The sequence below is a fragment of the Vipera berus genome (genome assembly GCF_964194415.1).
Source record: "Vipera berus genome assembly, chromosome: 5".
Lineage (NCBI taxonomy): Eukaryota > Metazoa > Chordata > Lepidosauria > Squamata > Viperidae > Vipera > Vipera berus.
Window position 1 is genome coordinate 25,290,931 of NC_138207.1, and position 65,790 is coordinate 25,356,720.

At 38.2% G+C, this 65,790-nt stretch overlaps 1 protein-coding gene across 1 annotated transcript; it reads left to right on the forward strand.

Annotated features, from left to right (window-relative positions):
* Positions 1–4,968: 4,968 nt before the first annotated feature.
* GPR149 (G protein-coupled receptor 149) lies at positions 4,969–50,654 on the forward strand (the record flags this gene model as incomplete). The annotated part of the gene is made up of 4 exons (XM_081328751.1): positions 4,969–5,919; positions 8,096–8,288; positions 19,100–19,551; positions 50,082–50,654. The coding sequence occupies 4 exons, from the start codon at positions 4,969–4,971 to the stop codon at positions 50,652–50,654; spliced, it is 2,169 nt and encodes a 722-aa protein (XP_081184877.1).
* Between the last annotated feature and the right edge of the window lie 15,136 nt (positions 50,655–65,790).

The window sequence follows — 65,790 nt, forward strand, 5'->3', positions numbered from 1 at the left end:
AAAGGGCAGGCAGGGCATGGTGAATATCAAAGCCATTTGCCTGGGAAACTTGAGAACTTCAGTAAAATGGCACCCAAAGCTGAGATGCTAAAAGAATGCCTAAGATAGCAGCACACATGAGAGGAAGTTCAAACAGAGGAAGTGCCATGGCAAGTGCATGGTATATATATAATAAAATGCTAGCTTAGTCAGCTGACATTGCAAAATCCTCCCAATTCAAAATGGGAGATTCCACAAAATGTTATAAAGAAGAACAGGGCCAAGGGCCTGTGGACTTACAGATCCAGGCAGGTCAAGATAACAATAACAATAAGTTGGAAGGGATCTTGGAGGTCATCTAGTCCAACCCTCTGCTCAGGCAGGAAACCCTATACTATTTCAAACAAATGGATGTCCAGTCTCTTCTTAAAAACTTCCAGTGTTGGAGTATTCACAGCTTCTGGCCAATAAACCAGCCATTGTTACAGCACACAATGCACACTTTTCTTCTTCAACTGCTTGTTTGGATTTGAAGTAAATATCTGTGTGGGGGGGTATAATCTATCAATATCACTACAGGCAGGTAAGGCATACTGCATTGTCATCAGTTTTCTTGTTATTTGACCCAAATTGCCAATTCAGCTTGTCTCCTTAATAATTCCAGCAGTGTATGGTATAAGAGAGGCATGGTCCAGGTACTGATGACTTTGATGACATTTCCACTGTTCAGTTTTGTCTTTAGTAAAGAATACATTCAAAGAGTGAGAATATTTATTCATTTATTTGTTTGCTTATTTATTTATCAAATTTAGAAACCTAAGTTTGGCATCCATTGTGTTGATAAACACCGGGACTACCACAGATATTTATGCCATAAATATAAAGTAGACCATCAAAGTGGAAGATAAGATATTTCCCTCCCCTCCTTTATTTTGTCCTGTTTTCTTAGACCAAGCTCAAGCCTTGCTCATCTGACTATAGCCTTGGTTGCAGCTCTTCCTCCTGTGCTTCAAGTCTAAAATTAATTCTAGAATATTTCCTATTAAACTAGAGTTCAGGAAGCAAACTGAGGAAAAAAAGAAATTCATAGATCAATGAAAAAACCATGAGAAATTCACTCTTCCCATAATGATACTATGCAAACAATTCTTCAATGGCTGTCTATCACAGCACAATCGTATGTTAGGTGGTTTAAAAAGAGGTTTTCTTATCTGAAGAAATTGTCTATTGGATTGCAACCTTAAAGATGCTAAACTAAGATGTATTCAATAGCTACCAGACAGACGGCTTCTAGGGGTGGTGATGTCCCAATTGTAAAATATTCATAAATAATTATTTCAGAAGGATTCCTTCCTTCCTTCCTTCCTTCCTTCCTTCCTTCCTTCCTTCCTTCCTTCCTTCCTTCCTTCCTTCCTTCCTTCCTTCCTTCCTTCCTTCCTTCCTTCCTTCCTTCCCAGATACAATTTAAAAATTCCAAGCTTAGCAAATGCAAGTTTTTTCTTGTTCATTTTTTTACATCCCAATCTCATACTTGTCCACTTAGAAGTTAAGTGTCATTGTACCAAATAAGATTTAATCTTCGGTAACAAAAAATAAATCCAGGCTTATTCACCTTTCATAAGTGTGTGAATATTTGTGTTAGATTTTTGGAAAAGTAAAAACAAACAAACAGGATCATACATATCCTTGATTTAATGAAAACTAGTAGAGTAAAGGGACGCGGTGACTAGTAAGAAAGGGACGCGGTGGCTCAGTGGGTTAGGACGCTGATCAGAAGATTGGCAGTTTGGCGGGTCGAATCCCGAGTGCCGCGTAACAGAGTGAGCGCCTGTTACTCGTCCCAGCTTCTGCCAACCTAGCAGTTCGAAAGCACGTAAAAATGCAAGTAGAAAAATAGGGACCACTGCAGTGGGAAGGTAACAGTGTTCCGTGCGCCTTTGGCGTCTAGTCATGCCGGCCACATGACCACGGAGACGTCCTCGGACAAGCGCTGGCTCTTCGGCTTTGAAACGGAGATGAGCACCGGCCCCTAGAGTTGGAAACGACTAGCATGCATGTGCAAGGGAACCTTTACCTTTACCTTTACCTAGTAGAGTAAAATATAATCTACTGAATCCAGCAAAGGCTTACCCAGCTACTTAGGCTGACTATGTTCATTAAAAAAAATCTAGATTAAATAATCTTCTGGATACCTCTTCATTTGAAAGCATCCTGTACATGAAGGACTGACCCTGTTAAAAATAAAGGTTCATAAGAGGTGAAAGCAAATGTCTTGATGCTGTCCATTCAAAATTAGCCACTGGGTAAGAAAATGCAAAAATTGGCTTCACCAGTTTTTCCCAGTGTATCAAAATATACTATATGACTGTTTAAATGAGAGCCAGTTTGATCTAGTGTTTTTAAGACTCCAGCCTAGAAAGTAGGAGACCATGAATTCAAGTCCTGTCTCAGCCATGAAAACCAACTGGGTGACCTTGGGCCAGTCACTCTCTCTCAGCCCAACTCACCTCACAGGGTTGTTGTGAGGAAAATTGGAGGAGAAAGGTGTGTTAGATGATATTTGTACTGCCTTGAGTTATTTGTATAAATAATAAAGGCAAGATAAAAATAAATAAATGTCAACAGTTTCTAAATTTTTATCTACACATAGTAATTATGCATACGTTGTTTGCATATCTATACTCTTGCTTATGGTGGTTACTTTTTTTTTTATCAGGGAGCAAAATAGAGTCAGCCTTGTTAGGTCTATTACCACAGGTACCTTGAAATCCAGCCACAGAAGAATTCAAAAATACTTTCCTTCCTCATATTCATGCATATTTCCAAGCAAGCCGATACACAGAGTTTTCTCATACCACATGTATTCTTTGTACTAGCTATAAATCATACATTTACATTTTGTCTAGAAGTGAGAATTGCTTTTCACAATATTATCCAATTGGAATAACAATCTTTCTCCCTTCCACCACAGGAATAAATTAAGAAAATTAATAATGGATTCCCATTCATAACATCCTCAAACTGAAGCAACTGTTTCAGCCTACCTAAGAGCAAAGTATGGCTATTGGAGTCTGCATGGTGTGAAATGAATTGTTCAGACTGAGGAATTGATTTGAATTTTAATATTTCATTTAGTATGTCTCTCATGAACTGGTGAGTGGAAAGATCTTCAGGCAAGAACTACAGTTCATAAAGTATCCCAAATCAGCCTGCATTGGTATTACTGATTCAGAAAATAAACAGCCCAATACAACTCTTGGAACATCCTGTCATAAAATATACCACTCCCTTCAGGCTTTAGAGTGAACAGAAATCTAAATACATAATTCATTTTTCTGAAAACAGTATTTTGGTCTTCGAGTAGCAATTTATTTCCTAAATCTTTCTGGGCATGGTATTGTAGTATCAGATTGGACCATGGTATTTAGAGTACACATCTATATAACCTTGAGTGCCAGTCAATTCTCTTCTGTCGGGGTCTGCTTAGCATATAATAATAATAATAAGAAGAAGAAGAAGTTTAAGAATGTGAGTACTGTGGAAAAGAGAAAAAAGAACTCTTCAGACACTTTTCAAGTATTTTAGCCTGGATCATTTCCATTTTTCTTCCCCTCTCTTTCCAACCCAGCATTGAGATGAATTCCAGAGGAAAACAGGATTAGAGGCTGAGACTGATAAAGATTGTGAGAACTCCCTGATGAAACATGACTGGAGCAGAGTAAGGTGAAATTCAATATGATGTATTATTAATCAAGTTTTTCAGGCATAGTTACCCCAAGCTTGAGAGCAGAAGCAGCTTGTGAGCAAGAAATGGCACCCAGAGCCTATCGTAGTGAGATGGCTACTGATGTGTTGAATGCAGAAAGACAGCAATGTGAATGCGAAGCCAATGTAGAAATTATGGAATCTGCAATTCCAAAATGGATGAAGAGTGCCAAATTGGAGACGTCCCTAGGCCATCTGTGCCAAATCATCCCCAAGCCATCTTCATTTACTTCCATTCCCCCTTTATGACAAGAGGCAGCAACAGAAGCAGCTTTAGAGGGTCAAAGAGGCCAGGTGTCACCCACTCAACAGATGATTTGCCTGATTTAAGATTTCAGGCAGTTCTGATTTAAGAACCTGTTGTAATGAATTAAAAATAATGTTGACATCAACTACAATTATTTTATTTTTCAAATTCCAGCACAGGAATGTACAATCTGAGGACTCCAAACCCCATGAATGCTTTGGCTTTGAGCTCAGAGCCCTTCTGAAAGTTGTTGCACGTGGATTTCCTCTACGGTGTGTCCCAAGTTCAACAGCTGTGTAGTAGTTCTGGGGCCGGAAGGAAGAGTTGACATTTATTGTCGGATTTGTGTTTGCATTGGCTCTGTGCATCCGTGCTGAAGGTGTGGCTTCACAAAGAGTCTTCCTTGCTTATGATCTGAGAGCAGCTCTGCTTTGAGATATCCTTCTTCCACTCTCTTATGCTATCCTGCTTATATCTGACTCCTCCCTCCTGCAGCTATGAATTGTGCAGACTGAACCAAAGAGCTTCTGGTGGTTCTTTTCCTCCCTCCCCTTTGCTATAGTTTCTCCTAAGCCGGCAGTGTGAGACTGATATTCTGCTTGCTTTCCCTTACAGCACGTTTTTGACATCGGCTTTTTACTTTGAGGCTAAACTTGATCACTTCTGAGGATTATAAAGGACTGACAAAGAACGGAGGAAAGGAGAAATTATTGTGGTTTATTTTCTTGGCTGGAATTTTTTTGCTCCTTGGGACTTAACATTAATGCTTCTTTTAACAGGGTGAGCTGGGCATTACTTGGGAGCATCCTAAGCAGGCATTCAGAAAGGGGGAAAAATCTTTACAGTCCAGGAATAAACTTGGTAGAGAAGATGAGGAATACGATGGAGCTAACAATGTTTTCATCGGATGAGAACTCAAAGAATCTGGAGAAGGTAAAGTAACATCAACCCCAGCTATCCCAACTATCCTGGCAACAATGTCAGTTACCCATACTAATGTTTCATTAAATGAGACAAGCTCCCCAAACCGGGGAATGATGGATATACCCAAAGACCAAAAATCTTTGAATCTTTTCATTTTTTGCTTGACTTTTGTCATCACATTCTTAACCTTGCTGGGTAGCATCTATTCATTAGTTTCCTTACTGAGAATGCAGAACAAAAGTACTGTTTCAATGCTTGCAACTTCGCTAAGTGTGGATGATCTGATTAGTGTGGTACCAGCAACAATTTTTATGCTCAAGCCTTGGTTGAATGAAATGCTTCCCCAGACTGCATGTACCACTTCAGCACTCCTGTACTTATTTCAGGGCTTTTCCAGCAACTTGATAGGGTCCCTTGTAGTTTCCTATAACTTCTACAGCCTCAATAAAATGGGAGAGAGCCAAGGGGCCACCAAGAGGCCAGTGAGCATGATATGGGCTGTTCTTACTATCTGGACTGTCTGTCTGCTGATTTGTATTTTGCCTTTATGTGGCTGGGGCACCTATGCTCCCACCTCCTGGGGATGTTTTGCTGACTGTTCCAGTTCATATATCTTGTTTCTTTTTATAATCTACTCATTTTGTTTCTGTCTCCTAATTATACTCTCCGTTCCTCTTATTTATCAATTACTGTGTTCAGATGAGCAACAGCACTTTTATGATGATTATCATCAAGTCACAGGAGGCCATTTTTCTTCTGGGGTACTTCCATTTGAAAGTCACAAATCTTCTCTTCCTACAGAAGACACTATGAATAAAACCCAGAAGCACTGTCAGAACTCTGACCCAGTTATCAGACAAAGTCCAGCTGACCACTGTCACTTGGACCACCATGGCACACGAAATGTGCCACGTAACAACCGGAACAGCACTGTGGATTTTGCTCAGAAACGCTTCTCGCTAATTCTGGCTCTGACCAAAACCATTCTTTGGCTCCCAATGATGGTAAAAAACAACAACAACCTTGCCCAAGTTTCTTTTCCTTATATCTAAGGGTTTAGTTAAGCAGTACCTAATGATATTTGGAAGTGGGGAGCAGCAGAACAGAGTAAATTAAGCTACGACTTGTATCCAACTTGAAAACTTGCGACTTGTGTTTAAAACATTGGTTAATCAAGATTTTTTTAAAAAAAATAGTTGCTCTGTCATTTGCTTTGTATTTTTGTATTTTGTTGGACTATCAGTTTGGCTGTTGTTTAAAGTATTCCTTCTCTATTCAAACAGTTGGGTACATTATTTTAGTTTCAACTGAATGTACTGTATATTTCTAATACTGGTTTATTTAATGATCAGGAACTCAAAATGCACATATATTGGTGTATATATGTAAGGTTTTAATTAGTTTTCAGATGAGTGAGATTTGTTTTGCCAAATGTGAAAATGGTTTCTAATAGTCAGATACAAGAAAAACTACAGATGACGACTTTATGGCTCTAGTTTTATGCCAGCATAAGTGTTCTACAAATACATCTTGTTGAATGATTCCAAGGGGAAAAAACTAGATACAATAGGCCAAGCTCTTATGCTTCATGCAGTTCAGTTGGCATCAGGTTATCTGTTGTGGCATCTGCCAAAAATTCCTTGCTTTGTTTATTAGCTGCAAGGCACACCTTTTAGTGGTGAATTGCCTGTAGCTATGTAATTCAGAAGTATTCACAAATCACTGGAAGAATTTCATTATTTTCTACTTCCTTTAAAAAGAAAAACAATTACTGAAAACTGCCTTGATGTTTGTGGTAGTAGATTGCAGATAGGGCAATCTGGGTTTTTTTTCCATTTGTTTGTTTGTTTTTGTCATGTATCTCTTACACCCTAATCAGTGCCCTATTGCATTTGTGAATCCCATTTATGCCTGGCACATAGGGAGTAATAATTTGAAATCCATTATTTTTTCAGGGCCCTTTTCTAATCCCACATTAACTGATGAACTTTAATTTTTAGCATCAATGTGGTTTAAGACTAAAGATCTTGTGTACTCTTTCCTGGAAATAAGCCCTATTAGACATTGAAGAATTTATTTCAGAAGAAACACATATTTGCCATTCCAGGAGTCACAGCTGCATTCACTCACATTCTTCCCTTGCAACCTCCTCTAGCAGTCCTCCCTTTGCCCTTACTGATAAGATTTAAATTGTAAGATCCATGGGGCAAGGACTTGCTTCTTTATTTATGAAGCTCTGCATAATGAAAGCACTGTGCAAATTATCTATCCACATGATCTTCTCAAGGGTGCCTCTCCACCTCCCTGTAATAACTCAAATGGCCCTTTATTAATAGCTCAGGGTTAAAGCTATTTCTCTGCTACAGAACAGGCATCAATATTTATTGTTTCACTTGAAACAACTGGCATTTCTGAGAGACATAGATGGGACTTGTGTTAGAACAGTTCCTTTTTGACATCTGTCAAGATTCAAAGACATGCGAAGCACAGTTGAGACAAATTCCAGGAGAACAGGAATGTTTATCTGCTGTATTTCAGAGAGCAAATGGCTTTGGATGTCTTTTGAAAGGCAGCAGAGACTGCTTGTTGTGGCATCCATTGTTTTGCAATGGCCCTGTAAATATATCCTCAGCCAAACATCTCTGCAAACTACGGGATGAGCCTGACAAAGAACCTAAGGGTTCACCATCATGCCCAGGACCTAATGGACCATGGGCCATCCAAATCTGAGTCTTAACCTTACCAAGAGCAGAGCAGGGATAAGTGTGCTCATAAATATGTTTGGCAAGTGTGATGATACTGTGTGTGCAATTTTTGTGTTTGGCTACTTTTGTGTTTGGTTTTGTCTACCATATTATGTGGATTCCCAAGTAAATGAGGCTGTTGAGAGGAATAGGCTCACTTGTATTACTTGTATAGGATTGCAACATATGGCAGACATGCTTTGCAATGCTAAATAAAAGCTCTACTGAACTCAGTGGCATTTATTTGTGAATAGCAGGGTTAGAAAACTTCTGTACACCTATCTGGATCATGTCTTTGTTTTCTAAGATGCCAATATTCAAGAATGGGGAAGTCTATGTAGCAAGTATTTAGAAGAATGGGGTATAATATGTGATCGCTTCTAATTCAAGCCAACTGTCTGTTGCTTAATTTCTCTGGAATACCTCTCTCTTTCAGATACAAATGGTTGTTCAATACACTGTTGGGTTTCAAAATCTTTCCTTTGAGATATTCAGCTTCCTGCTAACTTTGCTAGCTGTCACTGTCACTCCGATGTTTGTCTTGTCAGAGCACTGGAGTCACCTGCCTTGTGGCTGCATTATCAATTGTAGAAAGAGCATCTATGCAGTGTCATCAGAGGAAAACAAGGGTAAGTATGAAGGACGGGGAAAGAGGTTAAACTGCCTCTTCCAAAGGGATATTATCAAGTCTTTCTGTAACATAGTGCAGATCCAAGGGGATGTAAAATCTGTAGTTTTATATTGTTTTAAAATTTTTCACTAGAACACTTTGTTGAGACCTGAACTGACTTATTTTAAAATACAGACTCCAATGTAGTATTGAAAGAGCAATGTGGTCTCTGGCTGACAGAAGTTCAACATTTGTTACATAAAATAAGGACAAATAAGAAAAAAAACCTGCTATGTTTTGCAGTCTTTTTTCATAAAGTTAATGGCAGTTTACATGGTGGATTTTTTTATTTTCCATGTCTCATAAACAGCCAAAGTTACAAATCGCCTATGCAGGCAACCCATATACAGTACATTCCAGGGACTATGAAGCACAATTTTGTTCACAATTCATGCACAAAGCAAAATGGATCTTAAGAGGTAGATTTTTTTCTGTCCAAAAAGATGCATCCTCTGGATCTTCTAGAGCCTGCTTTCATGTTTGCTTTATGTCAAGAAACAAAGTGCACACCTTCTGCATATTTCTGGCTTTGATCAAATATTTGCAAAGAAATTTATAGCAGATGGCGATTGAACAATTACCTAACATTTTAAAGCCAAAACTTTTTTCTCTTATTTTGTTTATGCTAATGGTTATTTTTCCCCTCTGTCCCAAAATAAAATATTTACCCTATCCTTATGGCCTCATGCAGAATTAAATAGTTAAAAGTACAATCACAACATCCAAAACCAATATTCCATTGCTTTAAAATCTTTTATTTTTATGACTACTTTTGGAGGCAACTACAGCTTGCTTTTATTTCTAATGTATTCTGTTAAAAAGGATAGGAGTAGCAAACAGCAATTGAAATAGGCAACCTGTTGCCCTTTAGAAGTTCAGAAATCCAATTCCAATCAGATGCAGTTAAAGTGGCCAGTGAGAAGGGATTGTGAGGATTGTTGCTGGAAACATCTGGGGGCACAAGGATCCCCACCACTGCTTTAAGCCTGGATTCCAGAATCAATGCACAGGTAGCCCACAACATACAACCACAATCGAGCCCAAAATTTTTGTTGCTAAGTGAGACAATTGTTTGCCTCATTTTATCACCTTTCTTGTGACAGTTGTTAAGTGAATCACTGCAGTTGTTAAGTTAGTAACGTGGGTGTTGAGTGAGTGTGGCTTCCCCATTGACTTTGCTTGCCAGGTGGTTACCAGAGGTGATCACATGAGCCCGGGACCATGCAACCCTAATAAGTCAGTTGCCAAGTTTTCTGACTTTTCATCACGTGACTATGGGGATGCTGCAATGGTCGTAAGTGTAAAAAACGGTCATAAGGCACTTTTTCCGATACCACTGTAACTTTGAACACTCACTGAATGAACTGTGGTAAGTCAAGGACTACCTGTAATTAATCAGCTTATTTTCAGAGACGGTAGATTTGGAATTCTGAGAACATATTATGAGGGCTCTCACAAGATGGCTGTTAAGATAGTTATATACAAGATAGGTATACATAAAACATCCATTCCCTTCTATTTATTTGGAGCACCCTACAGTTCCCTATTTCATTGGCCTTTTCTTTTTCTGGGTAGATGGATACAGCTCCATGTTGCAGCTCTTTGTCATTTTGATTCTTTAAGAATACCTACTGTGTGTGATCTATTTCAACTTGGAGACATACTTATGAATACAAATAATGTTAGAGGCTGACCACTTAAGCAGCTTACTGTCTTCCCTGTTGAAGTCCTTAAATATTATTGTGTATGTATGTGTGTTTTTTCAAGTCAGAGTTGAAGATGTCCCTGCATTTTTCTTAGTAACATTTTGGAAGTGGTTTGCCATGGGTTGTTACACAGAGCTGAGAGAAACTGACTAGCCTGGGATCACCAGTTGTCTTTGAATCTAAGATGGGACTTGAACTCACGTTTCCCTGATTTCTAGCCTGATGCCTTGACCACTACACCAACCTTATTACTTAATATTTTAAGCAGCTGAATTTAACAGAAGTTTTATGAATTCCTGATCAGAAAGCTTTCTGGACTAAGCTATTGTGGGACTGAGATATCATTTCCTTATTTTGCATAGGGCAGGAAAATAAACTAATACTGTTATTAGTAATAATTGCATAGGTCCCAGTTTAACATCAAAAACTATGCAGATGAAACTATTCAATCTTGCTCTGGGACTCAAGCATAGAGGGTGATTGAACCACTGTTTATTCTGAAGGGATGTTTTTATGTTCATTGTTCTTCCTGAATCACTACATAAAACAAATATTAAGAATTAAAGTCAGTTAGACAGAAAAAAATGTAGCAGATGTTGAATTCCAAACCAATTGCACACCAAACAAAATCAGAATAAAAAGACTTAAACTGGAGACATTCAGTTAGATGATTAACACGTTAGTTAAGTGCCAGTAAGTCATTCTGATTCCTGACAACTGCATGGACAAATGTTCGACATCGTGAAGTTCTTCCCAAAGAAACCTATAATTTATTTAATTCCATCTTTATCATTTGTTTTCCCATTTTTCTAGTTCTCCCATACTTCTAAACATAGGCAACATAGATCTAGTCCAGGGGTAGGCAACCTTGGCTCTTTTATGACTCATGGACTTCAACTCCCAGAATTCCTGAGCCAGCCTGGCTCAGGAATTCTGGGAGTTGACGTCCATGAGTCATAAAAGAGCCAAGGTTGCCTACCCCTGATCTAGTCCATCATCCAATGATGAGACAAAAACAACACACTAAAATGATGGGAAGTATAGGTTTATTATAACAAAGTAACTAAAGATTCTTCATACCTCCCCAGAAGGAAGGAACACCTCATAGTTTGGCAAACCTGTGTTCCCTGGAATTAGGCAGCCAATAAATTTTAACATCTGACTGACTGCGACAAACGATAATATTGTATGCTTATGAAAAAAGAAATCATTCTTATCCAAATCATGACTGTAGTCCTCAGAGCAATACCAAACAGACTCCTTCAATATTTAGAAAATTTTAATTTATTTGATGTGAACACCCTAATTTTACAAAACAAAAACAAAACACATCTTGCTTAGAAGTACCTGTATCTTTAGGCACTATCTTAAAAAAATTTAGGTCCCTATTTGAGACTTGAATTATTAACACCAGTTTTAGACTGTGACTCTAATTGTAGATTACTAGTAATAATAGTATCTGTGGCTTGAGAGCACATCTGACATTTTCAAAGCCTAAAAAGAAGAGGCTTTCAATTGAAAAACTCAATAAATGGAATTATCAGTAGCTTTCTTAAGCTGCATTGATTTAAAGCAGTCCCTAGAGGCTAAAGGGGTCTGACTTAAAGGGAAGAAAATTAATTTTAGTCAAAAGCTGACAAGTAAAAGCCAAGCTCTAGCTTCTACAGAAACTAAATCTATCTCCAAACATAAAATGGTATTCTTAATTCATTTTGGGACAGCAAGGATCGAGGAGTTCTTTTTAAAATCCATGATTCTCTTAGTAATAATTTTCAGATGTGAAATTTGATGGCAATTATCTTCTTGCTCTCTCTTTTTCAAAGGCAGCTTTCATAGCTATGTATTGCCACTGGAAAGAGTATACTTGCAATTGTTCTGATCTTTGCTGTCATAGAACTATCCTCATCCTTCATGACAATATATCTGCCTTCCTCATTTGAATTAATCTGCTTTTTATTCTACAGCAACTGAGCTTGTTTATCTATCCTTGAGCCCAAGGAAACAAAATTATCACATCAAATCCTTTACCATCAATAATATTAATCCAGATTTTTCATAATGCATTTTTTCATTGTGAGAGTTTCATCTGTGACAATGTTCTCACATCTTAAGTTCTTATCTGGAATCAAAACAGGATAATTTTTTATTTATTTATTTTATTTTAATTCCATTTATATCCTGCCCTTCTCCGAAGACTCAGGGCGGCTTACAAGCTTAGCAGTAGCCTTCATTCTATGTATATGCCTGCTTTCATACACCCCCCCAAGCGGCATTGTTACAAAATCAGCTTAATTGCCCCCAACAATCTGGGTCCTCATTTTACCTACCTCGGAAGGATGGAAGGCTGAGTCAACCTTGAGCCTGGTGGGACTCGAACCTGCACTAATTGCAGGCAGCTGGTGTTACTTAAGGAGGCATTATCCCACTGCTCCACCAATGGCTAATCTTTCCATATATTTACTATTTAAGACACTAACCCTCTATTACACAGAAACAGTTGGTATCCTTGTCTCATTCTTTTTCCTATTCAAAACCATTATTTTTCTCCAAATTTGGTTTATGCAACAACTTCTTGTTCATTGTAAAGGTTCCTCAGAAGAATGATCAGAGACAAAGAGAATAATCCAGCTTGTCTTATTTGTAGAAATCTGTGTAAACATCTTCTTCGTAAAATTTGAAGTTGAACTTTGCTTGCATAAGGAATTAATCAACTAGGTCAGTATGAGTATATTCAGCAATATTTTATAATCTTTAGTTTAGGCTATAAAATCTTGTTTTATATTTATTGACAGAGAACTGTATAGTAACTGTTTCTTCTCCTGCAACTTTACTCAGTGCAAATATGTATGAACTTGCCGCACTGTTTTCTTATATCGTACCTGGTTTACTTTCTATCATACCTGACTGTTCCTGAGCATATTCTAAAAATGCATTCTATAATTCAGTAATTCCATTTGTTTCCATATTCCTTCAACCTTGTTTGATTCTATTAGATCTGTTTTGGGATTAGATCTGAGTGTTCCTATCTAGATATTATTTTCCCTTGAATTTTTGTATTTTTTTTTAACATTTCTCTTATTTTTTCCCCATGTTCTTTTACCTTTAAGCCAAATATTTATAGTATCTTTCTCAATTTCTTTCTAAAACTGTCTTGGCTGCCTGGATTGCATTGGACTACATTTCTCCATTTTCTTTTTCTGATTATAGTGTGTTTGATTTTGCTATTGTACATCCAGTAATGCCCATGTACTATATACATATAATCTGCATTTATGTTGCTTGACAAATAAATAAATATTTTTTCATGTGTTTATTTATTAACATATTCCCTCCTTTATTGCCTTTCTTCAAATCTTCCTATGCTTTCAGTTCCTCCATTTCTCCAATGTTTGCATGGCAATCTTCCTTCATAGTACTACTTTAGTTCTTTTGCAATTTGCCAACATCTTCCCTTTGTAGTGAGGACAAACACTTGTTGGCTATACTCTAATTCTGATAGATATGACCCTATCATTTATTGAGTCATAACCAAGCACGTACTTAGAGGTGCTTGTTTTTTAGTATTATTGTTACTCAATTTCTTTATACCTGTTCTTTATACTTGTCTTGTTCCTGAATATAGTATACAATTATATGATTTAAAATAGCTCATTCCAGACCACCTATGTTTAAATATTCTTAAAGTATTCAGTTTAATAGACTTCATTTCCACTTAACAAATTCAAGTTGCATTTGCTTCATGCCATTCCATATTATAACATCATGTGTTTTTCAAATATGAGAAAATCATCTTTTCAGTACTGGCACCATTGATATCTAGACTGTCTTACTCTTTTTGGTCAGACCTTATCTATCTCCTTATTTACCTATGAAGGTTCACTGTTCTTCCTCAGTAACCAGAAAAGTATTTCCCATACTAGGAGTCTCATCACCTGGCACACAAACTCATCCTAATGTTTTAACCAAGCCTATATTATTTTCTTGGTAAAAGTATAAAGTGGTTTGCTATTGCCTTTTTTCAGATTTAACTTTGGATTGCCACTGAAATAAAAATATATCCAAGCCCTGCAAACAAGTTGAAGGGTGAAGCATTAAACCAGACATGTCAAACTCATGACATCATGTGACATTGTGTGATATATCAGAGCTTTTTCTCCATTGCTGGCAATGGGGTGTGCATGGTTTCCTGGTGACGCATCCAGCCCATAGGCTGGCAGTTTGACATCCCTGCATTAAACCATCAAAATAATATGCAGAAAATTGTAACACTATAGGATAGGATAGGATAGGATAGGATAGGATAGGATAGGATAGGATAGGATAGGATAGGATAGGATAGGATAGGATAGGATAGGATAGGATAGGATAGGATAAGGATAGTAGAGGATAGCAGAGGATAGGATAAGGATAGTAGAGGATAGCAGAGGATAGGATAGCAGAGGATAGGACAGGATAGGATAGTGAATTATATAATATATTGTAGCAAAAGTATAATAATAGTATATATTGTACAAATGTATAGCAATATTTTCTTTTTCAGGGTATTATTAATGCTAGCTCCAAGTCAAATTAGAATTTATTTTTATATTATTTCTGTTACAATAATCTCATTTAATTTACTTCCAGTGTAAATTTCACAGACTTTCAAAGAGTGTACAGTTCCTAATAGAACCAACATAAAAACTGTTTTCTAATAGCTGGGAATAACTGTGCTCTTGTTCTAAGAAATTTTTATTTCACATTCCAAGTGTTATGATATACCTATCTTTAAGTCATAAATAAATATATACAGTAAATGTGCAAAACACCTTTACTAGATTTAGTACAATTTTAAACACACTTACTAGAATAAAACTCACTGAGTTCACTTAATCACTGTATGACTGATTTCCCTCTGGGCATCCACTGCACATGATCAAATGAAGGACAGCATTTTTGGATGATTACCCAGTTGCCACACTGTCTTGAAGATAATGACTTCCTGCTGCTTTTATTATTATTTTTAAGCATTAAAATACATCTGTTGGTGGTAAATATGTGGGTCAAGGATCACGCGAAGACAGCAGGCTCTGCTACTTAGATTTATTGAGGTACACACTAGGCAAACAGTAGGGGTTTGACTCCCTTATATAGCCAGCTGCATGTTGGCTCCACCAATCCGGAACCTGTCGTCTCCCGCTTGTCAGTTTCGGCCAATCGGCTGCGTCGGGTTATGACAGCCTGAGTCCACGTGTGGAGCTGTCAAACGTTGCGCCTGCGCGGTAGCTCTCGGCAATTTGACAGCTGTCAAATTGCCGCATGTTTTTCTGTCAGCGGCGATTACCTCACGTAGCGTTTAACAATTGATTCATAACTAGTTAGACATAACTATTAATAACGTAACAGTTGATAACATAACATTAACAGTTGAATACATATCACCCCTTACCCCTCCCCCGAACTGGTGTTGTTCTTCTCTCCTCGTTGTTGCGTGTTACCCCGCCATTCGTAGTCTTGTAAATACGTTGGTGGTTGTCTTCTCCGGCTGGAGCGTCGCGGGGTTCCGACGTTCTCTGGTACCCCTTCCCCTGGTCTTGGTTGGTTTATAGCGGGAAGGTGACGGGTCTCGGGCTCATTTTGCGGGTCTGCAGAATTGGCTGGGGCTGATGGAGGGATGTTTTGGGGTTGTCGGTTTCTTAATTGGTCTATGTGTCTGCGGATATGTCCATTGTGTTGTGTGTGTATTAAGTATGAGAGTGGCCCCGTTTGGTCGATGACGGTGCCCTGAAGCCACTTTGGTCCGTCTGTGTAGTTACGGGCCCATACGTTTTGACCAATGGAAAATGTTCTTGGGGGCAGGGGTTGTTCCGTTTCGGTGTTGCATCTGTCAGGGTGCATTTTATCCAGGCGAGTGATGAGCCGCCGTCCCCATCGTAGTTCTGCCGGAGATTTTCCCGTGGTGGTGCATGGAGTGGTGTGCTGGGCGAGAAGGTATTGGGAGAGTCGACGATGCCAGTTGCCTTTTACTATTTTTCTGAGGGCGTCCCTTGTCTAAAAGTCGGTGTAATGGTTCTGCTAGGGTGGCTTTGTGTGGCAAGAATGCATGATAAAAGTTCAAGAGTCCTAAGAACGCTTGTAACTCTTGTTTATTTTTCGGTGTGGGGGCAGCTTTGATAGCTTTGATCTTGGCGTCTGTTGGGTGAACCCCGTGGGCATCTATTTTGTAGCCTAAGAACTCAGTTGAGGGAACACCTATTTGGCATTTTTGTTTGTGTAGTTTTAGACCTGCTGTCCTGAATCTGGTCAGAACAGCTGACAGGCGTTCCGCTAAATTTTCCTTATTTTCTCCGGCGATGAGGACATCGTTGAAATAAGGGCATACCCCAGGAATCCCTTTTAATGTTTTTTCCATTACTTCTTGGAAAATTCCTGGGGCTGCCGAAATGCCAAACTGGAGGCGTTTGACTTTAAAAGCCCCGCGGTGAGTTACGATCGTTTGCGCATCTGCGGTTTCAGGAGTTACTGGAAGCTGTAAATACGCCTGCGCCAAGTCAAGCTTGGCAAAGATGGCGCCAGACCGGACAGAGGAGAGGACATCTTTCACCGCGGGGACCGGGTAAGCATGTGCGTTGAGTGCCCGGTTTAGAGTACCCTTATAATCGGCACATAATCTAATTTGGCCGTTAGGTTTTATAGGTGTCACTATAGGGGTTTCCCAGGTTCCTCCGTCGGTGGGCTCTAGGACTCCTATTTTGACAAGGCGGTCCAGTTCGTCCTCAATCTTCTGTTTGAGGGCGAACGGGACCCTTCGTGCCCTTATCCTTATGGGTGGCACCTCCGGCTTTAGTTTAAGGGTGATTGGGGGCCCTGTGTAAGTTCCTAGGTAGCCATCAAAGACGTCTGCAAATTGTTTGCAGACGTCTTCAAGGCTTGCGGCCTGTATTTTGTTGATGCCTGTTAGTTTTATGCCTAGTGCTTTAAACCAGTCCAAGCCGATTAGGTTGGACCTGTTCTCTTGGGTAACTAGGACGTTAAGGGGTCCTCGAAATTTTTTGAATTCCACGAAGATTTTAGCTCGGCCCTTCAGGGGTATTGGGGACTTCTGGTAGTCTGCTAGGATCACCTGGGGTGGTTTTAAGGGAATCTGTTTGCGGCATTTTTGGCAAATTTCTCTGAAGGTTTGCCCAGATATTAGGGTGACTGCGGAGCCGGAGTCTACCTCCAGTTCGCAAGGTAGCCCTTGTAATTTGGCTTTGATTTTGACCTTAGGGGTTAGACTGTGGCTCCCCCCCTCCTTTCTTATCTATGACCTGTACTAGGTGTCTGGGGGGCTTGGCCCTTGGATTTGGCTGGGATGTCATACCTGGGGATGTTGCCTCGACCTCGTGGAGCTCTCCGCGGTTGCGGCTTCTGCATGCTGTTTTGATGTGGCCCGATTTGCCACAGTTGTGGCACCTGGCGTTCCTGAACCTGCAGGAGGATCTGATGTGGTTTCCTCCGCAGCTTGCGCAGGCGGTTCGGGGTTCACGGTTGTTGTTTTTGGGTCTCGCCCCTTCTCTGTGTTCAGCTTTCCATGTTTGGAGCCTTTTGAATCGACGGTGGATGGCGTCCACGTCGGTGAGGTCTTCCAGCTCTCCCTGGTCCATGGGGACTATATCCCCCTGGTTCACGGCTCCGGTTTGACCGTTTTCGACCTTGGCGAAATCTTCTGAGTGGGTGTTTTCGTATGCCTAAATCTCTCTAGTGACTTCAGCTAGATTCAGGGTTGGTTTCGCCATTATTTTTCTCTGGAGGTGCTCGTCTCTAAGACCGATAACCAGCTGGTCCCTTATCCGGTCCTCCAGGTCCGGAAAGTGACACCATCTGGCGGCTTGCCTTACTCCCGCTACGAAGTCGGCTGCCGTTTCCCCGGTTATTTTGCTAACCAGCAGGAACCCTTCAATTTGGCCTAGGTGTGATTCCCAGCGCTCGGGAAATCGGGTGTCGAATTCACGTATCTGACCGAAAGCTGCCATGCTGACTCGGTTCTCCCCTCGGCTTGCTTGAGGTGGAAGTTACAACTTCCCAGTGACTAGCTCTGAGCCTCCAGAAGGATGCCTTCCTAAGCTCAGTGACTTCATCTTAGCAAGCCGATCCCATCCTCGTCGCCAGTGGTAAATATGTGGGTCAAGGATCACGCGAAGACAGCAGGCTCTGCTACTTAGATTTATTGAGGTACACACTAGGCAAACAGTAGGGGTTTGACTCCCTTATATAGCCAGCTGCATGTTGGCTCCACCAATCCGGAACCTGTCGTCTCCCACTTGTCAGTTTCGGCCAATCGGCTGCGTCGGGTTATGACAGCCTGAGTCCGCGTGTGGAGTTGTCAAACGTTGCGCCTGCGCGGTAGCTCTCGGCAATTTGACAGCTGTCAAATTGCCGCGTGTTTTTCTGTCAGCGGCGATTACCTCACGTAGGGTTTAACAATTGATTCATAACTAGTTAGACATAACTATTAATAACGTAACAGTTGATAACATAACATTAACAGTTGAATACATATCAGTTGGCCTGGTCAACATTTCTGCTAGAGGAGAGTTGGGGAAGGCTCACCCACTCCAACCTATGTCTTCCTCTATTTAATCTCTCTACTACGAGGCTGCAAGGGAATGAAAAACAAAGAGAGAGTAAGACAGAGTTCCTTAGAACAATCACTTTAGAACTTTTAACTTCTTGCCAACAGTAAAAGATAAGGTTAACCTTTTGTTAACCTTTGTTCCAGTCTGCACAGTGATGAACCAAAGTCTGTTTACAGCTAAAACTAATTTTGTCTACTTCCTGGTGCTAATTAGATTATGGTGTTTATACAATGTACTGACCTAATCCCTGCCCCAGTAAAGAATGTTGTACAAATCCACCTTGGCTTCAACTACCGTATTTTCTATTTTGTCATTCAATGTTTTGAAACATTGCTTTAAAATATATGTTTTGATAAAATGCACTGCTAACCCAATTATCAAAATATGATGTACTTTAAAAAAAATACTGTTAACTGTCCCGCTGGTTTCTAGCTGTTTTAATGCAATGATTTACTTTCTTTCTTTAGCCAAAAGAAGAGGCTTCGAATTCAATTTGTCCTTTCAACAAGGTTATGGAATCTATAAGATATCCCATGATAACCACCACAGCGATGGTAGCAATTCAATATCTTACCACAGCTTGCTCAACTGCGATTGTGAGAACACAAAAGGATCTCAAAAAGACAGCAGCCAAATGGAGTTCAGCACCATTTCTGTGGTAGACAGCTCCACGTGTAAAAATGTTGCTGGTTGCAAAAAACTTGACAGCACAGATGCCAGGAAAGACTTAAGCAGGGATAAATTCATAGACAGTCTACTTTCTGAAAAAATGACATATAAAAAGGAAGAGATCCGAAATATTGAAAAAGGAACTTTTTTTGAAGGACCAGAAAGAAGGTTGTCTCATGAGGAGGGCCGGAAACCAGAACTCTCTGACTGGGAGTGGTGCAGAAGTAAGTCGGAAAGGACCCCTCGACAGGTAGCGTGCAATTTAGTACTGAATTTTTTATGTCCAAGGTTCATAACTTGATGCCTCTTTCAGACCTTTGAATGTTATTCCAAAGAACTTTGAAAACTTTCCACTAAAGTACAATTTTTAAAATGAAATAAAGGGAGGATAGGATTAGGTGTATGGGGAGTAATCATACAATTATATTTACTTAACTTCATACAGCTCAAATGTAGACAAATCAAATTTAGTTATTGTCCTTGACCCGCTTCTTCTTTGTCCTGGCCCTGCCTACTTTGGGAAGTATGTAATTCACAAGGAAAGTGTGGTTGGCAGCAAAAAGTTGCACATGCTAAGCATTTCAGTGTCGCTGGTTCTAAGCTTTCTAAGTGATAAGTCACCTTGCTACTCAGGTTTGTAAAAAAAAAACATAGCCAGGTTCTACATTACAACTCAATCAAGGCAACATACTCAGATGTCTATAATTTATTTTGGCAATTAAGTTGCAAATTGGGAGAGTAATTATATATGAATTAGTACTAATTTCATTCAAAAATATAGGTATAATTCAAAGAAGGCATGATTCAATTTGAATGTGTGGTTTAAAAAGGCAAATATTTAATTTAAGCAGCTTCAGGTTTCTTCACCTGATTCTGAAAAAAATAATAATAATTTCACACTATAAAGGGAAACATAACACTGCAGTTGCTTCATTTTTTAAAAAAGATAATAATATAAAAATACCAGGAATGGTAGATCTTTACAGCACACCTTATCTGCTGAGTTTTGACTGAATACTTTCTCTCCAATGATTTTAAAATATATTTCCTCTGTACCCCTTTTAAGACAGACGTAGTGTGGATAAGGAAATAGCAGCAACTCAGCTTCCATGTATGAGAAACTGTAGAGAGGTAAGAACATGTAGAGAAGCTATGTTGAACCAACCAGAAGGTGACTCAGATTTAAAAATAAAATTTCCTAAACATTAATTCAAACATATGTTCTATCTTTCAATTTCCTCTTTTATTTCCCATTGGAAAAGAATTCAGTAAGCTTGGCAGGACTCTCAAGAGTCGCACTTAACTTGCCCTAAGAGTATGGCTTTGCTACTTCTCATTCTTGGGTTTACTGGATGACCAGACAGGTTGGCACAGTAGATCAGCAAATGTAATCACTCATAGGAAAACTTTGCTGGGTACCAGGGTGGGTAGACATATTAGTGAAGCGTGGCCTCTTCTGAGCAAGATCTGGTTGCTTAAGTAGAGGTACCAGAAACAAAGCTCACATAGAAAACGCTGGCATAGACAAAGTGACATTTGTAGGGTTTTGATCTTCACCTTGACTCCCCCACCCCCATTTTAATAGTAGTAGACATTTGGACTAATGCCTAGAAATGTTACCCTATACCTGATACATGATCCTGTCCAAATTCATTTTTGAGCCAAGAACATGTACTTTATAAGTCAGGGTTCCTAACCGGGGGTACAAGATGACATTCCAGGGGGTGCGAAAACTTGGGTTTAGAAATTTCAAAATTATAGTGTATATGCATAATTCGTTGCCATTATTTCAAACTTTTATAAGGGGTGCAAGAATATATCAAAAGTGTTCTAGGGGTGTGGGGTATAGAAAAAAATGTGATGGTTCAGTCTCATCCATTTGACAATAATTGTCTTGAAAAGGCTGACCTTTATTTGATTTTCATTATGATACTCAAATGCAGTTATGTTCTGAGTACCTTTGAGCGACTTTGTCTCATTGCATGACTGTTCAAATATTTTGGCAGTCTTGTAAAATATTAACAACTATTAGAAGCCAGTTTTTCAGCTTTTGTCTATAATGGAAAGACCATAGTGTAATCTCTTGGAAATTTTCTGAAATCTTATCCATATCTATTCAGAGTCACCGAGCAATATTTTTTCACTATCCAAATGAACAAATGCTATTGTCTCTTTAGCTGAGATTGAACAGACTATTAAGTCATGTCTTACATACTACTGTGACAAAACCCTGCTTGTGCATTTGAGTGAATACATGTTCATTATGTTTTAGTATGTTATATGATATGTGTTAAGACTTAAGTTTGTCTTAGTCTAGTATCTTATGGAAACATGGATATTGTTAACCATACTTTATAAATTAGTATTTTCTGTTAGTACAGTTTTTATATGCTTATAATAGTTTTTGTTGTGGAAATTTGCATTCCTCCACTTAAAAAATTTCACTTCTGAGGTTTCTTCTTCTGTCTGACTTTGGATTCCTTATTTTATAAATTCTAAAGGCAAACTGCAAAGCTGAACATTTGAAACCATCTGTTCCTAGAAGGAAAACTGAGTGTATTAAGAAATCTTTTCAAGTGAGCAAGCTCCAAATTCATACAGTAAGCGAAAAAGCAGTAGAAAAAAAGCAAAACTATCATTATTCCACCACTCCCCAAAAGACAAAATTGGCTTGCAGAACTGTCTCACTGAAATGAAACTAAAATAAACACTTATAGAATAGAATGAGAATCAAAATACTCTCCCAAACACACACAAATACACATAGCAATAGCACTTAGACTTATATACTGTATCATAGTGCTTCATTTATACTACACCCTCTCAAAGCAGTTTAGAGAGTCATCTTATTGCCCTCCAACAATCTGGGTCCTCATTTTACTTACCTCAGAAGGATGGAAGGCCGAGTAAACCTTGAGCCAGTGAGGATTGAACTCCTAGCAGTCAGCAGAATTAGCCTGCAATACTGCATTCTAACCACTGCGCCACCATATATACACTAAAAACATCCCTTCTACCTCCATGCCCACCATGCAGAGTAGATTATGTGGTCAGGATAAATACCAGGTGGGAATCACACCACCATTCAGAAGGCCAGAAATAGTCCATTATCAGTTGAACCAACTGCAGACATCTTCTATGACCTTCAAACCTGACATCTTATGAAGCTCATTATTCTATAATATAATCAGAAAGCTCAGACTTCCGGGTGGCAAGGCTCCGTTGATGGCAGCCGTTTCGGCCGTCAGCCCCGCTGTTTTCTGTTAGAGCTGCTAAAAACAGCGACGATCAGCTGTTTGGCAGCTCGGAAACCCTCTCCTCGGGAGAAGAGGGGGGGTGAGCGTTTAGGTAGGGGTAGAGCTCCCCTAGACCACTAGAGTTTAAACTTTGGTGGTTGAAGGGTGTGAGACCCCCCCCCCGAAGCCTGAATTTGCTCCGGACTCCGGGACGCCTCTGCTCCAAGGCTTTGGAGCAGAGCAGGACGCTGCAACCATCCCTGTTATCGATGATTAATTGTGAATTACTTGGATGCAGGCAGAGCTGTGCAGGAGAATGCTGTAATAGCAAGTATTTGAACTTTAACTCTGAATACTTTGAGAGAAAAAGTTGCAAGCGGTGTGGAAAGTGAAAGTGTGTAATAGAAATTAACTGGGTGCTAAGATGGCTTCTAAATCAACTAAAGTTCTTACAAGTGCTGGTGCTTCACCAGTTCAGCATTCTTCATTACAGGCTTTGATGCCTCCTCCTGTGGCACCTGCACCCGCACCAGCATTAACAATCAGAAAGCTCGATCTGCAAGTGTGAGATATATAAGAACAAGGTAATGACCTATTCTTTCCCAAGCCCCCCTTTCATTGGCATAATCACCCGTGTGTTGCCTCACTGGATAAATATGGCTTCTGTGCCACTGTAGTTGAGAAGGGCATTTCATACAAAGAAGAAAACATTCCACTTGAACTGATGTACCATGGATACAGAATTGAAAAAACTTTCAGATAGATAAAAATATGGGACTATAGATTCATTTAAATACTGAAAATAGTAATACAAATTTTGTTTTTTCATGGCAAATAAAGAATAAACCCTAGAACTCACCATACAGAGTAAAAATATTATATGCAATGCACTCAGTAACTTCAGGGGTATATTTGCTATTAAAAATTAATGATGAATAACTAAAGACCAAATTCCTTTTGGGAACAGGCATTGAGTTCACTCTTCCACCCAGTGCTTTTTTTGTAAAAGAAAAAGGTGCCGGAACTCACACATGTCATACAACCCACCTTGCCTACCCTACAAGGTTCCATCCAAAAAAGGTGCCGGAACTCCGTTCTGAGCGTTCTATGAGAAAAAAAGCCCTGCTTCCACCTAAGGAAAACAAAAGGAACATCTGTTGTTTTAAAACCAATTTAAAACCACCCAGAATTAAGAACAACAAAAATAACATAAAAATAACAGCTGAGAAGATTCAGAAACACTCAGACAAGCCATGATACCAATGTTGTTGGTTTTCTTGTTTTTGTTTTTTTATTTTATTTTATTTTATTTATTTCAAGATCACATCACCTGCTACAATGTGTTTTGTTGCATAGTTATAGCCTTTTCATTTAAAAGCACAATTCTATGCAAATTTTCTTAGAATAAATTTGTTCTTAAACCCAGGTTGCTATAAATATTACCACCTAAGTAACGTTTTGGATTCTGATATAAAAATGTCCTTGAAGACAATAGTTTATACCATTTCTAACAGGTAAAGTTCATGAAAACAATGTGTCATAACCATAGTCCCAAACATGTTGATGTTACTTGATTGCCTATCTGGAACAGAGAGACTGTGATTCAGTATAAGCCAACTTCATATAAATAATTAGAAGTCAAATTGGGACTTCATGTTGTCATTTCTTTGCCCTCCCCTGCCTGCTGTATTAAAGGTTGGTTCTATTGCAGTACATTTCTTATATAAAAGCTATGGGATTTATGCACCATTGTATATATGTCACATAAGTACTCATGTAATGTCTTTAATTTATGCATTTAAAAGGTTTATATGGTTGCCCACCCTAACTCTGGGCAGCTCACAATAACAGTAAAAGCAAATAACTATAAAACATGACCATAAATCCATAAAACAAAAAAAATGATTGAATTAGACCCAGAAGCCAACTGACAACCAACGTGATTCCTTCAATACCCAAGGCAAGCAGCTACATAGCTTCTAAATGATATAGGGTAATGTCAGATAGATCAAGCTGCAATCAAACCATGAGCTGGCAAGTGCATGAATTACCATAGTTAGTCCCTCCTAATCTAGAAACATCAGAATACTTTCAGAACAGTAACATATGATGTCCCGGTGCCTGGAGGCGGTCCGGGTCTGGATGGGGAGGAACAGGCTTCGACTCAACCCTGACAAGACTGAGTGGCTGTGCGTACCGGCATCTCGGGATATTCAGGATATCCCACCCCTCATTATGGGGGGTGAGTCATTATCTCCTGTAGATAGGGCTCGCAACTTGGGAGTCCTCCTAGATTCACAACTCTCCTTAGAAGACCATATTGTAGCTGTGACTAGGGGGGCCTTCGCCCAGGTTCGCCTGGTGCGCCAGTTGCGGCCCTATCTAGACCGGGATGCCTTGCGTACGGTCACTCATGCGCTCGTGACCTCTCGTCTTGATTACTGCAACGCTCTCTACATGGGGCTACCCTTGAAGACCACTCGGAGGCTCCAACTGGTACAGAATGCAGCCGCGAGAGTTGTACTGGGAGTCTCCCGATACTCCCATGTCACACCTTTACTCCGCGAGCTGCATTGGTTACCGGTTGTCTTCCGGGTGAGGTTCAAGGTGTTGGTAATGACCTACAAAGCCCTTCATGGCATGGGTCCAGAATACCTTGGGGAGCACCTGCAGCCGGCGTCAACTTCCCTCCGCCCAGTACGCTCCCACAGAGAGGGCCTCCTCAGGGTGCCACCGGTCAAAGAATGCCGACTGGTGGCCCCCAGGGGGAGAGCGTTCTCTGTGGGTGCACCGGATTTATGGAACCATCTTCCGGTTGAGCTCCGGATGGCGCCCGATCTCCGCTCCTTCCGGCGCGATCTTAAAACTTACCTCTTTAAACAAGCTGGCCTGGCCTGATGGGACGGGGTGGGAAATGACTTTAATTTTAAATTTGTATTAATTTATGGGCATTGTTTAATCATGTTTTAATAATTTTAATTTTTGTATCTAGTTTTTATGTATTGCCCTGTTCACCGCCCTGAGTCCCTAGGGAGAAGGGCGGTATACAAATTAAATTAATAATAATTAATAAAATAAATATAGGAAAACTTATAGTTTTATAACACTTTTCTGAAATGCTAAATTTGGCATTAACAAAACCCAGTGTAGATCAAAAGCAGCTATAATTTATTTTGTGTTAAAAGATAAAATTCGTAATTTTGGATATTTATTTAGCCTATTTGCTGTCTGTCCTTGTACTTCTTCCTTCCTTATAGCTTATTATGTTATTATGTCTCTGATTTTGATGTTTTCTAAAGCATAATTCAAATCACTGACATTATTCCCTCATCCAATGCAGCATCTAAGTTCACGACCTCTGTTTGCAAGATCAGTTATCTCCTGAATTCATTGGTCTGCCATATATTTCCTGAACAAACCAGGAGAATGACAAAAATAAAAAGAAATAAGAATTGACTTCAGAGGCTAGAGAAAAATAGAGTATATTGTTTAATAATGATTGATTTATTACTCTAGTAAATTGCATAGTATATGACAATTTCCTTATCATCATTTTCTGTTTTCAGTTTTTGAGTAAATATTGTTCTTTATGTATAATTTGGAGAAGCAAATTGTTCCCCTTTTAGTGACATCACAAATGTTACCCTGTGGTTTTTCTTTAAAGCATTCTAATTAACAGTTCATGGCAACACATTCAAGATAATGATTTTCAATACAGCATGTAGATTAAAAATGCACAATTGTGTCTAAAAATTGCTTTTCTACCTAGCAAGTGAAAAAAGCAATTCAATAATAATAATAGCATTGCTCTTTCTAATATTGCTAAATAAATATTAGCTTTTATTTAGCTAGTATTGCTAAATAAAATTAAAAATGAACCTGGGACTAGTTCTGATTCTGAATATTCCATGAATCTCAAACTTTAATTATATTTTAAGAATTATATAGATCCATGTCATTTAAAACTAAAGAAATTTCCTCAAGAGCTTGGCATAATGGTGGAGCAGTGGGCTAATGCCTCCTTAAGTAACACCAGCTGCCTGCAATTAGTGCAGGTTCGCATCCCACCAGGCTCAAGGTTGACTCAGCCTTCCATCCTTCCGAGGTAGTTAAAATGAGGACCCAGATTGTTGGGGGCAATTAAGCTGACTTTGTAATAATGCCGCTTGGGGGTGTGTGTGAAAGCCCTAATAAGCAGGCATATACATAGAATGAAGGCTACTGCTAAGCTTGTAAGCCGCCCTGAGTCTTCGGAGAAGGGCGGGATATAAATGGAATTAAAATAAAATAAATAAATAAATAATGACTTTTAATTAAACCCACTAGGTTATCATGAAAGTCTTGGGAAAAAGTATAGGAAGATTTAAAATTAAAATTGAATAAATAAATTTGAACCTCTTCATGGTATAAAATTCCTGACTCTGCTTGTCTAGCTTTCCTTGCAGTTTGATTATATAAACCTAGTATGTTTGATTATATAAACCTAAACCCACATATTTGTAACATTACACCTAAGACTGGACTACTTCAGTTATTCCTGTCCTATTGCCTTCCAGTTACTGCTGTAAGTTGTGATGGTTGTAAAGTGGTTTTATGATTTTATGACCTTTTTTTGAGGCAGTCATTACATGAAAGCTGCAGTTTTTAAAGTGAACTCTTCTTTTCTATGGGGCAAGTTTTTGCCCAAAACTAGATGAATACAGCAGTTTCCAGTTTCTAGCAAAAACATCATAAATCATTGACCGTAGGGTGCTGCAAACAGCAATAAATGTAGATCAGTTGCCAAGCACCCAAAATGCAGTCACTTGGGGACAGCAAACATTGGGACTTCAAAACCAGGTCATCAGTAGCTTTTTGAGGTGCATTGTAACCTTGAACATTAATTGACCAGTTGAGGACTACCTATAATCATATGCAGCAGAAAATTTAGGCTATGCTGATTTGTATGCAGAGTAGTTCATTTTTACGTGCTGAAAATATGTATCTACTGAAATCAAACAGAAAGATTGTGTCTCTTCCTTCCTTTCTTCCTTCCTTCCATCCTCCCTCCCTCCCCTTCCTCTGTCACTCACTCCCTTTCTGAAATAAATTATTGCGGAGGATGTTCATGTTTCCTTAGTAGGGCATGGAATAACACCCATGGGTTCCTTTTGGTACTTAATATCAGCCCAACTGATATTTTCACAAGCAAAATAATATATGGAACAATACCAGAATAGGCAACTAACAGAAGCCAAAGCACTAGCATCCAGTAACTTATTTTCTTTTACGATAAGGCCTTGAGATTCCATAAGATCCTGACAGTCCTTCTTAAAAAATGAAAAGGGCTGTCTACAGGTCAAAGTTTTATTGAGAAATCTGCTATCCTGCATCTCTATGAGTTTTCTGTGTGTGCATGCTTGCCTGCTGTTAAATAGCAGTTTTGTTGCATGTTAGAAGCATAAATATGTGATTTTGCAATTGGGGCTCAGGCTTCTCTTTCTACTTAGGCAAGTTACTTCTTACCAACCTCACTAATTTGCCTTCTAGAAAATGAATTTCGGAAACAAGTTCTGGTCAATAAGTCCTATCTATGTTCTTAGTTAACTCAAAAGAACATGGGCTATATCCTTTTCGGCACTAACTCCAAAAGCTTTAGGCTCTTGCTGAATTCTTTCATTGAAAAGGCCCACTTTTTCAGCATAATGCAAAATAGGATGAGAATGTTTCGTTATCTCTTTTTTATGGTTGAAGTTCGGTGACAGGTATATAAATACATATATAGATTTATATGAGTGGAGGCAAAGGGAGCACATGGATTTTCCCATGATAATATTTTTGAAACATGTTTGCTTCAAGTTGTTTATTAATAAGGGATGGCAGAGAATAGATGCCTTACCAGGGCTCAGCTGTTCAATTGACTCTTGCCGTTTAAGGGAGTCTCACATCCTAGACCAGGGGTGTCAAACTCAATTTCATTGAGGGGCACATCAGCATTGCGGTTGCCCTCAGGAGGCCGGGTGGGTATGGCCAGGGTGGGCGTGGCTAGAGTGCATATGGCCTACTGGGTGGGCGTGGCCAGCTCTACATCGTTCGCATCAAGGGTGCCTATGGGGGCCTGGGCAGCAGTGGGACAGATCTGAGGGTCTCTGGCAGAAGGAGGGTCTCTGGGCCAGGGCCAAGGCAGTGGGGGCCATTCCCTCACTGTTTCCAGGATGGCTTCCTGGGCCACATGAAACCACTTTGCGGGCCGGGTCCGGCCCCCGGGCCTTGTGTTTGACATGTCTGTCTTAGACCTAGCACTCTGCATAGGGCATTGTGCATTCCCTTCTCAGCACTGAACTAAAGAAATCACTACTAAAGAACTCAGCACTTTACTAAAGAAATGGGCTGTGTAACCAGCCTTTTCCTCTACCTTCTCTCAGGGTCATCTTGAACTTGCAAAATTGATGCTCTCATGATTGTTCACTAGCATTTTTCTCTAATGGGAAAACTCATTCAGCACATATACATTAGGCGAAATGAATTTAATTGGGCCTTGTAGTCTATTCCTTCAGAAAAGCTTTATTATGTTATAGCGAATTCTTCGTTTAGGAAGAGCTTTGGCAACAACAAGGCTTGATCAAAAGGAGCCTTTGCTGAAATTTAGCTATTCATTAGCATGGAGGGAATGGGGCTGACTTTGGTCTCTAGGGGGATCTTTGAGTGTGTCACACTCATTTTCATAAATTAATCTTCAGCAGACTTCTACCTGAAGCTACATCACTCAGATTAGTAAGAATGTCAAGTTCTGTGTGCAGGACTCTTTGTTTTATGTGAGGGCATAAAAACAGCACTGAGATATTGAAGCACTGGTTGAAGCCCCACATATTATCAATCAGGAAAACAAATAATTCAATATATTGCACATAATTCAATATATTTCATCACATGGATTCAAAAAGCAAAGTTGCAGATCCATCACATTTCATTCACAGTTCTGGTAGTAAGGAAAAAAATGAATCTTTTCATTTGCTTATTTATTTATTGCAATTACTTATAAGTGATTGCTTGCTTTCCTATGTTGTAACAACAGCAACAACAACTATTATTATTATTATTATTATTATTATTATTATTATTATTATTATTATTATTATTATTATTATTATTATTATTATTATTATTATTATTATGCTGCCCAACGGCCAGTGATTATACTCTCTCCCAATAAGTCATCAAACAATTATTAAAGATAACAAATAATTTAAATTCTTAAAACTTTAGCCAGCATTTTAAAAATTCATCAAAGATAAACAGCCCTGAAGTGTTTTCTTTACTTAAAAATAATAGTAATAACTCTACATTTCACTATATATAGTAGTCATATTTCAACAGCAAGTTTATTTTATTCATATTGTTTCCATATCTTTAATATATGTCATTCATACTGTTTTGGATGTTCATATAAAAATAATAAGATAAATAATCAAGGATATGCTTTTCTTAATGAACTCTTCCCCTAATGTTTGTCATTTTATATGTAAAGGTGATTGACTGCAGCTCAGTTCTTTCTGCCAAATATGTTTCACTCTCCAGGAAAGGGAGTGGGTGAAACTAACACTCTAAGGAGCAATTCTGGGCATTTTGAGGAAACGTCAAAGAGAAGCAGAGTTATTGAGGAAGTTGCATCTAGGGAGCATCAGATTTAGGAAAGATTAGTCCAGAAAGCTGTTTTTGAGGAACAGGACTAGCTATATCTATGCAAAAGCATTGGCTCTTTGAAACTTGTTCATATCTTATGCTCCCAGATCAACCATAGTAGTAAAAAAGGAGGTCCTCATGTCAGATAGTTATATATGTCCATTGATATACAGTAACAGAATAGCCATCATAGCCACAACAGTGAGAAATCCTTTTATTATTATTATTCTGACAATGTCTTCTTACCAAGATACAGATTTGCCTATCAGTAAATTCTGGAGGCTTAATGATACTCTCTGTTTCAGTTTTCAAAGCCTTAATTACTTCATGGTAGGAATCAATAATTAGTTCCACTTCTAGAAAGTGTGGATTCATTTAATGGAATAAATTAAAAAGAGAGCAGGCCTTGTGTGGGACATAACTATAACCAGATGAAAATCACAAAACTGATTATTTCCAAAATGAACATTCAATCAGATTAAGTGAGGATTTCTGATAAAAAGAAAGCAATCCTCTCCAGATTAAAAATACCTACATATACAATATAGGCCTGTTCTCCAGGATTTAAATTCTAGAGTTTTTTTTCCTACCTTCTCACTCAACAGATACTTGAGTTATTGCTATGATGTCCTGGAAGGTATATTGTTTAAGTTGATATAATAGATTTCTCTAACTCTGACCACAATTATTTTTTTTTCCTTAAAGAATGGTGGCCTAGAACAACTGGTTACAGAGTAACCAGATGAGATATAATTCTTATTTCTAAGTGCTTGATAAGGGACGCGGTGGCTCAGTGGGTTAGGACGCTGAGCTTGTCGATCTGAAGGTCGGCAGTTTGGCGGGTCGAATCCCGAGTGCCGCGTAACAGAGTGAGCGCCTGTTACTTGTCCCAGCTTTTGCCAACCTAGCAGTTCGAAAGCATGTAAAAATGCAAGTAGAAAAATAGGGACCACTCCGGTGGGAAGGTAACAGCGTTCCGTGCGCCTTTGGCGTCTAGTCATGCCGGCCACATGACCACGGAGACGTCCTCGGACAAGCGCTGGCTCTTCGGCTTTGAAACGGAGATGAGCACCGGCCCCTAGAGTCGGAAACGACTAGCACGCACGTGCGGGGGAACCTTTACCTTTACCTAAGTGCTTGATATGAGTGTTGTTGAACTGACTGAAAAGGGGTACCAGGGGACTATGAAACTGAATGCCTGTTTGAGAGGAAATTCAGTGTGAAGTCAAACACAGATAGAATTCACTTTTATTTATTTTTTACTTCTTTATTAAATTTCTACAACCCTGTCTCACCTAAATGACTCTGGGTGCTTTGCAACAACAAGAATTCACTTCTAAATGAAAGAATATTGGATACTGTAAGGTTTTTAAAGAACGTCTCCTTGTTTACATTTCTTCCCTAACTAATGAGCAGTAGTCACAAAACAAAACAGAGATCCTTTGCTTTATCACAAATGACACAATAAGAAGGTTATGTTAAGATAGGATTCTCCAATCTTTCTTAAGGCAGGCTGTGGAGAAATGGCTACAATGGGACAGGAAAACTTACGTTTTTACAAAAATTGGAACTATGGCATGTATGTTCTGTTATAACATTCCCATATACTAGAAGGCAAAGTGGGTAAAGACAGCTCCTGGTCATTGGCACAAAATGTTATTTTTGCCTTTTCCCCCCACCCCACCCCACAAGACATGTACACACATTTCCAAACCATTCCCCAGGTTGCACTCACCAACTGATTTTATACAAATACTAATGAGAACTATGTACGTTCCCACAGGTATTTTTGGAGATGAGGTGGACACTGTAACCTGCAATGCTTTATAACCGAGTTCCTTTTTTCTATAAAATTTGGGGCACAGAACCTTCTCGACAATATATAACGTATCTTTCTCCCATGCTTTAGGGTATTAGATAACCCACAGATACCTTGTATTAGGATCTTCAGGATTAAGACATAGTTTGGGAATGGTAATGAAACTTTTCTACATACTCTTGATCAGAAATGTTGTATTAATCTCAGAACTATTGTTAAATTTTATATATTTTATATATGTCTATTCAGAAGCAGGTCTCAATTTAATAAGATTTATTTCTGTATTCCTATAGTATTCCTATAGCTTTGGACCCACTTCTCCTCCAAGTCAATTACAGCAGATATTTAGTTCTTGCTCTCCAAAGTTCAGTTGTAACAAGACAAATTGATGCTCAAGGCAAGCGGACTTGCAATGCCTTTTTTTTCTTTTTGAAAAAAAATATTAACAAAACACTTATCATTGTCACCCATTTCAATTGCTGCAGTTATGTGGCTTTGAAAGCTAAAAGCAATGGCCCCTTGTCTCTCATAGTTTCAACAGACAATACACAAATATTCTAAAAGCAAAAAACAACAACAACCAACTATTAGTAGGAAACAATAACAGAAAAGGAATATAAGCCCCAGACTATCAAGACAATATTTCAGGAAACAAAGTTGTTGACATTTTGAATGTCATTACAATATATTAAATGAAGTGACTCTGAGTGGATTGAGCGTTGTATTTCAAGGTTAGAAAAAATACCTGAAATGGTGAAAAAGTACATAAGCCACATTTTCCATCTTCTCTCAGACAATGATTTTAAATTTAAAGTATCTACGCCAATATATTCAGACCAAAACTACTAGTATGCATAAAATTATATTATTCATAGATACGAGAGAGAGAGAGAGAGAGAGAGAGAAAATAGACAGATAGATGAATACATACATAATTACATACAATTTCCATATATATTCTAATTTTCCATATGATTATATAGAATTGTATTAGATCAGACATGTCAAACACAAGGCCCGGGGGCCAGATCCGGCCCGCGAAGAGGTTTCATGTGGCCCGCGAAGCCATCTTGGAAACAGTGAGGGAACGGCCCCCACTGCCTTGGCCCTGGCCCAGAGACCCTCCTTCTGCCAGAGACCCTCAGATCTGTCCCACTCCTGCCCAGGCCCCCATAGGCACCTTTGATGCGAACGATGTAGAGCTGGCCATGCCCACCCAGTAGGCCATACGCACTCTAGCCACGTCCACCCAGTAGGCCATGCCCACCCTGGCCATACCCACCTGGCCCCCTGAGGGCAACCGCAATGCTGATGCGGCCCTCAATGAAATTGAGTTTGACACCCCTGTATTAGATAAAAGGCAAGGCATTTAGAATATTTCAATCTATTACTAACATGCAAAGGATTGTATTTTAAAATGCTACCTCTCTTATGTATGTCAAATTCATATGGACCATTCTGAAAATGGACTGCCAAAACAGTTGATACAATCAGAGTGTTCAATTTTTCTCAGAGACAATCTATCCCATTTTTTTCTATAGATGTCTCATAAAATAGTTGCGTGAAAGGCTATCATAGAAAGAAAAGCACTTCTGTTTGAAATTCTGTTCCATCTAAATAGATATTTTCCAGAGAGCAGAAAATGCACGTTCCGTTCTTATTATTAGACACTGGGGAAATGCCAAACGTCTGAGAAAATACATTAAAACTTAGTATTACTTTTCGTTCACAACATCATTTTTCACATTAAAATGGCAAATATATTTAGACCCTATTTAAGTCTTTTATACTTGGATTGTTTAACTAAACATACCGCAAATATGTATGAATTTACAAATTTGTTGAGGACCTATACATTCTATTGAGTTTTTACTTTTCTTTTGAGTGAATGGAATATTCCACTATCTAAAATAGTAGATTATGTTGCCAGATGGATTGGCCACAAATATATTTTTGTATGATTTAGACTCAATCTAAGTCTCTTTGGAAGAAAAAGATACCAATTTATTCAATTTGCATTTGGATACAAAATCACCTGTTTTATTTTTCAGATAATATCAAAACTCAAATCAGAATATTATAACTCTCCAAAGGCTGCAATGTTGCGTACTATTTTTTAAAAAACAAACAAAACCCATAGATGTGTTAGAGCAAAATCTACTAAAAATGTATATGCAGGAAAATAATAGAGAAAAATATATTACATTAGAGAAAGATATTTAAAAATGGGAAAACTGCCAACAAAAATGCATTTACTGAAGAACTCTGCTCCCAACCCATACTAATTTTTAATATTGCCTTTAAAAGAAGAAAATCTCTCATTTGAATTGAACTTGCCCTTCAAATGAGCAAAAGCAAGCAAAGAAAGAAAAATCTTGACTCATTAGCAAAAACGAAGTAAGGATAAATAAAAATGTCTGATTCTCCAGCTCTTATTCTCTTGCCTTATTAGGACTTTGAAGCATTTATACAGGGCTTGAAAGCTCTGCCCATTTTTTTCTTCACCTACAAGCTCATCAGCCAACAAATGACATTCTTGTTATTCAAATAAAACTCATTCAGGTACTCACAAAGTTGATGGAAACAAAGTGAACTGAATGTTGTATCTTCTTAGGAAAACATGTAGAGTGAGATTCTACACTGACACACACACAATCACATAGGTAGATAGATAGATGATTGATAGATAGATAGATAGATAGATAGATAGATAGATAGATAGATAGATAGATAGATAGATAGATAGATAGATAGATAGATAGAGATAGATAGATGATATACATACATACATACATGCATACATACATACATGTAGTCCTCAATTTATGACAACTGAGTCCAAAATTTCTGTTGTTAAATGAGACTGTGAGTTTTACCCCATTTTATGACCTTTCTTGTCACAATTGGTAAGTGAATCACTGCGGTTGATAAGTTAGTAACCAGGTTGCTAAGTGAATCTGGCTTTCCCACTGACTTTGCTTGTCAAAAGGTTGCAAAAAACCATCACATGACTTGGGACACACAATGGTCATAAGTATGAACCAGTTGCCAAGCATCTGAATTTTAATCACCATGGGGATGCTACAAGGGTCATAAGTATGAAAAGTGATCATAAGTCATTTTTTTCAGTACTGTTTTAACTTTGAACAGTCACTAAATGAACTGTTGTAAGCCGAGGACTATCTGTACATGCACACAACACACACACACATACAATACAGTCTTCTTTAAACTTTCAACAAATGTAAGAAAATATCATTTTTATTGTATCTTAATATGCAATATTACATTTTCAGTCATTTCAGCTTATATTTGCATGGTAAGAAGTGACTCTCTTAACAGATTTCCCTGTTAGCTGGACCTTAAACCAGAATGTTCAAGTAATATAGTTAAAACTACATAGAAATTAAAATTCCATCAATTTCAACTTCTCCTAGAATAATTATCATATTTCAGCCTGAATTTTGTACATTACGTTCTTAAAATGGAGTTTATTATTTCCCAGGATAGTTTCCTTAAGGTAAAGGTAAAGGTTCCCCCGCACGTGCGTGCTAGTCGTTTCCAACTCTAGGGGCCGGTGCTCATCTCCGTTTCAAAGCCGAAGAGCCAGCGCTTGTCCAAGGACGTCTCCGTGGTCATGTGGCCGGCATGACTAGACGCCAAAGGCGCACGGAACGCTGTTACCTTCCCACCGTAGTGGTCCCTATTTTTCTACTTGCATTTTTACATGCTTTTGAACTGCTAGGTTGGCAGAAGCTGGGACGAGTAACAGGCGCTCACTCTGCTACGCGGCACTCGGGATTCGACCCGCCAAACTGCCGACCTTCCAATCGACAAGCTCAGCGTCTTAACCCACTGAGCCACCACGTATTATCAGTGCTGTTTTAAAAACTGAATACTCTGTATGTTAGAAGCAATTTTAAGGCCAATATAGCACACTAAGTATAAGCTAATAATTCTGTAGGGGGGAAAAAATCATTCCCAAAGAGACAAACCATGCAAATGTCATAGGAAGTAAATTTAGTTTTCTTGGCATGTTGTTTGGCATCTGATTTCCATTTTAACATGAATGTGCCTTGAGATATAAATATAAACAGATTGCTACTGTTTTGCTTGATCACTACTGCCATACGATTTGGGGTAGCCTTCCAATTCTGAATAAGCTCCATACTGTATATATATTGGGCTCTTTAGAGAAGTCAGTAATTAAGCTGGATGCATGTCTGAAATACTAACCCTTTAATACGAGGAGGACAAAAAAAGGGGAAATGCATGCTTTTCTTTATCTAAAAATACATTTATAGTTTTTGTTCTTTTGCAATTATGGAAAAGTCAAAAGTACATATTTATTATATTACCTAGCAAATTATTTTGACTTTTTTCCCTGTGCTTTTATTCATAAATGGAGAATCATCTCTAATATATATGAATTCGCATTCTCTGTCTTAGATTCTTATCTGGCCAGAAATACAGAGAAAGGGAAACTGTTGTTCTTGCTTCCACAATTTTCTACATGTCTTTAATCTGGTAATAAAGAATTAAGCTTGTGTAGCTGGCCTTTCCTGCCTGAAGCAATTGAAGGACAGACTCTCTATGAGAAGCACTCTTAGGATGGTTGCTTTAAAGTAGGGGCTTGAAGCCTCAATGTGCTTGTTTTCTTTTTCTTTTTTTAACAATGACAGTATTTATCTTGTCAAGAATTATTTGCTTGTCAGTTAGGATAATTAATTTTCTTATATGAATTTATGAAGGCCGCTCACCTTGAAAAAAGAAACCTACAGCCAAAGTTGTCAGGCTCCAAGAAATGGCTTCTACTTAGATACATTTAAGCAGAACACACTCACATTTACTTGTAGCTGTCCTTTCCTTGTCCAGTTGTGCTATCTTCCATAGCATATCTTTTGATGACCCTTCTCCTATATTTAAAAGTGATAGGCAGCGGCAACGGTAATATGATTTTCTACTGATTGTTGGTCAGATTGGGACTCCCCTGTTATGTAATAAAATGTCCTATAATGGTTTAGATATTGTGGGGGATTTAAATAAGTATTCTTACATTGCAATGTTGAAAATGAAATGTCCACATTAGATAATTATAGTGGATGTTGCAGCTGCCCAGTAAGATCAGGTGCCAAAAATACCAATACATTCTTGGCCTATGTTAAAAGGATAGTGTTGATATCATAGGGGATAATATTTCCATTGTGCTCTGCATTGGTTAGACTAGAGTTGGACAATTACATCCTATCCTGGACAAAGTGTTTTAAGAGACCTGAATTAGTTGGAGTTCAGAAAAGAGATCAGGATGTTAAAGGGTCTGGAAACTAAGTCCAGAATGGTTAAAGAAACTGGACATGCTTAATGTGCAAAAATATTATTTAAAGTGGAATATCTAAAAGACTCCTCTAAGAGAGAGAGGATTTGTTCTCTTTTGAAACTGCAACTAAAGCAACGCTTTAGGAGAACTTCCCCACAGATAGAAGCAGTCTATCTAGAACAGTTGGGTACTCACTCTTACTTCAGGTTTTCAAATAGAAGCTGTCAGAAAAGGTTTAATGGATTCCTGCACAGAGCAGGAGGTTGGACTATATAATCCATAATATTTCTTCCAATTCATCCATTCTATGATTCTGGCTTGCAAAGCAAAGAACTAATTGGAAGTGATAATGGAAACTGATCAGGATGGCTAAGTATTGCCTGTTAAACCAGACTAGCATGCCTTTGAAAAACCAGTGAGGGTTCATGATTAAAAAAAACTATTTGTATTGTCATCTGTCAGATTTCTCACAGGGTAGCAGACTAAAAAAGAATTTCATTATCCAACAGAGCTCAACTTTTATCTCTTTGCAGTGATAAAATCAAATGCTTTCTTATGCTGCCTTCTTTTCAGAAACTTCTTTAAAATATTAGGTGTAAATCAGCTCTTATTCCAACTGGACATTCAAAATTCAAAATAGGCATGATTTGTTCTGAATCTGTCACTAAAGATACAGTGCCAATGCAATTTGATGATAATTGGGGGAAAACATTTATAGGCTACAATAATGAAATTACAATTTTGGAAGTCATTGATTAAAATAGCAGTATGATACAGGACATTAGCCCCACCAGGTTTTAATTGCATACCTCCAAGGGCTTTATTCCATTTTTTGTTCAGAGATTCCTTTTAGGATAGAATGATAGAGTTGAGGAAATGGCAGCACAAGAAGCCTCCAAATTATTTGAAATCTAGAAAAGAGTCTGTAAGGAAATGAACTGAATTAGTGGAATACCTTACTACAACTACAACTTAAAAATCCAAATTAATCTTCAGTACATACCTACATGCATGTACCTATCAAGCTATTCCCTTTCAAGACAAGCAACACAATTAAAGCAGAAATGGAGCAAGAAATATGATGTGTGCCTGCTATTTTAATCAATAGTTTCCAAAACTGAAATTTTAACCATTACAGCCTGTAAATGTTTCCCCCCTGAAATCAGCTCCAATCAAATTGTGTTGCCATTGTAGCTCCAATGACAGATTTAAAGCAAGTCATACTTTTTTTGAATGTTATTATGTATAGTGCTCAGAGTCACTGTAGAAATCAAATAAATAACAGATTAATTAAAGACATGACATAGGAAAAAGAAATGAGAACACAGCTAATTCTAATTTGGTATACAGTACAGTAATCTAATCTCACTAATGTCTTGGGCCCATTTACTCAAGACAGAGATGTACAAGTGAAAGACAACAGAGGAATTAGAGAGGCAATTAAACATGGGATGTGGAAGTGAGAAAAATGAAGACAAATGAATGAGGAACTCAGACTGGAGAGACATACTAAGATAAACACAAATAACATCTGAATAATAAATAGACTTGGAGGAATGTATGATCGCACCTAAGAAGACAGCAGCAAGCAAAACCCCACCAAATAACTGTTCAATTATTCCATTTCCCTCTCCCTCTCTCCCCATTTCCCAGCAGAATAAGCTGCACAGCAAGCAAATCTTAACAAGAGAAGTGAGAAAATATAAGCAGAAACAAAATTTTAAAAAATGTTCAGCCCTCAAATAGTTCTGCAAGGCAGTCTAATAAAGTAAAATTCACTGGCCAGTAACTTGTGTTAGGCATATGGTGTTAGCCTACAATGTTGGGTTGAAAATATATTAACCATAATGCTATGTCTTTAAGTTGTTAATTGGCCAATGGGTGTGTAAGTGTTCTCATGGCCATAAGAGGAAGCTAGGAAAGTAGCTTCTCTCTCTCTCTGAATTCACTGATCTCTACTATTACTGTTTTTGCTCTGCTGTTGGTTTACTACTGTTGTAAACCTGAACTGTGTATTGACCTCTGGACCGGTAAGAAGACTTTGTAGTTTGGATTACTCCTTGGACTGTTGCTATTGTGTATGACTTGGACTGTTTATTTTTGACTGTGCATTTTTGTTTTTACACCACCTCAAAGTAAAATACTTTTTGCTTTTAGAACTCAGTGTATTTCTGTGTGTGACTTTTACTGCTCTCAGTGCCCTTCCTTGTCTGTGCAACTCTTTGGTAGCACAAGGAGACCTCCGCAAATAAATTCCATAACACTGGTTATGGGCCCAGGCCTGTACTGAGAGTAAGTACACACAGTATTCCTAGCTGAGTTTGTGTTAGCTATTTGGTGTAAAATGGCACAAGAACTGTTGTCAGGCATCTCCTGGATAACCCGGTTGGATGGGACAAACTATGTTTCCTGGTCCACAAAATGCTGCTTGCTTTTGCGCAAGGAAGGACTATGGGCTGTTGTAAATAACCCACCAGATACTACTGCTTGGGATCCAGATGATGAAGAGGATGCAAAGAAGTTAGACGACTTTAAAAGAAGCAATGAGAAAGCTCTTTGCATTATTGGACTAACACTGAATGACCAGCAGCTTGTCCATATTCGTGGTGAGGAGTCTGCTGCAAGGTGTTGGGATGTTTTGCGAAGGCTTTATGTTCGTGACAGTGTGGGTGCACATATACACCTTACACGTAAGCTGTTTAGGGCTCGTCTGCAGAAGAATGGAGATATGCTGACCCATTTAAATTACATGAAGGCAACTTTTCAAGAGCTTCATGAAAAGGAGCTGATTTTTTCAGAGTTGCATCAGGTCTACATTATTCTGTCATCTTTGGATGAGAGTTATGATGGATATGTTTCTTCTTTGGAAGTCCTGACCAGAGAGGAACTGACATTGACTAACATTACTGGGAGACTGCTGGAAGAGTCCAGAAGGAGGCGTGACAGAGACCAGCTGAGAGAGACACAGCCACGAGAGAAGCAGCAATTCACCACTGCTTACAACGTCAAGAAATGTTATTCTTGTGGGGCTAGAGGGCATATAGCCAAATTCTGTAGAAAGGGTAAAAAACAGAATGTGAATAGCAGTGGGAAGGCTAAGAAGGGCATTGGTTTGGCTATTTCTGGTGAATCAACATCCAGAAATAATGAATTGTGGGTTGTTGATAGTGGGGCTTCACAATGCATTACTAAAGTGAAAGAGAGGTTTATTAATATGAAAAACAGCAACCAATATGTTTCACTGGCCAACGGTTGGAGGATGAAGGCCTCTGGTGAAGGTAATTCCTATTGTCCATGCATTGATGAACAGTTACCTATGTTATATATACCTAAACTAAGATTCAACCTGTTATCTGTAAGGGAATTGGTTAAGGTTGGGTTTGTGGTAACATTCAGAGGGGAGCAATGCACTATTGAGAGGAATGGAACCTGTGTAACTGCAAATTTGAAAAATGGTTTATTCATTCTCACAAGTAACCAGGTTAGTACAGTTAAAGCTAACTCAATATGTGAGAACAAGAAGCCACATGATGGATGTATACATTTATTGCATAGGCGGTTAGGGCATGTAAACTTTAACTCACTACGTAAAACAGTTGAGTTAGTAGAAGGAATTAAACTGAAGCCATGTAGTAAGTATTTGAATTGCAATGCCTGTAATCAGGAAAAGAGTAAGGCAACTCCTGCAAACAGGTTAAACAGCTTCAAAACAACTGTACCTTTGGAAGTTGTGTTTGCTGATTTAATTGGACCCATGAAACCAAGTTTAGGAGGGTCATGTTATGTTTTAAGTATATTGGACCACTACTCTAGATATGGTTTTTGTTATCTGCTTAAGTCAAAGGCAGATACTTTCCAACAATTTGCAAACTGGCTGAAGTTCGTGGAGAGAAAAACAAAGAGAAAGGTTCAGTGCATAATTACTGATAATGGTACTGAATTTACAAACAAGCGTTTTGTTGATATGCTACAATCAGCTGGCATTGAGCATAAACGTTCAGCCCCTTATAGGCCTCAACATAATGCATTTGTTGAGAGACGTGGGCAAACGTTACAAGCCATGATTAGAACCATGTTAAGAGATTCTGGCTTAACAGATAGACTGTGGGGGGAGGCAGCAAAATGTGCAAACCATGTTCTGAATATAGTTGTTAATACTTCTACTGGTAAAATACCATATACTATATGGCATGGTAGAAGACCAAACCTTGATTACCTGCACACGTTTGGCACCCCAGCTTGGGTCCACATTCCTGCACAACTCAGGAGTAAAGGCCAACATAGGGCTAGGCAATTATACTTCGTAGGTTACGAAGCTAATCACAGATCCTATCGTTTCTGGGAACGAGGCACAACTAATGTATATAACAGTGCTAGTGCAAAATTCCTTGAGCACGTTGGTTGGGATAGGTTAGAGCAAGTAACTGTTAATACTGATCCTCTAGTGTTTGAGGACTCCTCTGATAACGTAACTAGTAATGATAATGCATCTCCTGTAAATATAAAAGATGAAGAGGAGATAGGGGAGATAATAGATGAATCAGAGGAAGGAAAGGAGTCAGAAACTCAAAACCCTGTAATTCCTTGGCGTTCAACGCGCATCAGACATCCACCTGATCGCTATGAAGCCAGTGTAATATGTCAAGTTAGTTCAGTACCTTCTAACTATGATGAGATCAGGATGTATCCTGAAAAGGAACAGGCATCATGGAAAGCTGCAATGAACAGGGAGTTGAAGTCTTTGCGGGATCTTAAGGTTTATCAGAAAGCAAAACTGCCACCTGGTGAGCAAGCTATAGGTTGTAAATGGATATATAAAATAAAGAAGGGTGTAGATGGAACTATAACCCATAAGGCACGTTTGGTTGCACAAGGTTTTGCCCAAACTACTGAGGATTATGACGAAGTGTTTGCACCCAGTCTAAGGGCAACTACTTTAAGAGCAGCTTTAGTATGGGCGGCTAAAAACCAATATATGGTTAATCATGTAGATGTTGAAACTGCATATTTACATGCTCCATTGCAACATACTATTTATTTAAGAATACCACCAGGATTGACCAGTGATAGAGACCATGATTGTTGGGAATTAAAGAAAAGCCTCTATGGATTGAAACAATCAGGCTATGAGTGTAATACATGTTTAGTTAATGAGTTAAGTGCAATAGGTTTTGTAGCCAGTAATGCTGATCCTTGTTTGTTTAGAAGGGAACACAACGGAGCATTATCTTTTCTTTTATTATTCACAGATGATATTGCAATAATAACAAAAACTGAGTTAGAAGCACAAACTATCATTTCAAGATTGCAAAATAAATTCACAATTAGAAATCTTGGGAAAATAAGCCACTATTTGGGGTTAGATATTGTGAAAACAAATAGGGGTTTTAAGATGTCACAAGCCAGTAAAATATCTCAGTTATTAAAGAGATACAACATGGAAATGTGTAAACCAGCAAAAACTCCGATGGCTATGGATTTTAAGGACACTAATGTTGAGAGTCCTGTATTTGATAAGACTATGTACCAATCTTTGATAGGAAGTCTTATGTATCTGAGTAATTGGACTAGACCTGATATTTCTTACTGTGTAAATCAATTAGCTAGGTACAACAATAATCCAACTGTTAGACACTGGCAATCAGCTAAACGAGTATTAAGGTATTTGAAGCAGACTATTCACTACTCGTTATATTTAGAGCCAAATCGTGAGTTAATCCTTACTGCATATGCAGATGCGAGTTTTGCCTCTGATTCAAACAGTCGTAAATCTACCTCAGGGTTGGCTGTAATGTTGGGTGATTCTTTAATTGGATGGAAGTCTATTAGACAAAAACACATAAGCTTATCTACAATGGAGGCTGAATTTTCATGTCTATCAGTGTTATGTACAGAACTGCTAGTGTACAAACAATTATTGTTAGATATGGGTTTAAATGTAAATGATCCATTTATTGTATATGAGGACAATCAAGCTGCGATAAAGATGGCTAATAATGCTGCAGTAAGAACAAGATCTAAACATACTGATCTTCGTTATTTAAATGTCAGACAATGTGTCAAAGATAAATTAATACAGTTAGAGTATTGTCCATCTGATGTAAATATTGCAGACCATTTTACGAAGGTACAAAGTGCTGTGAAACACAATGCTAATTGTGAAAGAATGTGCATAAGATTGTAAGAGTTATATATTATTCTACCCAAAGGGGAGAATGTTAGGCATATGGTGTTAGCCTACAATGTTGGGTTGAAAATATATTAACCATAATGCTATGTCTTTAAGTTGTTAATTGGCCAATGGGTGTGTAAGTGTTCTCATGGCCATAAGAGGAAGCTAGGAAAGTAGCTTCTCTCTCTCTCTGAATTCACTGATCTCTACTATTACTGTTTTTGCTCTGCTGTTGGTTTACTACTGTTGTAAACCTGAACTGTGTATTGACCTCTGGACCGGTAAGAAGACTTTGTAGTTTGGATTACTCCTTGGACTGTTGCTATTGTGTATGACTTGGACTGTTTATTTTTGACTGTGCATTTTTGTTTTTACACCACCTCAAAGTAAAATACTTTTTGCTTTTAGAACTCAGTGTATTTCTGTGTGTGACTTTTACTGCTCTCAGTGCCCTTCCTTGTCTGTGCAACTCTTTGGTAGCACAAGGAGACCTCCGCAAATAAATTCCATAACAACTTGTATGACTGAGAGTCTGCACAATGATCAACTGCTTTTCTCAGTGTTCCCCACATAAGAAATTGGACTTGCATATACCTGCTACAATACCAAAAGAAGCAGACAAGTCATCAACATTTTAAACAAAGTGCTTTGAAAACTTCCAGTTGGATCCACAGTCTCAGAGCTAGTCTTCGTTTTGAGAGGGGTAACTTGAGCAAAGTGTTATCAGATCAAATTAGCTTTGCACTGTCTTATGAAAAAATAAATTAAATGTTCATCTTCCATTTATTTTTCTTGTGGAATAATGTCTTTCTCCTGCAATTAATTTCCATGTATGATAATATGTCTTTCTAAACTGTATCCTCTCCTTTAGGTCAGGGGCTGTAAGTGTTGCCATAAAATTGTAGTTTTTTAATGTGATTGTAGTATCCTGCTCTACCAAACTTTCTTGACAAATTCCTCCACATTCGTCTTGATTGTGTGGCATTCCTAGTCTTTTTTCTATCTGGGAATCAACTAAGATATATGAGGGATATCTCCTTGGTGCTGCAATATCACTATTTTACTCTTTAGTAACTGAAGAAGCTTCTTGAATGAGAAGCGAAACATTATCAAGGGGAAAAAAGAAACCAAGAAAGTCCAACAGCCTTTTGAAAAGCACTTTTGGACATAAAGAATTGTGCATTACTGAGAAGGTCAATCAAATGTACTCCCTTCGTCAAAAAAGTTACTTGAATATATAAAATAGAAATTATGTACAAATATGTTCTTTCATCAATGATTTAAGAAAAATAAACCAGATATTTCTCTCACGGGTAATTAATGGTTAAAGGCTTTCCCCTCTTTGTCTGATGCATTTTTCTGGATCATGGCCCGGTCTCTTTCAGGAGTCTTCACATTCACCTTGAAATAATATCCTGGAAACAAAACAAAGCTTCAGTAGTATAGCACTGCCTTGTCACATTTAGGATTATCAACTATCTTCACTCTTTATTAAACCAATCAATCTATAATAGCCACTGCTGTCTAGGTCAATCTCAGTTGTCTGATAAGATAAGGTAAGGTAAGGTAAGATGATAAGGTAAGGCAAGGCAAGGCAAGGCAAGACAAGACAAGATTGTCATGGTTCCAACAGATGAAACTCTTCAAAGAACTTCAAGGCATTGTTTACCTTAAAGTATCTTTATTCAAATTGCATAGCACTGGCACGCACATGGCCGAAGCCAAAATCTGAATTCCCCTCCCCTGAACACATAGTATCAAAGCACAATTCCCTCCTCTAATTGATAGTCATAACTCACATTCTCCAATTAGTTTGAAATGCAGACTTTCTCTCCAGTTCTCCAACCCACCATTTCTTATCATCTTATTTCAAACAGCCTTGAATCATGCACTACTTTGATATTATTGTGTCTAACTAATTCCCATACACATTCTTCCTCCTCCCCCCAAGTATCATCTACTTCTAACTCTAAGAGTAACACACAAGTTAAAGAAAAAGTTTGCATCTCCATATGTTTTCAAAGCAAGAACATTTGATGTTAGCAGCGTTGATATCAATAAGATAAGGTAAGGTAAGGTAAGGTAAGGTAAAGTAAGGTAAGGTAGGGTAGGGTAGGGTAGGGTGAGATGAGGTGAGGTGAGGTGAGATGAGATGAGATGAGATGAGATGAGATGAGATGAGATGAGATGAGATGAGATGAGATGAGATGAGATAAGATAAGATAAGATAAGATAAGATAAGATAAGATAAGATAAGATAAGATAAGATAAGATAAGATAAGATAACCTTGTTGTCACTTTTTTACTGTGGGCACATTGGCACACATTAAAAATAAAATTTAGTTGCTTGCTCTCCATACAATACAAAGCCTTTCTTTTGGTTTCTGAACAGAGAAACCAGATTTGTTCCTCTAATACTTTACTATATTAGCTACTAGCTATCCCCTTGGATTGTCTCCCCTTGGTTCTCTCCATCCTTTCCTGATAAGAAAAAGGAATTTAACTCCACAGTAATTATTTGATATAATTTCAATTCATTTAAATATCAAGTACATTCCATCAAATTTTACCTTTGTTTTTGTCCCAAATATTTGTCCTGCTGTGGCTACAGTAGCTACTTTATGGACTAATACCTGGTGCACCTCACTCCAAAGCAATCTGTCCCCATCTCCATAATGTTGCACTCAGGATATTTATAGCTTGCCAGTCACCACAGAGATCTAGGCAGCTCTCAGGAAAAAAGAATACTTTTTTATATAAAATAGCTCTGAAGACAGAAGTAATGACCATATATATATTTATCTTTATATAGATAATATTAGGACAGGAGAATATGCTCACATTTGCACACTATGGATAATTACCCTTGTAAAATTACTAGCAAGAGACAGTCAATATTATATCCTTTTGAAACAGTCAAACAAGACAATAGTGATGACCTGGTTTTTTGGGAGAGGCAGGTGAGAACAGACATAGAAACAAAGAGAATTGCTGGAACAAAGTTGTAAATATTCTTCAAGGATTCATTTGGACATTTTCAGTATTTTCATCAGGAACAAATCAATGTAGTTCTTCAGATTTGTAACTTGAAGAAAAATTACTTTGGTGTTTGATAGTGTTTCTCTCACTCAGATGAAAGTTTTCCTTCCAAGTAGTGGCTGAATAGAACTAAACCCAGATTACTGTATGTAGTAGGTTCCTGTGAAAATTAAATTAGATTTCAACTATACAATTCCATCCTTCCTTCTATGTGATTTGCTTCATTGTCCCATTTTCTAACTATGTTACAGGAATGCAAGCTTGTGATTATACATAGATTGCAAGAGTAGAAAGTGCTTGGCTTGTGAATGAATTAATTTATAGTATGCCCAAACAATTCTCCCATCTATCCATTCATCCTTTATTCTTTCCATTCATCTTCTCTCCAAGTCCTTTTTTCCACTTGCTGAGCAGCACTGCATTATATTCTTGTGGAGAAATATGTGGAAAGAAAAATTGAAAGAAGACTATAACTCAACACCAGGGAAAATGAAAGATGTTCTTTAAACTAAATAGTTCCACATAGACATTGTCATTGTTTTCCATGGATGTTTTCATTATAGGATTTTCCATATTTTTTCAGAGTAATAAAAGCAACATCTTCCCTCCCTCCCTCCCTCCCTTCTCCAAGCAGAGAGCAGAAAGGAAGAACAATAAAAGGTCATGGTTAACAACAGAAAGAAAGAACAGATCTCCCAAATATATCTGGTAGTTCTTGCTTAAAAGAATGCATAAATGCAAACACAATTCCATAATTAGAAACTGTCAGTCCACCTGTGTAAACCAGACAGGAAACACAACCCAATGAGCTACTTTACTATTATCCATTGTTTCCTTGTGTAAGTGGAGTTTTGTGTGCAAGCTCAAGTGTGCTCCACTCACATGAGTGAAACTTTGTACGTGTGCACATGCTTGCCCGCCACTCATGTGAGTGAAACTTCATGCACACGCACTTGACTATTTCTTCCACAGCCCAGTTTCAAACAGGCTGCAGCCTGGTAGTAGGCTATGGCCCAGTGGTTCGGAACCTCTGTCCCAGGCAACATCTCTTCCTTATCCCCCAAGGTCAGCCACACATTCCATTACAGAAACTGTACCAAAAAGCCTTTTCAGGGATGATTCTAGATTTCCATTCTGTTCAACAAGATTCACACTTCATTCACTTGAAGTGCTCCTTCTGCTCCTGAATTTTTTTATAGCCTGCAACATTGACTGCTTTCTGCCAGAAATCTAATTAGCAAAACCTAAAGTCAAAATCTTCCTTTGTATCCAGTCTGGTGTTTAAGCATTTCATCTCAGTTGGTGTATGCCCTGAACAGATTTTAGACAGAGGCTCCAAGCTGTAGACATGAATACAAAGGTATATTAGGGGGAAAAAATCAAGTACAAAGGAATCCTTCAATGTTTACAGCTGGTGCTTCTTTAGCATTAAATTACAGCCCATATACTGCAGTTTACATCAATTTGTCTGGGATACAATAGCAAGACTTATATACTGTTTCATAGTGCTTTATAGCAGGGGTCCCCAACCCCTGGTCCGTAGACCAGCACCGGTCTGCAACATGCAGCAAGTGGACCACACAAACAAGCAAAGCTCCATCCTTGGGATCCAGGCAGTATTCAAAACCACACCCCCTCTGGTCCATGGAAAAACCTTTCTCCGTGGCACCGGTCCCGGTGCCCATCTGCTTTACAGCACTCTCTGAATGGTTTCAGAGGTCAGCATATTGCCCACAACAATCTGGGTCCTCATTTTACTGACCTTGGAAGGATGGAAGGCTGAGTCAACTTTGGGCCAGTCAGGATTGAACTCCTGACTGTGGGCAGTCAGCCTGCATTACCACTTTCTAATCACTGTACCACCACAGTTAACATGTCATAACTTCTTCATCATTTGGATTACCAATTTCAGTGGTGAGACTAGATATACTTTTCAGACTTTTACACACATTTTCTCTTGACCTGCTTTTATACCCTGTCTAGAAAGACAAAATAGATCCATGTATTGGAGGTGTAGGTCAATTAAGACTCTCAGTACAAAAAAAAGTACTGGTGATTATTATTTTTTTCTGGAAAAAGCACAATTTGTTGATTCCCTGTAGCACAGAAATCTGTCTATTTTTGTTCTTGTTGTTCATATCTCCTATAAGCTAAGCTTACGCATGTGTATTCAGGAGTAGATTGAGATGTTTTTCTTTCCAGATAAGAGTGTATCAGATTGTCACCTTGATCTCTTATCTCTTCCTGTCTTTAAAAATAATAAAACTTTCTGCACTTTCAACAGCCTGGGTAATGAAAAGAGAAAATGAAACTGAATTCATCTTTCATATATTTTTCTATTGCAAATATATTTTATATATTTTTCTACTGCAGAGATACAGGTAGTCCTCCAATTGCAACCATAATTATTTCAAACCCAAAATTATAGTCATAAGTTATTATGATCATCAGTCAAGGCATCACATGGCCGGATTCAAAATTACATTTTTACAACAGTCATTAAGCAACTGTTAAGCAAACCTGGGACATTAATTTATTTTATTTATTTATTTTAATTCCATTTATATCCCGCCCTTCTCTGAAGACTCAGGGCGGCTTACAAGCTTAGCAGTAGCCTTCATTCTATGTATATGCCTGCTTATTAATTGCCCCATTTATTGCTGGAATACAAAGATAACAGTCAAGAACTGACAAAAAAAATGTTGCAAATCACAGTCAGGTTACTGTGGGATGCTCCAAACAGCCATTAGAGTGAACTGGTTGTCAGGCACCTAAAGTGTGATCATGTGACCACAGGGGTGTGCAGCCTTCATGAGCTGAAAGAGGGTCATAAATAGCTCTGGGAAAGTCTGTCATAATTTCAAGTGGTCATTAAGCAACTGGTTGTACATTGAGGAATATCTGGCTGAATTGGCTATTTGGCCCAGTTTATTTACATGTTGTATTTTTTTGCCTTTAGTTTATAAAATTATATACTCCGATCAAATCAACCAATCAATTTATCAACATAATCAACTGACTGATTAATAATAATTACTTGATACATCCCAAATGAGCAAATGAGATTAAAGGATAGATTTTCTTTGTCCAGGAAGTTAATTATTTCATTATGAAGATCTGGTAACTGCATCATTTTTAGGATAACATATAGCATATAGCTCTGATATTCTCTGGAGATCTTCTGCTCAAGTATTAACCAGGGCTAATTCTGCTTAGCTGCCAAATTCGGACAACATTGGACAGGTGCTAATACCTGCAAGGACAAAATTGTCTTAATGGTTAAAATGTAAAAGGGAATAGTGAGTTTTGTGCAATTATGTGGGAAACAGAAGGAGTCAATACATGGTAGATAAATTCTGTTTCACACATTCAGAATAAGAACTGTGTATAAAGAAGTATGTTTTTTATACCATCAATTACATCTAAGTATTCTCAAACACACAGCAGTGAAAATAATGAGATGTAATTGAATTGTTGACAACTGTTTTTCGCTTGTGGCAGCAACATTAAATAGTAACAATTTTTCTCATTTCAGCGTTCAGGTGGTACCTTAGCTATTCCTCTGTGTGCATTTCAAGGAACTGTGTCTCTCCAAGCTCCCACAGGAAAAACCCTCTCCTTATCTACATATGAGGTAAGCTCAGAAGGACAAAAAATCACTCCCGCATCCAAGAAAATTGAAGTGTATCGCTCCAAGAGTGTGGGCCATGAGCCAAATCCTGAGGATTCTCCAACCACATTTACTGACACCAACGTGAAGATTCACTTAGAGGTGCTTGAAATTTGTGACAATGAAGAAGCCATGGACACCGTTTCCATCATTAGTAATATTAGCCAATCCTCTGCCCAGGTCCGGTCTCCGTCCTTACGTTATTCTCGGAAAGAAAATAGATTTGTCTCATGTGATTTAGGAGAAACAGCATCTTATTCACTCTTCATACCGTCAAGCAATCCCAACAGTGATCTGAACATATCCATTCCTGACACTGTCGAAGCTCACAGGCAGAACAGTAAAAAGCAGCACTTGGAAAAAGAGGGTTATCAAGAAGAAATACAAATGTTAAACACAGCATACAGGAAAAGAGAAGAAGATGGGCTTGGCAACTAAAATGGAGAAAAAAGTGACCTTGAATAATTTGTACCCTCGTTTTTTAAGTTTGCTTGGATCCTGAACCATTTATTCATGGCATTTGAGAAAACAATTGAATAACATTAACACATTCACAACAGAACATTACATACTTTTTCCAAAGGCTGAATATTTTGTTATATTCCTTACAAATAGGGTAATAGGGAAGATCATTGGCTAGGACAGATTTCCCTTTCTGCCTTCTGAAAAATTACTGTTGGATATTTCCTGATGAAGCAACTCAACTCTTAATGCCAGTTTTGCTGCACTAGTTGTGGAGCCAAAAGTGAGGCCTTTGAGGAGTATGCAAGGGAGGCTGCGAATCCTGGATTAAAAATTGGGGTTAAAGGATTGCAGCCTCTCAGACAACAATCTCAGGGGGACCATGAGTTACCTCAGACCCCCAGTCTTTTTTTTAAAGTGATTTCTAGCTTTTACAGGATTTGAGATGGGAGGCAAAATGAATCTGGCCTCAACCTTATGACAACATTGCAATATTTCTGATAAAAGGATAAAGATGGTTTTGACTTCCCACCTAGCCTACACCTCTGGCATTAATGGCATGCTATCCAATTGCTAACCACACCAGTTTCCAAATACAGACCAGTTCCACCAGGTGCAGCACTATTCAGTCTATTCCTTTCACCAGAAAGGAAATTGCTATCATCTTTCAGTGTATTTAGTCAACATAACAATAGCTGTGACTGGCCATTTGTGAACAGTGTTAAGTGTAGAGATTAATGCGAAATAGCCACTTGTTTACAGAAGGAACTTCTTGGTCATTTTAAACCAATGATCTTATTATCCTTCTGGAGTAGTGATTAATGACCATTGCAAATAGTCACATTTTGCTTTCAAGAAAGCTGTAAAAAACGTAAACTGTTTTTATACTAGTATGGTATATAGATTGGAAAGGCTTTTGCACTGATGTATATACATTAAAGAGCTTTTTTCCATAAAGCATATACAAATATTATGGATGTCGTAGACAAAATAGGAGAACCACTGTAAGCAATTAGCTGCATTATGAACTAGATCTGCTATAAAAGCTATGAATATACAGAATGCTATATACTGCTTTCATCAGAATGTGGTTAGGACTAGGTACTTAGAGATCATAGTATTTTTTTCTCCTGTTGGAGCCAATGACAGAGAAGTAATATAAGGAAACCAGCTCCATTTCTCATTCTAGCTTCAAAAAGTTAGTTTTGAAAAACAAAAATAATTTCCATTCCTTTCCATTGGATTTACATAGACTATGCATGATTCCAAATACTGAAACCACTTCAAACTGGAATAGGACAGAATGAAAGAGAGAGTGTGTGTCTTTCTAATTTCATATTTCTACCATTTGCTTTAATTTTTATTACTGGGCTAACTCCATGTGGATACATATGAAAGTGGAGGTAGTCAAAAGCCATTTTTCAAAGGAGTATTATAATAAAAATGTGTGTGTTTGTACAGAGATACACAAAATTGTCTGCACTTTTTAATTCTTGTATTCAGTTTTTTATTTCACAAAACTGAAATATGTCTCTCATATTTTGAAATAATTGCTCTGTGCTGTATAAACTTTAAAGAGTCCTGTTACTTGCTTTAGCACTGAGTTTTATCCCAGTATTTGCACAAATTGAGCTCCAGTAGAACTACTACAAAGTTACCACAATATAAATAATCAAGAAAGAATTGATTTTACAATCCATTTTTCAACTTTAATAAACATTCTACCCAAGAACATGACTTTATCTTCTTGCAGCTTTTAGTGATATATATGTGACTGGCCGTCTTTCAATCATTTTATCTGTGGAACACAACTAACTTTGTCTCTGATGTATTCATTTTCAGATCCATTCTTCTCATTGCATCATATAATCTAACACTCATTTTATACCATTCAGGGTTTCTGCAACCAACATTGCATTGTGTATATACAACAGTGCACACTTGCTGAAATCCATAAGCAACTTACCTCTAATGAACAGAAGCATACATTTATCCATCAATATATTATACACCCATAAGATCATCACATATCCTCATTTTATTCCCTTCTTAATGTTGAAACATTTGTCAAGCACTCAACTTTTTGTCACTCGTTCTTTACTTCCACCATATACCACTTTTACCATATTCAACAGCCAATATTCAATTCCACCTTTGCAAAATATTTCATAATCCAAGCCTGTTCACTTTATCATATGCTTCCTTTAATCAATAAGAATATAAACAATGTTAGTTTGTCAAATCTCACATCAGTTTTGAAAGTGAGAAAGAAGTCTGGTTCCAGGTGTATTAGCAGAAACATCAATAAGGTGGGGGCAATATTACTCCAAAATTCATTATAGGAATTTTGCATCTTTCTTGTACTATATGAAAATGGTATGAAATCCACAGGCATTCTCAACAGTTTGCTGTGCCCCAAAAGGTATATTCTGAGATATATATAAATAGCTATTACAATAAGGTTTGAATTTAATTAAATTCAGATGCACACATTTTGATGGAATTCCTTCAAATGACAACAGTGCAGAGATTTCAAAGGATCCATCATACAGGGAATTGCTGATTAAGTCATCCTTATTTATTTATTTATTTACTATATTTTTATACCGCCCTTCTCCCGAAGGACTCAGGGCGGTGTACAGGGCAATAAATACAAAAACAGGATACAAAAGTTAAAAGCGATTAAATAAATGCCCAAGGTTAAAACAATAATTAAGATGTATTTAAAACCCCAACCCTAACCCATCAGACCAGGTCAGACTGCTCAAATAGATACGTTTTTAGATCACGCCGGAAGGAGCGAAGGTCGGGAGCCGTCCGGAGCTCAACCGGCAAGCGGTTCCATAGGTCTGGCACGCCCACAGAGAACGCTCTCCCCCTGGGGGCCACCAATCGACATTCTTTGATCGGAGGCACCCTGAGGAGGCCCTCTCTGTGGGAGCGCACTGGACGGAGGGAAGTTGACGCCGGCCGCAGGTGTTGCCATAGGTAATCCTTAAACTGCCCATATTCTTATGATGTTCATAGGAGAGATGCAGATATTTTACTGCTCTTGTTTACCAGTTCTATTTTTAATCTGCATTGAAGTAATCAGTCTGTTAGTTAAAATGATTAATTTATATTTCACCTTTCCTTGATTTTCATCAACTTCAAAGAGAATTTTTCAATTAGGGCATTTCAAGCTGTTCAAATTACTAATTCAGAACTCCTGTCATGATGTGTTTTGCAGTCACTGAAGCTGCAAAGCACAAATGTGGAGAGCATTTTGAGTTCTAAAGAATGGGCTAAATCTAATTTTTGAAGACTGAAACGAAAATTCTGTTCTTAAAGTTTCCAAATTCTCACTGTTCGGGACTGCCAATCAGCTTTATGTCCTTAAGAACCTCTAATGACTATACACACAAACTTCATCATACTTCCAAGAATTTAGTCCAACTTCCAATGTCCATTTTAATACCAAACTGAAACTATCCAATTTCTCCCCAAACAACATAAATCATACTAGGGTACAAAAAATATATAAATTGTAAGATACAAGCTGCAAAGTTATAGTCATAAGAAGATAAGGATACAGTAGGTAGTAGGAAAGATGAGGAGTATCATAGTAATACAGCTTTACTAAGTATTTTGACAGTGCTGTAGGACTTAGTTGTTAAGCAGAGTAATGGCATGGGGGGAAAAACTGTCCTTATGCCTAATCATGCTGGTGTGCAATGCCATATAGTATCGTCTTGAGGGAAGAAGTTGAAACAGTTTATGTCCAGGATGGGAGGGGTCTGTAGATATTTTCACAGTTCTCTTTCTTGCTCGTGCAGAGAGCATTCATAATAATAATAGTAAAGTTGGAAGGGACCTTGGAGGTCATCTAGTCCAACCCCCTGCTCAGGCAGGAAACCCTATACCATTTCAGACAAATGGCTGTCCAGTCTCTTCTTAAAAACCTCCAGTGTTGGAGCATTCACAGCTTCTGGAGGCAGGTTGTTCCACTGGTTAATTGTTCTAACTGTCAGGAAGTTTCTTCTTAGTTCTAGGTTGCTTCTCTCCTTGATTAGTTTCCATCCATTGCTTCTTGTCCTGCCTTCGGGCACTTTGGAGAACAGCTTGACTCCCTCTTCTTTGTGGCAGCCCCTGAGATATTGGAACACTGCTATCATGTTACCCCTCGCCCTTCTCTTCATTAAACTAGACATACCCAATTCCAGCAACTGTTCCTTATGTTTTAGTCTCCAGTCCCCTAATCATCTTTGTTGCTCTTCTCTGTACTCTTTCTAGAGTCTCAACATCTTTTTTACATTGTGGTGACCAAAACTGGATGCATTATTCCAAGTGTGGCCTTACCAAGGCATTGTAAAGTGGTATTAATACTTCACGTGATCTTGATACTATCCCTCTATTAATGCAGCCTAGCACTGTGTTGGCTTTTGTGGCAGCTGCAGCACACTGCTGGCTCATATTGAAGTGATTGTCCACTAGTACTCCGAGATTCCTCTCACAGTTACTACTATTGAGCAAGGTATCCCCTATACTATACCTGTACATTTGGTTTTTCTTGCCTAAATGTAGAACCTTACTTTTTTCACCATTGAATTTCATTTTGTTAGATAGCGCCCAGTGTTCAAGTCTGTCCAGATCCTCCTGTATCTTAAGCCTGTCTTCTGGAGCGTTGGCTATTCCTGCCAGCTTGGTGTCGTCTGCAAATTTGATGAGTTCCCCATCTATTCCCTCATCCAAATCGTTGATGAAGATGTTGAAGAGCACTGGGACTAGAACAGAGCCCTGGGGCACCCCACTACACACTTCCCTCCATGTAGATGCGGTTCCATTGAGGACCACATGCTGAGTACGGTTGGCCAGCCAGCTATGAATCCATCTGGTGGTGATGCTGTCTAAGCCACATTTGTCTATCTTATCAAGTAGTAGTTTTGATCTACTTTATCAAATGCCTTACTGAAGTCCAAGTAAACTAAAGTTCCAGAGCAGTTATCAACAATTGTTAAGTCTGGGTTATTGTTATTACTAATTATTATTACATTCATCCTTTAACTTATGCAACTTAAGATAATATATATAATGCTTCCATTTCCCATTTTCTCCACAATAATCTAGTAAGGAGAATTGGATTGGAAAATTCCAAAGTCCAAAATTAAGAAGCCAGTTTTCATGTTTAAGGCAAGACTAGAGCACACATCCTTATCTCTAGTCCAGCACTTTAGTCACTACCCAATAGTCTGCTTATGTTAAGGGTTTTCTTAAGACTAATTTGTTGTGCATTTATCTTGGGTTAGGTAAAAGCAGCTCAGGACTCAACCTATTGTAAGGTAATGTAATGAACTTTTCTGATAGAAGCACTGTTCACCCAGTCTATTGATGGCATTCTGTTCAGTGGTCAACTGGATTGTCTCATTTCAGTTAAAAATTGGAATAATTGAATATCATTTATTCATTAAGAGCTATTTGCATATTAACATTTATTTATATCTTCCTATTATTTATTGGAGAAAATTATAAATAATGAATTCCTTATCATTTTTAGAAATCCAAATGGATTTAAAATTTTAAATCCTTTTAAATCTCTATGGGGTTATTTCATCCTTTCCTTCTCTGAATTTCCCATGCCTCTGACCTTTAATAAGCTTCGGAACATAGTATTTGACATTTATGGGCAGAAGGATGGTTGTCAAAGAGACCTTTTTGAAGGTGATTTGAAAAAAATGTGATCCAATCAAACTGCATGTGGGATTTTTAAAAAACGGACACTGAATTAACTGAACAGCAGTAATTTTAGGCTATTGAATAATACATGCTACATCACATTGAAAATTGGGATTCAAAACATTTTCTGTATGTCACTTCTCTCTTCTCCCTGTCCTCTCACATCTCAATTTCTATTTATTATTTATTTATTTATTTATTTATTTATTTATTTGATTTGTATACCGCCCTTCTCCCTAAGGACTCAGGGCGGTGAACAGTGACATAAATGTCAAAATGCACAAATACAGAAAATTGAGAATAAATTAAGCCCTACTGCCCAAATGTAGAAGATAAGTTAAAACCACAATTAAAATTAAACCCGTCAGACCAGACCGGATTGCTTAAATAGATAAGGAGCAAAGGTCGGGAGCCATCCGGAGCTCAACCGGTAAATGGTTCCATAGGTCAGGCGCGCCCACAGAGAACGCTCTCCCCCTGGGAGCCACCAAGCGGCATTCTCCGAACGGTGGCACCCTTAGGAGGCCCTCTCTGTGGGAGCGTACCGGGCGGAGGGAAGTTGATGCCGGCAGCAGGTGATTCCCAAGGTACTCCGGACCCATGCCATGTAGGGCTTTGAAAACCATTTATTTAGTTGGACTATAATCTAGAACATGAATCCTTGGCTAGGAGGTGTGATGGCTCAGTGGCTTAATGACACTGGAGATGGTCTCTGGTCCCACGGTTCAAATCCTAGCATTATGTGGCAGGGTGAGCTCTTGTCATTTATCTCAATGTCTGTCCACCTAGCTGTTCAAAAGCATGTTCTATGCGAGTAGATAAATAGGTACCACTTCAGTAGGGAGATGAATTGGTGCTCCATGCAGGCAGTCAGATTCCTACTGGCTCCGAACCTCCCTGATTGCAATGCCTATTTGCTAGGCAGTTCCAGGGAAGGGAGGAGACCTTGGATGATGCTGCAGGAAGAGCAGCTTGTCTTTTTTTCTTGTGCGAAGCAGCTTGCCCTCCTGTGGAGTAGCTTGGGAAGCACCCAAGTGTGTCCTACAACACAGCTGGTAAATTGGCAGCCAATCTACTACTCTGCACTTGCATTGTGGACTCTTGGTTAATGTAACAATGCCATATGCTAATAATAATAATAGTCCTTGGCACTCTGAATCCATCTTCAGTGTCAGCAAGGAGCAGCAAATCTATTATTCCAGGTGTTTACTTCTGAAATTATCTGATAAAGCTTGTTTAGGAAAAAAATTGTTGCCTGAGGCACTAAGCAATATGATTCTTCTCTCTTTTCTATTGCAACTTCTGTGCTTCATTATTTCCACATCGAGGACAATTGGACTGACTTCAATGTTAGCAATAGGATTTGATGTCTGGCTCAACTATGGCCATTAATCTATTTTAGGAAATTCAGGGTGCGCTTGTCAATACACACATCTCTATCATTCCTGTATCTGCTGTTTGAAATGATAGCCTATTGTATTTAATGATTAAGCAGTAGATGCAGCATTCTCAGAAATATTTTAACAAACAAAGTATGTTGAAATGATCCTGTATCTGCTCAGCTTTGGGGGGGGAAAGAGGAAAAAAGTGTACGTCAAACCAAAACAGTGGATGATAGTGTATCTAATCTAATTTAATGAGGTTTACTTCCATGTAAATACATGTTAAGGATCAGACCACAAATACATCAACAGAGTTGTGCGTAGCTTGTTTCCTGATATAATATGGAGTATTAGTTTAAAAACATTAAGTAGGCCCTCAAGGCAGTTGAGAACTAAATACACACATAGCATATATAACAGAAACATTACAATTAAAACATAAAACTAGCATCAGTTAAAAATATTCACAGTATCTATTAGATTAAATGGTTTGTTTCTTGCTTTGAAGAATATTTCAAGAATACATCTATTAGTCTTCTAAATCAGTCATTAATTTGTAAGTGTAAATTATTCCAATGTGTTTAATAGCTTGTGTTGTTGTGCTAATGGATTGTTTCCACAGGATTCATAGCATTTAGTAGACTAATGAATATTGTGAATATAGTATTACTGCAGAGTGATAAGTGGCTGTAAGCTTTTTGTTTCCTTGCCATACCATTTCTTACGTTTGACAATGCTCTGAGGGCAAAGAGTAAATGAGTAAGTCACATTTTTCAATTTTCATTTTCAACCCCATTTAGCAATGTCTTATCCATCAGTTCTTAACACACTCATCTTAGTACTTATGTGAGTCCTGTCTACTTTGAAAGATCATAAGAAGGAACTATGTGTGTAACCAAACTCCTGTTAGTAAGTGTGAATAAGCCATTATAAAAAGAATTTTCTTCACACCTGACCTAATAAGATACAGCAATTTTTATTAAAATGGCTCATAGATGCATCACCAGAAGAGAGATGATCTTTACCTGTTCTGAATATGTCAACATTTGCGGTTAGACATCATCATCATCTTGTTTCTTCTATTTCTACATAAATTGAATATGCAGTTAAGCCACAGTTGCACCCATTTTTCAACTAAGCTAAGTCCACATGATGAAGACATAATCCTAAACTAATGGAGGAATGCAAATATTAAATATTAATGTTACTAATAATGAGAATACTGTTTTACCTTCAAATACATAATTAGTTTTTGCAAAAGTATGGAATGTAAACTAACAACCATATAATCATAAGATGCCTAAAATTCATTACATTTCAAATTCAGGCACTACATTTCATGGTTTTACTGCCTTACATACTTGACTACAAATCCAATGGGTCATTGTACTTTCAAAATGAAATTTCATAATATTATTACTAATAGCCTTTTCCGAATAATCAGCAACTGCAGTGTCCCTAATCAATTAAGAGACTAAGAAAATGAGCATTGCTATTGAAATCTAATTTTATTCCTAAAACTGCTATGTCATTCTGAATGCAATCCAACATTTGAGCTTAAAGATTTAATAAAAATGTTTCAAAATGGGGAGAAAGAGAAATAGTATGTCTTTGTGGGAATTATCTTGATAAAGACAAAAATGTAATTCAAATCTGAGCCTTTGACCATGGTGAAATCATTCCCTAGATTGGATAACATTTACTATCATGGACCTCTGGAGGGAGGGAGAACTGGATAGCATGTTCCACCCTAGACAACTGATGGATCCAGGGAATATTTATGGACTGTCTAGTATCCTAGCAGAAAATTCTAATCAGATGATTGATGTGATTGCCCTGGGTGACTCCTTCTACTATTGGATTCTGAGGTGCTTCTTGATTTACTGTGGAGCTCCAGGAGCTGTAGTGGTAGAAACAATGCTGGGAACATCAGTGGAAGTAGACAAACTGTAAACTTGATGAAACATAAGAGAGACTCATGTTCAAGCCTACCCTGTTGGGCAAAGACAGTGAAATGTTAACACTCCGCCATTATTGTCTAGTGCAGGGGTCCCTAACCCAAGTTGTGGCCCACTACCGGGCCATGGCCTATTTGGAACCAGGTCGCGTGAGTTGCAGGCTAGTAAGCACACGCATGACTTCCGCAAGTCATGCTGCATGCGCACCAACCCACTGCTTGCACAAGTTGAATTGTACACATGCACCTGTCTACCACAGATGTAGCCCGGTTCCCCACTCCCTTCACTCAGCTGGGCCACTAAGCTGTAAAAGTTGGGAACTGCTCGTCTAGTGCTATCTGGTGGCCAACTCTGCAGTCAGTTGAATCATACTAAGGAAAAATAGACAAGCCACTTCGTGGCCACTGTGATACATTTGCATTTTTTGTGACCTTAAGTCACTCAATTCATCAGAATCTTGTCTCCTCATAGGCAGGAATGAAATGGCAACGGGACAGTGTCTTCCACAGTTAGCTAGGATTTATTTCAGCTTGTGTATAGGATGTTCTTTTGCATGTACTCTGCTATCTACAGTTTACAGCTCATATGGGTGGTATGGAAATACCTGAGTACCTAGATTTCAATAGTCAATTCTTAGGGGAAGAGTTGTGCCAGAGGCCTTTGAGGAATCATTGGTCTGCCTCTTTCTGCAGAGGTTTTCTCTGGATCCAGCTGTTTGTAGAATTAACACTTTCCTTCCCACATTCTTTTTTATGAGAAGGCTGTTGAGAGGATTGTTAATCAATGTTTAAATCCAAGAAGGGAAGGGAAGTGATATTACTTTGATGGATTGCCTTGGTCAGGAATTGGATGGGGACAGAGTCAATCCTTCTGGTCCTAACAAACCTCTCAGTGACATTCAATATTTGGATTACCTGTGAGGGATGGATATTCGAGACATTACTTTGCTCCTTTTTCAGTGAATGGATCCAATAGGTGGAATTGCAAACAATATGGGGAAAGAGAGAAACAAGTCCAGTTTTATTTGTAAATTCCTGCAAGATATTTTTCTTGTTACATTTAATATCTACACAGCCCTGCTGGGACAGGTTCAGTTCAGGGTGAGATATCATCAGGGGGTTGATGAATACTCAGTCATACATCACTGCCCCTGGTTGGCCAGAGATGTCATAGAATTCTTGACCTATTGTGGAGGTTATGGCCTGAATGAGGCAAAGCTCTTACCTTAAAAATATGCAATTGCCATTTTTCAAATATTATCTGGTTCTTTGTTCATTATAAATCAGAGAATGGCATTATCCTTGAGGTAACAGTCTAGATACAACACAGGTGTCTACCAAGCGACTCTTGTAAGAATAGGCAAAGGCCATACCAAGTGGGCCTATCTGGAATGACCAGGTAATGGTAACTCATGCCCTTGTTACCACTGGGAAGGATTAATGAACCGTGTTCCACGTGGGGCTATCTTTGAATACTAATCTAAAATTGCAATTGGTGCAGAATGCCGTTACTCATATGCTGATGAGTAAAAGCCTTCAGCCATGTGACACATGTATTGCAGCCATTACACTGGCTTCTAATAGGCTGTCAGGAACAAGTTTTACCAACACAACCTGGCATCTAGGTACTTGAAGGATCATATTCTCGGCATAGATTCCACCCAGTACACTTATCCCAGCTGGATTTATTGACAATTAATATATGAGAGGTCAGGAGGAGTCCAGAAGTGCGAGGGCACCCAACTTATGGAATACTCTTAACATTGGAGAGTAGATTGGCACCAACCTGAAATATTTTGGCAGATAAAATGGAGCTATTTTGCATGACCTTTGAGAGCTAGTGTCATTTAATAAAGGCGGGTGCCTTTGATTATGAGATTTGAAATGGAAATTGTTTTAATTATTATTGTTATTTATTCTGGTTTTAATATATGTTGTTTTATAACTCTGTTGTATTTTATCTCTGTAAACTACTATGAGTCACAAAATTTAGCAGTACATTAATTTAATAAATAATCAAATCATCACAGATCAGTGTCAAGCCATTTCATTAAATGACTGGGATGGAAATGGTGTTGTTGAAGTACCCTCTACATTTTTCCCAGAGAACTACATTGATCTTCTTGTAGAATGCCCCATCTACTGGCCATATGAACACTTCCAGATCTGTCTCACATAAAATGATAGAGGTCTCTACTAAAAACAACAACCACATCTTGCAAATGTCCTGAAACAAAATCCAGATCTGAAGTGTGATTCTCTGGTACTTGTTGAACTTCAGTAACTTAGATAGGTCCATGGCTGACCTGAAGGCCATAAACTCTTCAGATCATCTGATCAGTTGGCAATAAATGGAACTCCCAAGGACAGGCTTTATAAAACCACCCCAGCAATAAAATTCAGCAGGTCAGACAATGCTGTTAATGTGCAACAGCAAGGGTGGAACATTAGCAACAATCCCAAATTTATTTTATTTATTTTAATTCCATTTATATCCCGCCCTTCTCCGAAGACTCAGGGCGGCTTACAAGCTTAGCAGTAGCCTTCATTCTATGTATATGCCTGCTTATTAGGGCTTTCACACACACACCCAAGCGGCATTATTACAAAGTCAGCTTAATTGCCCCCAACAATCTGTTCCCTACTAACTCAGCATCAATCTGAGAACCTCAAATGAAGTTATCCACAGAACAAAAAGTAGAAGTGTCCAATCTTAGAAGTTAATTCTGCTGTGCAAACCATATTACATTTCGAAACAACTTCAAGGGGTGCTTATTTTGAAATATAATGAAGAATCCCTTTAATAGTTTGTGTAATCCTGGCAAGAACCTTTTATAAGAATATGTATGAATCTGCAGACCTTATACATAGAAAATACTTTTTGGTATTCTGCACCCATAACAGCTTTCATTTTCTGCTGAAAAATCAGAATGTACAGATGAATGCCCAAATCTTATTAGATATGAATTTCTGATGGGAAGAATTTTGTTCAGTTGTTCTACCTTGTTTCCCCCATAAAAAAAGCTTAGATCACTGAAATAATTTAATACATGTAGCAAACAGCAGAGCAAAAACTAGACTATTCCTGTTCATGGTTATTATTTGCAAAGCTGTAACTTCTCCTTCCTAAATGAGGCTGATGAGTGCTGTGAAAAGGAAAACTGGTAAACAGCATGACGAGAAGCTGCAAGAAGCAAACTATGACTCTAATCTGGATAACTCAGAATTTTGAGTTCTTCCAACTTCCTCTATTTAACATATATTTTGGTGGGAAAATAACAGGAATATGCAGCAGGAAAACAAACAAGTAAGATTTAAAATAGAAGACAGAAGTGTCTGGATTTCTCTAAAATTCTGTGGGTAAGAATTAAAAGAAATTAATTAATATTTAAAGTCCTCACCTTAATTTCTAAAATTATTATACTCCTTTTAAAATATGTTTATATTATGTGCAGATTAGATCTGCAAAGATCCTTCAAAAACATGTTCTAGGCATAGTTCCTAAAAATCTTTATTGTTATTGCTATTTTAGTAGCAGGCATAAACATAATAAACATTAGCTGCCCATAATCACTGGCCTGAGTTGGGCAGCTATAGAAATTGAATAAATAAATAAATAATTTAAGAATAACATATTCTAGATCAGGGATGTCAAACTGCTGGCCCGTGGGCCAGATGCGTCACTTGGAAACCGCGCCCAACCCATTGCCAGCAATGGCAAAACTGTCCTGATACATTGCAGAACGTCATGTGATGTCGTGAGTTTGACATGTCTGTTCTAGACAGTTGAATAATACTGCAGAGATCTTTGACTTTTTTCTGACACCTGTTATCATCCTGCATTCTTAATTTCTTTTGGGGAATTGGGGGTGCTACCACATCTGTCAGTGACAGAGAAGTAGGTGCACAAAATGGTAGGAAAATAAATTGAAATATGAGCTAGAAGATAACAAGAAACAGCACTTAATACAAAGAGAAATAGTGCTCATCATGTCCCATAGCAAAAAGTACATTACTTGCCATTAAAGCTGAAAATTTTCAGTAATTATTTCAGCAAATACTCAGGCTCCTGATTTTACTATTATATAGAGCTGTAATGAAAATATCTACTTGAATAGTCGTCCTTTCCAAACAACTTGTACATCATAAGTTATTTTCAGCATGTTTGACATTTAATAATAAATTAGTAATTAAATTCAGTACAGATGCAGACTCAAAGTGAAATTTATTATAGCTGCAGACTCAAAATGAAATGCATTATAAGGAAATAAATTAACTTAACCAATTATTATGCTGATTTATTCTTATTTGGTATAACTGAAAAATGAACTCTAGAATCGACTGTTTTTCTCACTATGGTTCACTAGATATTTACTGGACACCCAGTGAATCAGTTTGGTGTAGTGGTTAAGGTACCAAGCAAGAAACAGGGAGACTGAATTCTAGTCCCACTTTAGCACAAAGCAGCTGGATGACTTTTGATTAGTCACTTTCTCTTGCCCCTAGGAAGGAAGCAATGAAAACTACTTGCCAAGAAAACTGCAGGAACTAGTCATGATAGTACCAGGAGTTAACAGACTTGAAGGGAATAATAATAATAATAAAGATGGCAAACTTGTCTTGAACACCATTGGCATTGACAAATTCGCCATTAGTCAATTGTAAAAGGCGGCCTTACTAGGAACTGCTTCCATCCTGCGATGATATCTGTAATACCATCAAACATCCACATCTGCCTATCTCAGGTCCTTGGTAAGGAAAATATGGCTGACTGCAATTATTATTATTATTATTATTATTATTAATAATAAACATCACATACAAAGCTTACATTTCTAATTGTAAAGCATTCTGAGCACTGTACCTGAAGGGATGCATGCCAGTTTCATATTTTGTCACATTACTTTTATCTTATTACAGTTTTATAGCAACTTGTGTAATATTTGTGAACTTTAGAATTCTTGCCCTTTTCCTATAAGAAATAGGCTACTACAGCTTCTTCAAAGTGTCATCCACATACATTTGCACATACAAACCTACTTTATTCATACTTTTCATCTCCTTCTGTCAGAAAATCATTATCTGAGTGAACATATTTATATCAGGCACTGAAAAATGTTAAGATAGTTAAGATTCTGCACATATGCTCGACTGTAATCAGCGTTTTTTTCTTGGATCACTACACACTATGTCAAGTGGAAATAAGAATCTAATTGTATTAGCAAAGGAGTTACAATATAATTTTCATAAATAAGTTTGCCTCAATTTATAACTACTTCCACTGAACTTTCTCCACTGACTTGAATAGGTATAGCCAGTGGTGGGATTCAAATACATAAAGAACCAGTTCTCTGTGTGATGCTGCTTCTGAAGTCCATTCTAGGCCTGGGCAACAAAAAATTAGCTACCGGTCCTGCCGAAGTGGTGTGAACTGGCTGAATCCCACCACTGGGTATAGTATGAACTATTAAATTGCAGCAGTTACAACATGCCCTGCCATTTGAGGTTGCTGTCTACTAGGACTGTGCAGCAGAGACTGCAACTCTTTTATATAATTGTCATATAATCCTAGGGTAAGATTTGTCTGTTTTGAAAAGTTGCAGACAAGGATTTTATGAACTACGAAAGTATAATTTAAAATGGGACCCGAAAGACTGCAGTTTTTTATTGCATGTTGAAAATATATTGTGCGGGCTGTTGCAATTCGATTATTAGGAGGCTTTCCAATTGGCAAAATGCTGATTATAATCACAAAGAGCCAATGACCCAAAATGATATCTGCAAGGTTTCATCCTTTTCCTATGGAGGTGCACACCGAGTTTTCCCCCTTCAATTCGCGTCTAGGCTGCATCGCTGCGATTTCCTGGTAGTCTCACATCGACCCCGCAGCCCAGAACAGGTTGGCAAAATGCTGCCGCTTGTTAAACCGGTGAGAATTACTTCATAAGAGGCTGCGATTGTAACTAAAACGTACCATCCTGGGTGGGGCTGGACCAAAAACACCTTTAGCTGAAAAGTGAAAATCTTTCACCAAACATTCCAGGGAGAGCAAATGCCTCCA